This window comes from Primulina tabacum, chromosome 2 (genome assembly GCF_025594145.1).
Source record: "Primulina tabacum isolate GXHZ01 chromosome 2, ASM2559414v2, whole genome shotgun sequence".
In the NCBI taxonomy this organism is placed as follows: domain Eukaryota; kingdom Viridiplantae; phylum Streptophyta; class Magnoliopsida; order Lamiales; family Gesneriaceae; genus Primulina; species Primulina tabacum.
The window spans coordinates 49502527-49553963 of NC_134551.1; the positions used below are offsets into that span (position 1 = coordinate 49502527).

At 33.5% G+C, this 51437-nt stretch overlaps 3 protein-coding genes and 3 pseudogenes across 6 annotated transcripts; 4 read left to right on the top strand and 2 right to left on the bottom strand.

Moving 5' to 3' along the window:
- Positions 1–11149: 11149 nt before the first annotated feature.
- On the top strand, positions 11150–16386 carry LOC142534624 (ADP-ribosylation factor GTPase-activating protein AGD12-like). Of its 4 annotated transcripts, XR_012817103.1 has the most exons (10): positions 11150–11291; positions 11889–11981; positions 12374–12455; positions 12771–12846; positions 12978–13141; positions 13268–13406; positions 13522–13638; positions 13745–13840; positions 14397–15513; positions 15613–16386. XR_012817103.1 is itself a non-coding variant. In XM_075641481.1 (9 exons), exons 2-9 carry the CDS (start codon positions 11942–11944, stop codon positions 14676–14678), a joined length of 996 nt encoding a protein of 331 aa, XP_075497596.1. In that variant the 5' UTR covers positions 11150–11291; positions 11889–11941; the 3' UTR covers positions 14679–15594. The 4 variants fall into 4 exon arrangements, 3 of the variants coding, with proteins under 3 accessions (XP_075497596.1, XP_075497604.1, XP_075497610.1); XM_075641481.1 differs by lacking the exon at positions 15613–16386 and having other exon boundaries at positions 14397–15594; XM_075641489.1 differs by lacking the exon at positions 15613–16386 and having other exon boundaries at positions 11173–11290; positions 11885–11981; positions 14397–15594.
- On the bottom strand, positions 15564–16322 carry LOC142537826 (caffeoylshikimate esterase-like). Its single transcript, XM_075643314.1, has one exon. The coding sequence runs from the start codon at positions 16320–16322 to the stop codon at positions 15564–15566; it is 759 nt and encodes a 252-aa protein (XP_075499429.1).
- Positions 16387–19509: 3123 nt separating the features above from the next.
- Positions 19510–24316, bottom strand: LOC142534644 (uncharacterized; annotated as a pseudogene).
- Positions 24317–29011: 4695 nt separating this feature from the next.
- On the top strand, positions 29012–35908 carry LOC142534654 (obg-like ATPase 1). Its single transcript, XM_075641509.1, has 12 exons — positions 29012–29266; positions 29426–29593; positions 29781–29904; positions 30047–30138; positions 30391–30489; positions 30850–30963; positions 31944–32008; positions 32466–32582; positions 32728–32803; positions 33735–33827; positions 34548–34598; positions 35625–35908. The coding sequence occupies exons 1-12, from the start codon at positions 29180–29182 to the stop codon at positions 35721–35723; spliced, it is 1185 nt and encodes a 394-aa protein (XP_075497624.1). The 5' UTR covers positions 29012–29179; the 3' UTR covers positions 35724–35908.
- A 1990-nt stretch (positions 35909–37898) lies between these two features.
- On the top strand, positions 37899–42604 carry LOC142534662 (LRR receptor-like serine/threonine-protein kinase GHR1; annotated as a pseudogene).
- Positions 42605–43276: 672 nt separating this feature from the next.
- On the top strand, positions 43277–50174 carry LOC142537827 (small RNA 2'-O-methyltransferase-like; annotated as a pseudogene).
- The last annotated feature ends 1263 nt before the right edge of the window (positions 50175–51437 follow it).

The following is a 51437-nucleotide window of genomic DNA, read 5'->3' on the forward strand; positions in this document are numbered from 1 at the left end:
TTGTCTGATAGGCAAAGAGATAAAAAGAAGAAAAGAAAAGAAAACCGTGATTTACGGAGAGAAGAAAATTATAAAAACAAAAACAAATTAATAATTTGTAGAAAATGTAAAAAGCCAGGACATTATGCTAATCAATGTTGGGCTAAAAACAAAATTAATAATTTAGATATAGATGACAATCTAAAAGAAACATTATTTAAAATAATAATGGATTCGAATAATAATTCTGACAGTGAAACTGAGAATTATTCAGAATCTTATATTTCAGAAGAAATAATAGATAGTGAATCAGATATTTCTGATAATGAATGTAATAATTGTATACAAGGAAAATCTTGTTTAAATCATATAGAAGATAAAAATGATGAATTTTATAAACTCATGTCTCAATTCAATTATTTAAATATTAATGTGTTAACTAACAAAAATATTTTAGAATTCCTTAAAATGATTAAGGATCCAGTTTTAAAATCCACAATTATTGATCAAATGGAGAATACTGCTTCAACTAGCAATAATAATAACAATATTCTTGTTAAACAAGAACAAGATTACTCTATGAAAGAAGTTAAAAATCTTCTTCAACAGAAATATAGTAAACAGAATCCAGTTACTATACATGATTTAGTTAAAGAGATTGATAATCTTAAAAACAAGTAAAAATTTTACAACACAATAATAATAGTTTAAATTATCGTGTTTCAATCATTGAAACTAATAATAATAATTCAGTTAATAATTCTGATAGTTTTGATAATCTACAAGATATTTCTTTTCCTGATCCAGATAAAAAACATTTATCTGTTTTGAGCATGATCATATCTCAAAAATGGTATACCAATGTAACTTTATTGATTGAAAATTCTTATAAAAAAAATTTCATTGCTATGATTGATAGTGGTGCAGACTTAAATGTTATACAGGAAGGATTAATTCTTACGAAATATTTTCATAAAACTAGTCATTATCTCTCTCATGCAGGAGTAGAACCATTAGAAATAAATTATAAATTACCAAAAGTTTATATTTGCAAAGATAAAAACTGTATTCAAACCAGTTTTTTATTAGCAAAAGATATTTCAAGCCAACTTATACTTGGTCTTCCTTTTATTTATCAAATTTATCCTTTAACTTATATTGATGAAACAGGTATTATAGAAACTTTTCAAGGTAATCCTATTTCCTTTAAGTTCATAACTAAACATGTTCATAGAATTCTTAATGAATTACAAGAAAAGATTGATAGGAAAACTTTTCAGATTAATTCTTTAAAAGAAGAAGTTAATATATTAACTATAGATGATAAATTAAAAAATCCTAAATTACAGGAAAAAATCAAACTTATTTATAATAAGTTTTCATTAGAAATATGTAATGATCTTCCAAATGCTTTTTGGAATAGAAAAAAACATATTATATCTCTTCCATATGAAGAGAATTTTGATGAAAAGAATATTCCAACCAAGGCTCGTCCTTGTCAAATAAATTCTAAATATTTAGAATTATATAAGAATGAAATTCATTCTTTATTAGAAAAAGGTTTGATAAAGCCTTCTCAATTTCCTTGGTCATGTACTGCTTTTTATGTTAATAAACATTCTGAACAGGAAAGAGGAGTTCCTAGATTAGTCATAAATTATAAACCTCTTAATAAGGTTTTAAAATGGATTAGGCATCCTATTCCTAATAAAAAATATTTATTAGATAGACTTGTTAATGCTATCATATTTTCAAAATTTGATTTAAAATCAGGATTTTGGCAAATTCAGGTAAAAGAATCTGATAGATATAAAACTGCTTTTAATGTTCCAATAGGACATTATGAATGGACAGTAATGTCATCTGGCCTTAAAAATGCCCCTTCTGAATTTCAACAAATTATGAATGATATTTTTTATAATTACATCAATTTTATAATTGTTTATATTGATGATATCTTAGTATTTTCTAATGATATTGAAATACATTTTAAACATTTAGATATGTTTAAAAATATTGTTATTCAAAATGGACTTGTTATCTCAAATCTAAAATGATTTTATTTCAAATTAATATTAGATTTCATGATATTATAACTGATAAAACTCAGTTACAGAGATTTTTAGGAAGTTTAAATTATATTTCTCCCTATATTAAAAATCTTATTAAAGATTCTGCTATCTTATATGATAGGTTAAAGAAAAATCATTTACCTTGGTCTGAAAGACATACAATAGCTGTTAGAAATATTAAGGAAAAGGTTAAAAAGCTTTCTTGTCTTATGCTTGCTAATCCCCAATGGGATAAAATTGTGGAAACAGATGCATCAGATATAGGTTTTGGAGGAATCTTAAAACAAAAAGATCCCCAAAATAAACAAGAATATCTTATTAGATTTTATTCTGGTAAATGGAATAATGCCCAGAAAAATTACTCCACAGTAGCAAAAGAAATTCTAGCTATTGTCAGATGTATTTTAAAATTTCAAGATGATTTATATAATCAAAAGTTTATTATAAAAACTGATTGCAAATCTGCAAAATTTATGTTTAATAAAGATTTTAAACATGATGTTTCTAAACAAATGTTTGCAAGATGGCAGGCTCATTTAGCTCATTTTGATTTTGAAATAATTTATAAAAACGGTGAAGATAATCACTTGCCAGATTTCTTAACTCGAGAATATTTATCCTAATGTTTTCACCTACAGATACGTATTTCCGAGGAAGAGGAGAGTCCTCTTATAGAGGGCGAGGTGGTAGGGGAAAACCCCCTAATATCAGTGCACAGCATGGTAAACAGAGGCTTATAGCCCAGAACTTATCCAGTTCATCAGCCAGTAATACTGAGCAAAATAATGAGTTATACAATGAATTTCAAGAATTCTTGAAACAAAAGAGAAGTAATACAGATTCTCAATCTTTAGCATCATATGCTAATGTCATAAAAGATGATGATAATGATTCAGCTCTATATACAGAGACAAAACATCGAGAATTGATTCTTCTTATAGAAGAAAAAGATACCCAATGGGAAAAAACTCCATGGACTATCATGGAAAGATATCTAACCAATACATCATATGTATATGATTCTTACAAGCAAAGAGGATTTTATGAAAATCTTCTGATATCTACAAAAAGTGTTGACATAACTCACTTTTTCAGTAATACTCAGCAGAAAGGAAGTTATAACTTCTCAAAGTTTATCATCAAGAAGATTATATCTATTGAAGAATGGGGTATATCTCCATTATTTGAAAAAGAATTTTATTCTGAAAATCATAAAATGAGTTTTAAATTCAATTTTTGGGATTATATTGAAAGTTTTAATAAAACCTTGTTTTATGAAAATGAAGAATTAAAATCTCAGAATAAAATGAATATAAGATTCATATTTGGAACTTTTACAAAACATAAAAGGATTTATAAAAGATATACCAAAGAAATTAAACAACAGAGGATTTTACCGAGGTCCACCTCAGAATCATAAATTCATAAAAAATCACCCATGAACGCCTTAAACGCCATCTCTCGGCTAAGCAGGCTAAAGGGCTACAACATGAATTTATTTTTCCTGGTTAAACTCGAACCTTGTGTTTACCATTTCCTGGTTCATCTCTTTACCTTATGTTCTAACCAAAGACTCTTATATTACATTAAATTCCAAAAATTTAAATAAATCTTTTATTATCTCAATCTGATCTCAAGAACAAATAAATATAGATCATGTCATAGTAAGGTAATAATTTAGCACGAATGTTTTAGCCTGTCATTCAGGCTAAACTTATGAAAATAAAAATTAAAAAAAACAGTAAATAAAACAGAAAATAAAAACAGTAAGAACTTACAAAGTTGTTAATAAAATACACCTGTGTGGGGGGCCCCAAAGTACACCCAGTTCGCATAAGTGGTCCGGGCACCGCTGCCGCCGCCCCCACCGCCGCCGCCGCCCCCGCCCCCAAAAAAATTATTGTTAAAATCAAAACAAAAAATTGTAGGTACCATATAAATATATTATTTTTTGAAATGGTATCAGAGCCATGGAAATAGTCTGGATAATAATTTAGCACTTTTTATTCAAATGAATATTTTCGGTTTTAAAGAAACTGTTCAAAACAGTTTAAATGAAGAATATGATTTACCTGAAAATTTAGAATTATTGAATAAATGGACTATTCCTAAGATAGAATCTAAAATGATCTATAAGTTAGGAACCTTTGAAAAAATTGGTTTTAAACAAGTAGTTAAAAACTACAGAATCATCAGTACCTCTTCATGATAATGAGATGGTTATTAGATTGTTAAACAATAAAGATATTTTGCCTTATAGGAAAAATTACAGATTCATGCATATAGGTTTAATTCAAATTGCTTTTAGACCTTTGACATTAGAAGGACTACCAGAAAGCTTCATAGCAGCTTTAAGAGATCGTAGAAATTTGAATTGGAAAAAATCCCTTATGGAAATAATTCAATCTAGTCTGGATCATGGTCCAGTATATTTTGATGTTTATCCGAATTTATCTTTATCTTTGTCTGATATTAATATATTAGATTCTTTAACATTAAATGTTAAAACTCATGGTTATACTTATACTCCTGGCACAGAAGTCATATGTATCTGTTATCGTATTTATTATAAGACATTATTTACACTGAATCTTATGTGTAAAAGAATAGATAAAAAATTAAATGAAACTATTCTTATAGAAACTAATTTTAATAGATCTAATATTACAACCCGTAGATCTATAAAATTGGAAGAAATTGAATTTCCAGAAAAATGGATAATTGAACAAGCTGTTCCTAGAAATCCTATAATAAATAGGGATTTACAACAAGTTATACAAAATAATGAAGGATCTGTTCAAATACAGTTTAATAATGAACAAAGAAGATTATTGCCATCTTCTATCTATACTAGATCAAGATCTAGTCATTATTTTATTTCGCCTTTAGATTATTTGGTGGATATTCCTCAAACTTCTAGAGCTTCTACTTCTCAGATAAGAGAAGATGTTGAGTCTCCTGTACAAGATACAGTAGATGAATTAATCATTAATCAAAATAATATTGTTCATAAAAGTAACTTTCAAAAAGTTAGAGAAACCGATACAGTTTCAGAAATGAATTTTAGTATTTAATGGATAGTAAAACTAAAATTGATTTTACTAAAGGATCTCTTGCTAGAGCAAAGATCAATGCAGAATTTTATTTACCCAAATGGGAATCTTTCAGAAATTGGTACTTTAAAAGTTTTTCTGAAGATGGGTTTGATTATATTGTTGCGGAATTTTATAAATATTGTGAAAACCAGAATAAATTGATTCATTTTGTTCCTTGGTTTTTTAAAACATTTATAATAGATTATATTTCTATTCCTGAAAGAAATTATAAACTTTCTTCTGGTCAGATTCAAAAATCTGTTTATCCTCCTCAACAATCTTTTATTATAGAAAAGAATAATAAAATTTTAAATTTTACTGTTTTTTCAAAATTATTTGAAAATGATATGTTACAGATTACTGTTAAACATATTAATCAGATAATAGAAAAACAGAATTATACAAATTTGTATCTTACGATAATAGGAGAAGAGATAGTTTCTCTTAAGAACCGTATTGATAAAATAATTCTGGCTATTAATTAAATTAAACCAGATGTTCATATTCAAACAAAAGAAGAAGAAACTAATATTGTTTCTATTGCTACTTCTTCTATTCAATCCCCTCCAGATATAAAGGATTTTAAATTTAAATATCTGTTTCTGATATAGAAAAATTATTAGAAGAAAAATTTAAAAATTTGAATTTGAATACTCTTAATGAAGAGTTTGATAATGATAATGATCATTCTGAAGAAGAGATTAATAAAATTAAATGGGCAGATAAACCTACCCAAAATAAATATTAGTATAATAGACCTACTCCCATGGACGTTCTTATTGAAGAACAAGAATATATATTTGCTAATAGTTATAATGGGAAAAGTATTTATGAATGGAATATTGATGGTTTTAGTGATAAGCAAATTTATAATACTGCTCACAGAATGCTTATGTATAGTACTGTGTGTAAAACTTCAGGTAATACTGACAAAAATATTGCTAAGATGATTATATCAGATTTTACTGGCCAATTTAAAGGTTGGTGGGATAACTATTTAAATCAATTCCAAAAAGAAGATATTATTAATTCAATAAAAATTGAGAATAATATTCAATCAGAAAATGTAGTTTATTCATTAATAATGACTATGATTGAACATTTTACTGGTAAATTCACTGATGATAGTGAAAAGATTCGTACTTTATTAAGTAATCTAAAATGCAAAACACTTACTGATTTTAGATGTTATAAAGATACCTTTTTATCTCGTATATATGAGATACCAGATTGTAATAATAGTTTCTGGAAAGCTAAATTTATAGATGGTTTACCTTTTCTATTTGCTGAAAGAATTAGAAAAATATTAAGAAAAGATGAGATTAATATTCCATATGATAATTATACTTATGGAAATTTAATTAATACTTGCATTAAAGAGGGTTTAGCTCTCTGTAATGAATTAAAATTAAATAATCAAATTAAAAGACAAAATTTACTTGAGAAAAATAATTAGGTAAATTTTGTGATCAATTTGGTATGGACTTACCTAATAAAGGTAAGAAGAAAATTAAAGAAAAAGATGAAAAACTTTATAGAAAGAAAAGACATTTGTCTGATAGGCAAAGAGATAAAAAGAAGAAAAGAAAAGAAAGCCGTGATTTACGGAGAGAAGAAAATTATAAAAACAAAAACAAATTAATAATTTGTAGAAAATGTAAAAAGCCAGGACATTATGCTAATCAATGTTGGGCTAAAAACAAAATTAATAATTTAGATATAGATGACAATCTAAAAGAAACATTATTTAAAATAATAATGGATTCGAATAATAATTCTGACAGTGAAACTGAGAATTATTCAGAATCTTATATTTCAGAAGAAATAATAGATAGTGAATCAGATATTTCTGATAATGAATGTAATAATTGTATACAAGGAAAATCTTGTTTAAATCATATAGAAGATAAAAATGATGAATTTTATAAACTCATGTCTCAATTCAATGATTTAAATATTAATGTGTTAACTAACAATAATATTTTAGAATTCCTTAAAATGATTAAGGATCCAGTTTTAAAATCCACAATTATTGATCAAATGGAGAATAATGCTTCAACTAGCAATAATAATAACAATATTCTTGTTAAACAAGAACAAGATTACTCTATGAAAGAAGTTAAAAATCTTATTCAACAGAAATATAGTAAACAGAATCCAGTTACTATACATGATTTAGTTAAAGAGATTGATAATCTTAAAAACAAGTAAAAATTTTACAACACAATAATAATAGTTTAAATTATCGTGTTTCAATCATTGAAACTAATAATAATAATTCAGTTAATAATTCTGATAGTTTTGATAATCTACAAGATATTTCTTTTCCTGATCCAGATAAAAAAAACATTTATCTGTTTTGAGCATGATCATATCTCAAAAATGGTATACCAATGTAACTTTATTGATTGAAAATTCTTATAAAAAGAATTTCATTGCTATGATTGATAGTGGTGCAGACTTAAATATTATACAGGAAGGATTAATTCTTACGAAATATTTTCATAAAACTACTCATTATCTCTCTCATGCAGGAGGAGAACCATTAGAAATAAATTATAAATTACCAAAAGTTTATATTTGCAAAGATAAAAACTGTATTCAAACCAGTTTTTTATTAGCAAAAGATATTTCAAGCCAACTTATACTTGGTCTTCCTTTTATTTATCAAATTTATCCTTTAACTTATGTTGATGAAACAGGTATTATAGGAACTTTTCAAGGTAATCCTATTTCCTTTAAGTTCATAACTAAACATGTTCATAGAATTCTTAATGAATTACAAGAAAAGATTGATAGGAAAACTTTTCAGATTAATTCTTTAAAAGAAAAAGTTAATATATTAACTATAGATGATAAATTAAAAAATCCTAAATTACAGGAAAAAATCAAACTTATTTATAATAAGTTTTCATTAAAAATATGTAATGATCTTCCAAATGCTTTTTGGAATAGAAAAAAACATATTATATCTCTTCCATATGAAGAGAATTTTGATGAAAAGAATATTCCAACCAAGGCTCGTCCTTGTCAAATGAATTCTGAATATTTAGAATTATGTAAGAATGAAATTCATTCTTTATTAGAAAAAGGTTTGATAAAGCCTTCTCAATCTCCTTGGTCATGTACTGCTTTTTATGTTAATAAACATTCTGAACAGGAAAGAGGAGTTCCTAGATTATTCATAAATTATAAACCTCTTAATAAGGTTTTAAAATGGATTAGGCATCCTATTCCTAATAAAAAATATTTATTAGATAGACTTGTTAATGCTATCATATTTTCAAAATTTGATTTAAAATCAGGATTTTGGCAGATTCAGGTAAAAGAATCTGATAGATATAAAACTGCTTTTAATGTTCCAATAGGACATTATGAATGGACAGTAATGCCATTTGGCCTTAAAAATGCCCCTTCTGAATTTCAACAAATTATGAATGATATTTTTTATAATTACAGCAATTTTATAATTGTTTATATTGATGATATCTTAGTATTTTCTAATGATATTGAAATACATTTTAAACATTTAGATATATTTAAAAATATTGTTATTCAAAATGGACTTGTTATCTCAAAATCTAAAATGATTTTATTTCAAACTAATATTAGATTTCTTGGTCATATGATTGAAAAAGGAAAAATAATTCCTATACAGAGAAGTATAGAATTTGGTTCAAAATTTCCTGATATTATAACTTATAAAACTCAGTTACAGAAATTTTTAGGAAGTTTAAATTATATTTCTCCCTATATTAAAGATCTTACTAAAGATTCTGCTATCTTATATGATAGGTTAAAGAAAAATCCTTTACCTTGGTCTGAAAGACATACAATAGCTGTTAGAAATATTAAGGAAAAGGTTAAAAACCTTCCTTGTCTTATGCTTGCTAATCCCCAATGGGATAAAATTGTGGAAACAGATGCATCAGATATAGGTTTTGGAGGAATCTTAAAACAAAAAGATCCCCAAAATAAACAAGAATATCTTATTAGATTTTATTCTGGTAAATGGAATAATGTCCAGAAAAATTACTGCACAGTAGCAAAAGAAATCTTAGCTATTGTCAGATGTATTTTAAAATTTCAAGATGATTTATATAATCAAAAGTTTATTATAAAAACTGATTGCAAATCTGCAAAATTTATGTTTAATAAAGATTTTAAACATGATGTTTCTAAACAAATGTTTGCAAGATGGCAGGCTCATTTAGTTCCTTTTGATTTTGAAATAATTTATAAAAAAGGTGAAGATAATCACTTGCCAGATTTCTTAACTCGAGAATATTTATCCTAATGTTTTCACCTACAGATATGTATTCCCGAGGAAGAGGAGAGTCCTCTTATAGAGGGCGAGGTGGTAGGGGAAAACCCCCTAATATCATTGCACAGCATGGTAAACAGAGGCTTATAGCCCAGAACTTATCCAGTTCATCAGCCAGTAATACTGAGCAAAATAATGAGTTATACAATGAATTTCAAGAATTCTTGAAACAAAAGAGAAGTAATACAGATTCTCAATCTTCAGCATCATATGCTAATATCATAAAAGATGATGATAACGATTCAGCTCTATATACAGAGACAAAACATCGAGAATTGATTCTTCTTATAGAAGAAAAAGATACCCAATGGGAAAAAACTCCATGGACTATCATGGAAAGATATCTAAACAATACATCATATGTATATGGTTCTTACAAGCAAAGAGGATTTTATGAAAATCTTCTGATATCTACAAAAAGTGTTGACATAACTCACTTTTTCAGTAATACTCAGCAGAAAGGAAGTTATAACTTCTCAAAGTTTATCATCAAGAAGATTATATCTATTGAAGAATGGGGTATATCTCCATTAGTTGAAAAAGAATTTTATTCTGAAAATCATAAAATGAGTTTTAAATTCAATTTTTGGGATTATATTGAAAGTTTTAATAAAACCTTGTTTTATGAAAATGAGAAAAGAAAACATACTTGGTTTTTAAAGATTTGTGAAAGTATTTTTCACTACCCAGTTCCAAATTGGTTTTTAATATGGTGGAAGATATTTGGTCCATCCGCAAAGATTTTGCCAGAGGTTTTTATAAAACCCATGAATACTTGGTTAAATGTTTCTCCAAGTATTAAAAAATTATTTTCTGAACATTGGATCGATGGTAAAACTCTATGTCTATTTTTCATGGAATTTGGTATCCCATGGATCTGGAAATGGCAGCCAGAATTCGGCTACACTGATGAAGGTATCCCTTGCATATGGAGGGTCAGTTCCACAAATGGGCAGATAAAGCTACCCAAAATAAATATTATTATAATAGACCTACTCCCATGGACGTTCTTATTGAAGAACAAGAATATATATTTGCTAATAGTTATAATGGGAAAAGTATTTATGAATGTAATATTGATGGTTTTAGTGATAAGCAAATTTATAATACTGCTCACAGAATGCTTATGTATAGTACTGTGTGTAAAACTTCAGGTAATACTGATAAAAATATTGCTAAGATGATCATATCAGGTTTTACTGGCCAACTTAAAGGTTGGTGGGATAACTATTTAAATCAATTCCAAAAAGATGATATTATTAATTCAATAAAAATTGAGAATAATATTCAATCAGAAAATGTAGTTTATTCATTAATAATGCTGGAAACCAATAACCTCCATGTGTGCGAAAGCCACTAAGGAAAAGTTTGGTTATTAATATATATATTAATAAAATGTTAAAACTTTAATGCAAGTTATACGTAGTTCAGCGGATAGAGTCATTGTTTCATAGGGTTTAGGATTATAAGTTAAATTCTGATTGAATTCATTTTTTTTTCTTTTATTTTTTAATTTATTTTTTAATTTATATATCAAAATTACAGTGTAGTCCTTCACTATTTTTTATAATTATATTTTGATCTTTATTTAAATATACATCAAATAAATTACAAAAAATATTATACAAGTACGCAACACGTGCGTCGTCCACCAGTAATTATAAAAAATAACAACACATGGCCGAGAGATAAAAAGCTCTAATGATGATATTTAAAACGGCGACATTGTTCCAGTTTCTGTCCAACAATAAACCAGTATTATCCTCTGTTCTTTTCTTTCCAAGGATTCCAACTGAGTTTATGCTTTGTGGATATAAAAGGTAAGGATTCAAATCTTTTTCTAGATCCTTTTTTCCCTTTTCAATGTTTTGCCAAGGAATAAATGGTGCAAATCCTTCTCAAATTTATCACGCTATGTTTCGATTTGAACGAGGTCGTAAGCAAAGATATGGAATATATCTGCGTAATGAACGCTTGCATGGGTGAAGATTCAATCTTTATTCTGCAACATTATCTGTGTCTTTCCCAAGATCGATTATTTCTTCCTTTTGATTTCATTCGTGCGATAAATGTCCAGTTTCTCGTGATGGATTTGTGGGGTGAAGCCGAGGTTTGTTTCTGTTTTTGGAATCTAGTCGTGGATTTAATGGGGTCTGATATATGAATCACGTTTAAAATGTTTTTTGTGGATTGTTTGTTGCCATTTCAAGCATGTTTTTCCTTCTTGGTATCATGGATTCACGTTTTTTTTTTTGTGTTCCTGCTATTGCTCATTTATTTTGGAATTCGGTCTGCTGATTAGGAATGATGGATTTTTATCATTTGGTATATACTGATTGTCTCTACTTGTAGATGTTTGGACTGACAAATTAGATTGAATTTGAATCTCGATCTTCTGTGCTATTTATGTGTAGGTACTACTTATTCAGAGATTGCTTGAATTGAATAAATAGTATTGTTGCAAGAAAGCTATGAACAGCCATCCGTCTTCCTTGGGACGACCATCTTCAGGTGTGGTTCTGTGCCTCGTTGCAATACTAAGAAAATTTTAGTATTCTATAGCTCGAGTCTGTAAAAAGAGAGGAAAAGGAAAAAAGAGGAACTGAATGTTGATGTCGTGTGACCCTTAAAATTGTCTACTGTGCATTGTACCTACTGCACGAACTGCATAATATTGTTAGATTACAGATAATGTATCACCAAGTGCGCTGTTTTGTAAGATGAAATGTAATCTTGTGGGACACATCATAATCAATATTTGGCATGACAATGCTGATTTTTAAATATTAAAGCTTGGTTCTTTGATTTCTGACATATGTTTAGACCACACTGCTTTCATCACCGTGGTTTTATTCGCAGACTTCAGTTTAACCATGGTGCATTGGTTACTGAAATGTTTACAGGTAAACGAAGATTGAAAGATCTTCTGAGTCAACGGGATAACCGCGTATGTGCAGATTGTGGTGCTCCAGACCCAAAATGGGCGTAAGTTCCCAACACTAGGAACTTTTAAAGAAAGATTCAGTTATTGGTCTCCCCATAGATGTGGCCTTATGGATCATGCCGCTCACTTTTGCCCTTTTCCAGTGCTCAGAGACTGCAGATTCAGTGGTTTTCTTCCCTATATTTGTTACAATAGCTTGTTTATACCGAAAATAATTAAAAAGTTCTGCCTATAAAGGATTGTTGATGTTTTTAAAAAATTGATGATGGAATTGAGATGAAGATATCTAAAACTTTCAAAGAAAATTCAGTTGTTCCTGGTTTATGGTTTGTTCAATTGTTCTCTTCCACCTTCAGGTCGGCAAATATTGGAGTGTTTATATGCTTGAAGTGCTGTGGAGTCCACAGAAGCCTTGGTACTCATATTTCTAAGGTGATTGCTTCAGGAATTTTACACTTCGCTACGAGCTCTTTACCCTAACCACTGAAGGGTCCCATTCGGCTTCTGCTTTTCTTAAAGTCTTTGATTCCTTTTGTCTTTACCTCGAAATTTCTATCCTACAGGTCTTGTCCGTGACATTAGATGAATGGTCCGATGACGAAATTGATGCAATGATCGAGGTTGGTGGAAATGCATCGGCAAATTCTATTTATGAGGCTTATATTCTCGAAGGAGTGTCAAAACCTGGACCAGACGCTGGCCATGAAGAGCGTTCAAGATTTATCAGGTGGATTTTATATGTTAATTGGTGTACCTTTTTAATGAGATGAAGAATGGTGGTTGTTTCTTCTATTGTTCTACTTTATCCCACATGTAAGACCAATAATTAAATTCCTTGACTTGCATGTTGTAGGTCTAAGTACGAGCTTCAAGAATTTCTGAAACCAAGCCTACGAATACTGTCAGGTGCTTCCAAAAAACATTCTTTGCAAGCAAGTTTATCCAGGAAGATCATGGATAGTTTTCGTACTTCAGCTTCGGCGCAAAAATCAGTATGTTACCTCGACTATCTTGGTTTTGTAAGGAGGTGATGTATAATTATGCACCGAGTTTTGGTGTTCTTATGATCATTACTTGTTTAAAGGTTATTTCAAATCTGATCCACAGGAAGGCATGGTGGAATTTATTGGGATGTTGAAGATTATTGTGCTTAAAGGAACAAATTTAGCTGTCCGAGATATGCTTTCAAGTGATCCATATGTCGTCTTGACTCTTGGGCAGCAGGTTAATATATCATTTCAGCTTCTCAAAGACATACAATTTTTCTGTCAATTCAGTTCCTTACATTTGGAGTTTCTTACACCTTTCATGCTGCTTCCTTTGTTCTCAGAAAGCACAAACAACTGTGATTAAAAGCAATTTGAATCCTATCTGGAATGAGGAACTCATGCTTTCTGTTCCACAAGATTATGGTTCCATTAAGCTGGTAATCCTTTATTTGTTGTTAAGTTATCAGATCCAAAAAATCATTGAGAGGCCAATTTAGCATATTGAACAGGGACAAAACTCACGGAAGGACCAAGCATCTCCCACTATAGCAATAGCTATAGTTGGTGGTGATTCTATACTTTGTTTCGTCTAAAACATGTAGCGATCCACACACTACATTTAAATCGATACGCCAGATAGCAAAATTTTATATTTCATGGGAATTAACCAACATGAGCTTGGGTATGCTACCCATTGTAGGATTGAGTATTATAGTTGCACTAGAAGCTATGGTTGATAATAGTGGTGCTACTCAAATCTTTCAAATGTGCAGCAATCCAAATGCCATGTTTTGATTGTTGTACCAGCTTGACGGTCACAGATAGCAACAGGAAGCAACAAACAATTGTTGCGCTCTAACAGTTACAGTTTCAAAATGACTATACATGTAATTTAGAGATTTTCCCGTGTTGCCAAACCATTTGAAGTATATGATTGAGCCTTGTACGATGACGTGAGGGTGATATTTGTTTTTTTTTCCATAAATTTAACAGCAAGTTTACGATCATGATACATTTTCCGCGGATGATATTATGGGGGAAGCAGAGATAGATATTCAACCAATGATAACTTCTGCGACTGCATTTGGAGATGCTGGAATGTTTGGAAACATGCAAATTGGGAAATGGCTGAAATCACACGATAATGCTTTGCTAGAAGACAGCATTGTAAATATTGTTGATGGGAAAGTGAAGCAGGCTGTTTCCCTCAAGCTACAAAATGTAGAATCTGGTGAATTAGAACTTGAACTTGAGTGGATTTCTCTTGACCAATAGATGTATATATTACTTATTATCACCTTTTTCAACTCACCAGTTACTGAAAATTAATTTTATTTACATTTGATTGGGAAAAGTATGCATTCTTTTCTGTTACTTTTTTCTCGGCCGAGTGTTTTATACTGTACCATCTGGACAAATCTTCCCTTAAACTCGAGACGGATTCAAATTTATACCAGGGATGTGTTGGAGCTGAAATACTTGAGCTCGACTGAGAAAAAAAAATATTTGAACTCAAGCTTTTGGTGGGTCAATAATGATTTTCAAGCATGAGATTGATCAAGTTTTTGTAAGTAACGCTAATTTGTGCTCAGTCGGTTTTGAGTTTCTTCTTTCTTGTTTTTTGAGTAATTTACACTAAAGGGTTAATAGTAGTTTTAGCCATAGCAAAAAACATCTCCGAGTTCGATTTTTTTAGCTTAATCGAATTGGCTACTCGACATGGATTGGAGCTAGATTTCCGACCGTCCTCAAGTCGAGTTTCGACCGAGCTACTCGTAAACGATTCACTCGGAAAAAGAGTCCGTTCTTGACCATGAAACCAACGGTTTACTAGTAATATATGTATTATAATTAGCGTAATATGGATCGATTTGCAGCCTAGCATCTCTGCATGTAGAGAATGCATTTTTAAAAGTTAATAATAAGAAACTTCAATATTATGCTACTCTTTTGCCTACTTGGTGGTTGTTGAAGCAGCTCTTACTTCCATCCATGCCATCATAGCGTTAAAAATATTTTCTGCACTTTCATTTGGTTCGCCAATTAACTGATGCCACACGCCCCCCAAGATCTTCAAACTCTTGTCCTTGCTACTTGCTGTTTCATACAGGTATTTAGCCCCTTCAGGATCGCATATTATATCGTCTCCACCATGCATAATCAGCAATGGCACTTCCAATAGATGGCAACTTCTTTTATATATTCACAGGTTTTCATAAACTGCAGTGCAGATGCTGCAGTTGGCTTCCCGGAAGTCCGTCGATTCGGGCTATTTTCCGCCAGTTTCCTCTTCCAATCTTCCTTGTAAGCTTTACTCAACGGAGGGCTAGTGATCGCAATTCTCCAAGATGGAGCAAAATATGCAGCTATAGGTAGCAACTTCTCCAACGGCCACACCGGTTTAAACTTCCTCGAGATCTCACACATTGCACCACTCAAGATCAAGCCTTTCCATTCTGTTTTTTGCTTCAAGCATATGAGTATGGCAATGCCACCACCTAAAGACTCACCGTAGAGAAAGCGTGGAAGATTCGGATGAACATAATGGATTGAGTCGAAATAATGAATGCAGTCAGAGACCAAGGGGTGAATATCTGAGATATGATCGTATGGCCCTTCTGAGAATCCATGACCTTGTAAATCGAGGGCACAACACAAAAAACCGGCTTTCGCTATGGCTACTGCGTTTAGTTCAAAAAGCCAACTGCTCTCTGAGGTGTAGCCATGAATCATGGCTACTATCCCTTTCAGCTTGGATTTTGGATCTGCAGGTTGCCAAGTTTGGGTGAATATGTTAATGTTTTCTTGGTTTTTCATGTAGGTTTCTTGGTGGAGTATCTGATGTTTCTTGTAAAAATCCTCCTTTTTCAGGGATCCGTAAGGGCTGTTCTCATTGGCTTCATGAATTGGATGAGCCATTTTCCCTGGTTTCTTGTGTAAATTTTGTGTGAAGTTTGTACATTGTTGCCACCCACTAAACGTTCAACATATAAAGAGGATGGAGGTGGGGGTAGGGGTGCTGATGTTCTTTATGATTAGTTGGAAAAAAAATCTCCCAACTGTCAACATAAATGATCCTCAAATAATTTACCCATTTTGTTAATTTTTCTGAAATTAGAAAAAGAAATATAAGTTTGATAAGATCAAGTATTTAACTAATACCATCATTATGGAAATTTTTTTTCTACAATCAGACATAGCTTTGAATCAGGGGATAAATCTACCATCCCTTGGACTAATGGTCACATGTGGTGAGACTTCTGCCTCTAAAATTGTCACATCTGAGCGAATTCAAGCCCATCTCTCAAATTCGCTTAACACGTTAAAGGTCATGCTTTCTTATTAACAAGAGGTCAGAAAAGACCGTGCTCATGGTCTCTTCCAAAAAGGTCGAGCTCAAGAACATATCAAAGGGGCCAAACACATGAAAATTCTGACAAGGTCAAGCTCACAGACCATTCCCTAAGGGTCCAAGTTCATAAGTGTGGCTGAGAAATCCGAGCCCAATGACAGTTGGGAAATGTGAAGATATCTTTGGTAGTAGATAAAACCCCGATAAATATGGGACCTGATCGAATCTCATCAAAATAAGGTGAGAGCCCTAGTCGCCATCGTAAGAAAGTCCTACCATCTGATGTTTCCTATCTCAAGTGAGTTTCTACCCTAACAAGAATCATTCTCCAACAAGATAACTAGCATCTTCTGCTTCTATAAATACGAGATATTGGTCACGGTTTTACGACATTCACTATCTCTTGTTCATTCAGCACTAATATATCACACTTCGCTCTTTGTATTCATAATCAGAGCACAGATTTAAGTATCGGAGGGGTCACGCCGGAAATATCTCTGACGCTCTCTAACCTTATTTTTGTCTGTGCAGACCTCTCAACACCGACCCGACCCCCAAAGACTCGGAGATTTGAAGATCCGTTCACCAGACCGAAGACAAGGTAAAATTTTTGTATCAATCAAATATATTCATTATGGAATTATTATTTTTTTACAATCAAACATAACTTTGAATAAGAGGAATCAATATACCACCCGTTGGACTAGTGGTCACATGTGGTGGGACTGAGCTGGAGTACTCTACGTCCCAGACTAAAAAATTTAATGAAAGTCGATGAGCAGGCTAGTTTAGATTAGGCTAGTTTATTTTATATATATATATAGTGATGGTGAAGTTAAACTTCGAAAAATCTTTATATATATATAATAAAGTGATGGTGAAGTTAAACTTTGAAAAAATCTTATTTCTGTGCTCCAAAAGATACCTCCCAGTTTCAACTACTGTGGATGGTAATTGGTCTCCAAAAGCATGATGCACTGGAGCTCGGGAACTTTCGATTTCAACTACAATGCATTAAATTTGAAGGCCCCATTGGCAATCAATACCGTTTCTCTTTGGTACCTAGTTTTGACAGATTACAAAGCTATTATTATTACTAAATTTCTTGTTTCTTAGCCATCACTGTACAAAATAGGAAGTCGTATACAAAGATGTTGCATGTGATATTAATAATTAGGTACCCTTTTTCCTTGTCTTTTGCTTTTCTTGTTTATCTTTTCCTTGTAAATCGTTTTTTCTTGGGTGCGACTGCATGCATACCATTTGGGATAGCAGGCAATACCAAAAAAATTATCATTTATAGACATTATGAATATATTTTTTTTATAAGGATAATATTTTTATTTTAAACAATTATTTTTCTAACAAAAATTTAGCAACGGAATATTAAACATTTAAAAATCTTCGTTATTGGGTGCAATAATTGTCTCTGCTTGTTAGAGCGATCGAACCGTGGTGCTTTGAGCTGATGTGCGGTTTAAAAGATTTGATTTGCACAATTGCTATCAGCTGTAGGTTTTGGTAAAGCGGCAAGAGCTCAGTTCTACAATTGGTATCAGAACCAAGGTCACATGTTCGATTCTCATTGATGGTAAGGAGTGCAATTATTGAGAGGTAGATTGTTGAGTGCAATAATTGCCCTTATTTGGAAGAGCAATCGAACCGTGGTGCTTGAGTTGATGTGCGGTTTAAAAAATTTGAGTTGCACCATTACCACCAGTTATAGCTTTTGGTAAAGCGACAAGCGCTCGGTTCTTCAGTCGTCAGTTAACAAAAAATGCCATTGTTGATTAAAATCATCGCTATAAAAACCATCACTGTTCGCGATGGTTTTAATCAAAAATCGTCTCAAAATAGAGGGACAATAATTAAATATCAAACGGTTTTGGCGATATTTTTTTCTCGAAAATCATCGTTAATTAGCGACATTTTTTTATAAATCGTCGACTGTCTCTATAGGTCGACTACGAATTATTTTATGAATAAATTTAAAACTGTTGCTAATCTAAATAACCACGGTAGCTAGTTAGTTTTTTTTTTTTTTTTCCTGTATTTGAGGAAAATTACAACGGCTTTTGGTTCAACATTTCTTAGAAGAAAAAAAACAAAAACAAAAAAAAAAACAAAGACCCATTCCATTTTATTTAAAGAGGGTTATCAAATGGAATCAGAAATACTAAAAAGCCTAGAAAACGGATTTGTTCATGCCCCCACTCTAAATCTAATGATCCACAATGAACTACATATATTGCTTTTATGTGGTCACAACATAAAATATATGCGGCTCTCTATCAACAGTGAAGGTAATAAATACTTCCACTGAAGGTAATAAATACTTCTACTGTAGGGTTAGGATAACCGACAGTGCTGTGACAAGAATTTGACATGGATCCCGACACAGCTGTGCAAAAATCAAAAGGACCAGAATAAAACAACTTGAGATCTAAGAATCCTTCATCTAGCTCTAATGTTTGGTGTGGCAATGGTTCAAAACTCCGAGGATGTGTTGGTGCAGAATATCTCCGAAGAACAAATTGAATTACTGTCAACTAAAAAGATGCTGGCTGATTAGTTAGCTATCAAATTTGAGTTACTAGTTTATCAAATTTAAGGGGAAAAGAACAGAACTTGGATGCTAAGATGTCACATTTGACACACTATCTGACCTTTTCCATGTGATAAAAATCTAGAGATTTGATCGATAAGGCAGATAGTTATATGCGAGAAGCTACAAACTATCCGAAAAGCTACAAATTGTACGCAAACACTGTGTACTTAAATAACACTTTCAAGAGAGCAGAAGGCGTCACTTCACCTCCAATCTCTAAACAGAAACTTAAATCATTCCCACTATTAGTTTGGTAACAACAGAAAGTCAAAAAGAACTTTGATCTATCTAAATTAACGCAAACAATATTAAATGTATCAGACAATATCTACGTTATCTGATGATAAATCATTCACTTTGACATATTTACATACAATGTCATCTGTGGCCGTTTTGAGTCAGTTTCCACAGTAGACATTCGAGTCAGTTTCTACTGTGGCGGAGTTCCAGGCAAATAAAGCAGCTCCAACGGCAGGCTCCACCTGAGGAACCAAAACAAGGACAACTATCAACATTTTCGAACCGAGCAAAATGGCGGAGGATGCAAGGAAAATGAAACGGAGAGATATTTTTTAGAAAATTTGATCATGATAAATGATATGGCACGTGCATTCCGTAACATGACAAAAGTATAGTAGGTAACCATTTTCCAAGGAAATAAATTAACCCAAATTAAGCATTCTCAGCATCATGTTACTAGAAATACTATAATAAGCATCAATCAAAGATACCTAGGTACTTATAGCACCAAGGGCATACGGCACTCCAGGATTAATAGCCATAAATGAAGATATCTAACCTTTGGTCTTATCGGACAAGCCCCAGGGTAAGCCTCCACAATAGAATTAGTAACTTCTCCCCCTATATCCCATCTTTTGTTAGCTTCAAGTACTCCACCAACAATGACAATGGGGAAAGAAACCTTTCCATCTGCAGGGACAAAATTATATCTTCGGTCTTTGTGTTCGAGAATGAAAGTGGGTGAGGTCCATGCAACTTGTGCAGAAGGTTGTTGGAGGAAACAGGAGTCCTATAATTGCATATGTGGTCATAAAATACTCAACCAGAAGTGAGAAGATTGTTAGTGTTTGATAATTTTGTGGGTATATTGAAGCAACAAGACAATCACTTCAAGATTACCGCAACTAAAGATTTTCTGTCAATGAGTGTGGGATTATCCGTTCTTACTCAATAAACAATAAGTTCCTAAAGAAACTATGTAAATGCAAAGACAAATGAAGGCACACCTTTACCAGCCAACTGTAATCGTTGAACCACGGCTTTTACACTTAAAACCAACTCTTGAACAGCATAACTCAAGATCTCCTCAGCAACTTGATCGCCTGCTTCAGCACAGGATACCACAACAGGAACAAGTGCCGCAATTCGTGTCCAAGATGAATCTGCATAGGTCCACCTAAATTCCAATAAGCAAGAAAATAAAACTGGCAGATTTTCAATAGGTCCACCAAAATTCCAATGAACTAGAATTAATACTGATGTGAAAATTAAATGACAAAAAGTGCATGAGTAAATAACATATTTCAGCTCCTTGTGGTGTTTTCCCAAAGAAACAATAAGAAAATATTCCTTCCTGGACTATCCTATTTCTTCCAACAATTTCAACTTTCATCAGACTCAAATGGCTACTTAACATCAGCATCATGGTCTTCACAAAAACTGAATGGATATAAAACATTGAATCCAAATAGTTGTTACTTTGTTTTAAATTTATGAGGCCATGGATTAATAAGAGATTGATGAGTGAGCACGTTCAAGTGAATAGTTCCATGGAATTATTTTTGAGTGTAGAAAAATCAAGAAGATATCCCCTCATTGACTTGCTAAAAACTCTGTCAGCAATTGATGAACAAAAAAAGGAGTTATATGCACATCGTAGTTCAACCATCACGGAAAAAATGAGTGCATAAATAAACCACCTTATTAGCAGTGCATTGTCTCCATACACTTGTTATCTACAGAAATGTGGCATATATTACCTAGTGCAGAAATCTGACTAAGATGCCAATCAATACTCAAAAAATTGTATGTACATGAAACAATTTACTTGTCACGCAAAGCTGGGCCAAAACTAATTGCCATTAAAACAAGCCTAACCCACTTATTCATTGCTCAGCAGCACTGAAATGAATAAATTTTATGAGTCACAAGTTCATACAGAGAGATACCCAATTAGTTCATCTGGAGAAGAAAGACTAAGTGACTGTAGAATATAATTTGTAAGCATGGTTGCTGGACAACGACCATCAAGAGCCTTCATCACCGCAGTAATGCTTTAGTAGCAATTCCATAACCACTGAAGACAAAAAAAAATAGCCAATCAAAACATCGATTGCAACATGAATGTGTACGGACGTCATAAAACTCTTACTGTACAATTAAATTTTAATGCTTTGGTCCCCCAACATGGATATAAATATTGCTCGTCTTTTTTACCACAAACATGAGTTCTTAAAGGCACATTTAATAATTAGAAATTGACCAGGAAGGACATAAGCAACAAATAACTTACTTAAAATCATATCCTTATTATGCAGAAATATCATATTCATATGAATTCAACTTTTCTGACTCTAGAAGAAGAGAGAATTACATTAAAACATATTATTAATCTAATAGATGTATAATATAACAAAGGTCTGTACTTTGTTCATTACCTACGAGAATGTTTCTCCAAAAACTATGTATCTAATTTCGGTTACTAATTCATGTCGATTTTACCTGCCCCTATCACCTAATACAGGTCCTGCACCAGCGGCACGAGCTTCTCTTCCATCCTCAGTAAATCCATAAGCAATGCATCCAGTTCCAGCAATCAGTACACAGTCATGAAGTTTCCCCATTGTCCCACTTGCAAGGGCTGCTACTGCATCATTCTGAACGTATATCTTTACATTAGGTGAGAATATTGGCCTTAAACAATTGATGAGCTATTTTAAATGTCGTGGGATAAATATCAAAATCAGCAGATGTATGATATATGTTATAAATCAGTAATTTTCCTTATCAAGCCACATATTCCCATAGATGCAATGCGAAGAATGTATGAGACATGCTTCAACAGATAATATAGACTTGCTGAGACATTTTGACTCAAAATCATTTCGGTCCTGGCACCCAGATGTCCAAAAAAAATCAACCAATTAAATTTACCCACCATTTGGATCTTGAAACTTTGGGTAACGTGAAAGGGGTAATTAAATAATATTTTTTCCTTGTACTCTTTGACAAGATAAATATTATATATAATGCTCGATTTTCTGGAAAGTACAAATTTTTGAACCCCAAAGCTTTGGACCTTTAAAACCGCTTGCTGTAATAGGATATAATTCGGTATCTAGAATCTTAAATGACCATGTTAATTTCTCTTTCTACTTTTTTATATACCAGTAGCTAGCTCCACATTTAGAACCATTAGATATGTAAAGATGCAGGAAACAAATGTTTCAGCAGCCAGAGGAAAATGAGATGAAAGATATTTGCAAGATGACTACACTTCATATAACTGAATATTGAAAAATCTACCAGAAGCACAGTACCTCATCCAACTGAGTATCCTTTCCTGATCCAACGGATGGTTCACACCAGAAATTCCCAAGCAAACAGCACGTACAAGTGAATGGCTTGTGCCTGCAGTGGAAAGAGCGTCCGCTATCACTTGTTCAAGTGTTTCTCTGGCAGCATTTTCTACAAACCCAATTCATAATAGATGAGACAGTTCACTAAACAATACATGTACGTAACTCAATAATTAAAAACACCAAAAAAATTGCTCTTCCCTAATTAAACAATTAAACATTATAAATTTCCAAAACTGTTCATGTTCATGAAAAGTGATAGATTAACATAACCTTTTTCTGGCTTCATGGTTAAAGTTTCTGATGATTTATGCCCCGGATCAATCGATTTGATAAGTAAATGGTTAAATTTTAAAAAACTAACAATCAAAAAAATAAAAAAATGGGTATCATCAAACACCACCATCTTCTCATTTTTCATTTTATTGTTATTGCATGGTTTGCTGGAATGGCCAGAACGGAAGTTCCATACCGAAATGGCGCTTATCAATTCAAAGTTCCAGGTTTACATAGTGGTGGCCTAAAACAGCAATTTTTAACATATCAAACCAATTTCTCCATGTCGCATAACAGCGTAGCACATCATGGAATTTTTTTCTTGGTTTGTTGTTGATAGTTACATTTCTTAAAACTTTTTCCTATTTTTTACTGAAAATTATATAAAAAACTTCCAGATTAATATTCAAAATTTCTGAACTTTTACTTTTTTTTCCTAACAAAACCCGCAGCACGGGAGGACTTTCAATGGATCAGTAACCACAAACTTTGGGAGAGTCCCCGCTAACCATGATTGCTATGACTTAGGTATGACGAGATATAGTCAAGTTGCGGATTTGTTTATGTCTAGCATGCAAAGAAAGAACGGATTTTTATCACAAAGGCTGCACAAAATACAGTGGTAAATAATTCGCTGTTCGGAAAATGAAAATTTGGAATATAAACGTCAACAAACGAGAACGAATATATAGATAGAAAAACGGGGAATTGCAAAATTATATAGTCAAGGTGCCAATAACTGACAAAACATATCAATCATCGATAAACCCATAGGACAGTGAATCGTTTCGGAAAAGAATGTCATCAACCCAATTACCTCCAACGCTGTTGTAATTGGAGCAACCCCCAGCCGCACGGCCCAGAATCGGAAGAGGATCGGGCAATAGACCAATATCGGAAACGGGGAGAAAAGGCAGGCAGACGCAGACGGTGGAAGTGGTGCCGCCATCCACCCGCAAGATTACCCCTTCTTCACGGCGGCGATCATCAAACTCGGATCCCATCCAATAACAATCGAACACTTTATCGTTCTCTGGCTCTGTACGTGGAAAAGTTGCTGACCTTTTGTTTCGTCATCAAATCGTCCATTACCAATAGTACTTTCAAATAAATTATTATTTAAATTTTATAATCGAATAAAATAATTCAGATTAAAAAAACTTAGAAATAATGTTATTTTTAAAAGGTTAGTCAAAAGTTTCGGAAGAAGAAAAAAAAACCCTAAAATTTAATATTTTTCCTTTCTAAAATCCTTTGACAGTGAATGTGATAGACATGAATGTTTGGAAAAGGTTAATAAAAAATAGAAAATTGATAAAATTTGTATAAATATAAAAAAGATGTATAAAAAAATTTTAAAATGTAAATTATATAAAAATACAAAATATTATTTAAAAAATTGATGTAATATGATAAATATTTGAGGATATAAGTGTTAACTCTTAACTAATATTTAACCCGTGCACGAGATAATATTTTTTTTTTTGTAAAATTCTGCTTTTATATGAATATGAGTGATGCTAAATATTGCAATCATTTGTATTGAAAATTTATTTATACAGTTTGTAATACAAATTAAATAGTAACACAAATCATATCACAAATAAAATCTATTGATATAATCAATGCAAAAATTTTAATATAGTTTATGTTTTCAATAGAGTTTAGTTTCAATTTGAATAAAAAATAATAAAAAGCATATAATACATAAATTATATTTGAATTAATATAAAAATGAATTAAATTCAAATTTGAACTAAATGAATTGATATAATCAATGCAAACAATAAATAAAATTAACTCTGCTTTATATATATATATATATATATATATATATATGAGTTATACTAAACATTGCAATCATTTGTATTTAAAATTTATTTATACAGTTTGTAATAAAAATTAACTATATCATAGTAACACGAATCATATCACAAATTAAATTGATTGATACAATCAATGCAAAAAATTTAATGTAGTTTGTGTTTTCAATATAATTTAGTTTCAATTTGAATAAAAAAATAAAAGACATATAATACATTAATTATATTTGAATTAATATAAAAATGAATTAAATTCAAATTTGAACTAAATGAATTGATATAATCAATGCAAACAATAAATAAAATTATCATTTATTGCAGTACATATATTTCAATATTCATGATATATCTTTCTTTTTTAGAAATAACATTTTGGCGAAAAATTACTATTTTTGGCAAAACTCTGCTTTTATATATATATATATATATATATATTTTAAAATCTTAAACAACAAACAGAAACACGAAAAATCATAATTGCTTTTTGTTTTTGGATAAACGTTATAGAAGTTGGAACTGAAATTCACACTCACATTCGCAAACACTCAAAAATACTTTCATATTGTTAAGATCTAGGAAGAGTTTCTTATAATCTATCTCAAACACTACTTTAATATCCCACTTGAAGACATGTTAAAATAAATTAACCTCAATCCATTTGGTTGGGATAATTTGGTTGGCTAAGTAATACACAAATTATGTTTTTTCTTTTGATTAAATTGTGGTCGTTGTGAATTTTAAGAGTGTATATATAGTAAGGTTTTGTTTCTAATATTTTCAAAATTAAATTAGGAGTGTGAAAAAAATTTAAACAAAAGTAGGAGATTATATGATTATAAAAATATATTAAGGTTGTATCTCGTTATCGGTGGAGAAAAAATTTAAAATACATAACATTTTTTAAAATTTATTTTAAAATTTAACAATCATCCTCACTCACTCGTGTGATCATATTTAATATATATATATATATATGTGTGTGTGTGTGTGTGTTCAAAATTTTAAAATGTATAATTTAATAGCACAAATTAATGCTCAAAATTTGTAGTCAATTTCATCAAATATTGAGATTTTTAAGAATTGAATGTGGAAGTTGTTAATTTTTAAAAATTTTGGTTGGGTGACCATCTTACCCAACAACCCATAGTAGTTTGGGCTGAAAATTTTCTCTCATGGGTAGCTCTCCTCATTTGATGACGGGCATCAGTCAAGTTCTAATAAATATTTAAATCAAATATTCTAATAAAGATATGTTAATATATTTTCATTCATTTAATATATATATATATATATATATATATATATATATATATATATATATATATCTTTAGAACACCTTCACAGGATCTGCTGCAACTCGAAGATAACAAAGATCAAGAAAATATACTAGCAAATTCGAAGTTGAGGTAAAAGAGAACTCTTTGTTATTAAGACGAATTTGCTCTGCTCATGATACTAACGGGCTATGACAATCGTCTTTCAAAATATACAAATTTATACTTATTATAGTAGCACCATAAATCACGAGTTCCATGACAAGAAAATGAAGCAAGCATCATTTTGAAAAAACAATAAGTTCAATATAAATGCAAATACTCTTTCTTTATTTGATCATCTCAAAGTCGATGTTATTTTATCTATCAAGTCTATTAATTCAATCAGATTGATTAATATTTAAGTCACAAATCTCGATATTGTTACCAAAAGACTTTTTTTTTGGAGACAAATATATATGGAAACTAGTTGATCTTGTCAAACATTGACGCCAGGTGTCTAAACGCCTCCCTCATAGTTCTGTAAAATTTTGGGGTACAGAGGGACGCTTAAGCGCCTCTCCTGTGACCTGGATTGTTCAAGCTTTTCTTGCGTCTTATTTTAATTTTATTCATTCTGACTTAAAAACATTCCAAAAATCCCTTCACATGAATGAAATTAATGCATGGATGAATATGATATCGAATGAGAGTTTATACGGAAAAATCATTGCATCATGAGAGATATTTTTTTACTTTGAACCTTTCTTAGTAGAATACTGTCAAATTTATTAGGTCAGGAAGTGAACATGATGTCTTGAAATTATTAATGGTTCATACAAAACTAGAAAATAGTACATGCTCGACAACTTGCCTATCCATTTTTTTGGTTTTTCGATTGTGTTCGTTTTGATCGTGGAACACATTTTGGCTTCAAAGTATTTCGCTGAGGTGACTTGTCTTCACACTTACAATGGTGGTATTCCTTTTGAAGAGTATTCTACCATACTCCACTTTTTACAAGAAATGATCCATTAAAAGTGCAAAATTATCCCTGTTACATTTGTAGGAACAACACTTTCTGTACTAGGAATGAGAATAGAGTAATTTTCAAATGCTAGCACAAGTTATCATAATTTAATTATCTCATTGAAAAAAATCTTTAGGTTTTCAATCAAAAAGGTTAAGTTACCATTATGAAAACTTTAGTGCAGAAATCTGCCTAAGATGCCAATCAATACTCAAAAAATTGTATGTATATGAAACAATTTACTTGCCACGCAAAGCTGGGCCAAAACTAATTGCCATTAAAACAAGCCTCATTGCTCAGCAACACTGAAATGAATAAATTTTTATGAGTCACAAGTTCATTCAGAGAGATACCCAATTAGTTCATCTGGTGAAGAAAGACTAAGTGACTGTAGAATATAATTTGTAAGCATGGTTGCTGGACCACGACCATCACGAGCCTTCACCACCGCAGTAATGCTTCAGTAGCAATTCCATAACCACTGAAGACAAAAAATAGCCAATCAAAACATTGATTGCAACATGAATGTGCACGGACGTCATAAAACTCTTACTCTACAATTAAATTTTAATGCTTTGATCCCCCAACATGGATATAAATATTGCTCGTCTTTTTTACCACAAACATGAGTTCTTAAAGGCACATTTAATAATTAGAAACTGATCAGGAAGGACGTAAGCAACGAAGAACTTACTTAAAAATCATATCCTTATTATGCAGAAATATCATATTCATATGAATTCAACTTTTCTGACTCTAGAAGAAGAGAGAATTATATTAAAACATATTATTAATCTAATAGATATATAATATAACAAATGTTTGTACTTTGTTCATTACCTACGAGAATGTTTCTCCAAAAACTTTGTATCTAATTTCGGTTACTAATTCATGTCGATTTTACCTGTCCCAATCACCTAATACAAGTCCTGCAACAGCGGCACGAGCTTCTCTTCCATCCTCAGTAAATCCATAAGATAAAAATAATAAGATGCCGATGGAAAAAATCAAGAACAATGTAATGAGTTGCGTAAATTCTTTGAAAGGGTGAAGGATAATAGTTCATGTGAGGGAGGCAACTAAAAATTGCCTCGGTTGCTCAATGAAGCTTGCATATTGGAATATCAGAGTCTTTCACAAGCCTATAAAACAAAAGTGTACATACTCTTATAGGAACTCACTGTTGGTCTCACGTGCGACAATTTGAGATAATAAGATGCAAATAAAGTATAAAACTGAAAACTGATATTTACGTGAAAAACTCCTAAATATTATAAGAGTAAAACCATCGATAACATGAAAAGAATTTCATTATAATATTTTATGGTGTACAATCACTCACTGTGTTTTCAAAAAGACCACACACTTTCTTAATACATAAAACAAATACCTCATAAATATTATAAAACTAAGCACTCAAATGTTAAAAGATGAGAGATGATTCGATGAAAGGATACTCTGAAATAAGGGAAGGGAGCTTTATTTATAAAATTCCTTGTCCGTGTGAAAAAATACAAAATCGAACCGAGAGATCACCCTAATTGAACAAATGGATAATATCTAGAGATCCATGTGCAGGCCCAATGACGAGACGGGATAGTCCATAAAGATCAAAATTATCCATTTGTATTCTACAATCGACAGCGATATAAATTTCCTCATGATCGGATTATGTTGGTCGCGAGTCAAGTTTCCTTTTCGGGTCCAATTGTAGCGACAACGGACTAATCCGTCTCTTATAAAACCCTAGACATCCTAACAGTTGGCTCCCTCCAGTTCGCACGGAATCTCGTATTCTACTGCAATTGTTTTCTCGATTGATTCCGGTGAAGAATATGCCTCCCAAAGCTGCGAAGTCGAAGGAAGCTCCAGCGGAGAGACCCATCCTTGGGCGCTTTTCTTCTCATCTTAAAATTGGAATTGTGAGTAATTTCTTTTAGATGTCGCTGTTCGGATAAGTGACATATATTCTGTTTTTTGAGCTTCCGCTGGGAATTACTTTGGCTGTATATATACGCGTGGATTGGAATTAATCTTATGTAATTATCTTCGCACAATTTTCAAGAGTTCTTGTTTTTCAGGTTGGGTTGCCTAATGTGGGGAAATCAACACTCTTCAACACTCTTACGAAGTTATCCATTCCCGCCGAAAACTTTCCCTTCTGTACTATTGAGCCCAACGAGGCTCGTGTTAATGTTCCCGATGAACGATTTGAATGGCTCTTGCAACTGTACAAGCCAAAGAGTGAGGTCGTCACTCTTAACTGACAATTTTGTGGCTTTTAACAATGGATCATGCCGTGTGTTCTGATTTTTCGATTTTATAAACGGATATGAGATGCATGTATCCCTTTAGTGGTTGCCAGTAAATTACATTCCTTTTATTTGACTAGACTAAGCATTTCCCACATCTGACCCAATTATTTTTACCGTTTAGGTATCTGCTTTTTTAGAAATTCACGATATTGCTGGACTTGTTCGTGGTGCTCATGAAGGACAAGGACTAGGGAACAATTTCTTGTCTCATATCCGTGCAGTTGATGGCATTTTTCATGTCTTACGTAAGTGGTGATGGGTGATCTCACCGTGGAATTTGTTTTAGCAAGCTTGAACCCTCAGTTGTTGTGGAATTAAATAATGCAGCTAATTGGATCTAGACATCTGCTGGGAAACATTTCCTCTTACAATGATCGGGTATTGTAGGTGCATTTGAAGATCCTGACATCATTCATGTAGATGACTCTGTCGATCCTGTCAGAGATCTGGAGGTTATAAGCGCAGAATTGCGGCTCAAGGTAATTTTGATAAAATTTTGGCATTAAGATTACTTTGCCTTGTCTTTAGGATTTTGTTAACTGGCATTGAACTTTGTAGTAGTTGTGAAAACTCTTATATTACTCTCACTCTCCATTGGTGGGGAAATATGATTAACCTTCGGGCAACTTAAATTGATTCAAGCTTCTTCACGTAGATGTAACTTCTTTGCTATCAGGGATTTCTTCAGTTTTCTGAATATCAAAACTTTGAAATGTTGTGCATGACCCAAGGATCTTGAGTTCATGGAGAGGAGAATTGAGGATGTTGAAAAGAGCATGAAGAGGAGCAATGACAAGCAACTGAAAATCGAGCATGAATTGTGTCTACGGGTTTGTATACTATTTCAGTTTTTCTGGCATGAAGTGTAGGATGCTAATCAACTGTATTTTACACTATATAGTGCAGTTTGGATATTGAAGTGATTAAAGAAGTAATCTGCTTTACTGAGTCGAAAGCCTCTTCTTATCTGTGCTTTTAGAGAATCAAGGATGTTTATATATCTGTCAATTTAGTTTTTTTAGTGCTTGTGATTTGCTGTGTCTGAGTGTAGAGATGTGGTATATATGCTTTATGATGCATATCTGCATTAACAGTTGAAACAAAAATATCGGTAATATTTAGCTGTACTCGAAAGTATTATTGCCATTTTGAAATATCCGATTAAATCTTGATAATTCATGGGTTCACAGGTCAAAGCTTCGCTGGAGGAGGGAAAAGATGCTCGCCTGGTGGAGTGGAAAGCTGCTGATATTGAGATCTTGAATACTTTTCAACTGCTCAGTGCCAAACCCGTTGTTTATTTGGTCAGTAAATCATATAATGCACTGCACCAAATGAAAAAAATGTTAAAGATGCATGTGGTTGGGTCTTTGTTTTTGGTAAGTGATAGCTATTTATTTCCAGACCTGCTAATATTGTGTTTTTGTTTTTCCAAGCCTGCTAATTTTGTGTTTTGTTTTATATGTTCATGGCTATTTTATTTCCAGTCATCCCTTTTTCCAAAGCTTCCTTAAATAGACATATCTTTAACTGATATGTAGCATTCATGGAAATCAACAGCCACTTTGTGTGTTTCTCAAGGGACTTGTGTCATTTTGACATATAACTTGTAACTTATTACGAGGATCAAATAGGAAATAATGAAATCTATCACCTTTTTTTTTATCATACCTTTAGTCATCTTTGAAAAATTTTGTACCTTAAAAATACCAATATTTTATGTCTTCTGTAACTTTTTTCATTTCACTCAATGCAGGAGTGGAAATAACACATTTTTACTAGACAATAGATATATCTTTTTGGGGCAAGACTAGGAATATCTGACCATGTTATTTAGCTAACAGTGGACAACTCAGTCCCAAATGTCGTCTTCAAATAATTTATGCTGTTCTTAATCTAAAATGAATCTCAAAGTTTTTTCTTCTATGGACATGAATTTTCATGCAGTGAAGATGGTTATGAACATGCTTGTGTATTTTGTTCTTTCTAAATTTATTTGCAAAAAATGTGAACTATCTTAGGCTGATGAAATCCATCTGATAGATTAATCTTTCGCCTCCTTGAGAAAAAAATGTGCTAATCGATTACACATCTCTAGTTGTTACACTATTCATTTTTCCTGCATTTCCACCTTAGGTCATGGGAATACACTTTATTGTATGTACAGGATTTCAAGTGTTTCGATGCATATTCCCAATTTTTCTCTTCTGTCATTGATTTGTATTTTCCTGTTATTCCTTGTTAAAATTCCCCATTTCTATGTGTTGGCCTTGATTGGAAACAGGTTAACATGAATGAGAAAGACTATCAAAGAAAAAAGAACAAATTTCTTCCAAAGATCCACGCCTGGTAAATAAGTTTACTATGCTTCCAATGTTCATTGTATCTCTGCACGTGTACAAAAAATTCGTTCCTATAATAGGAAGTTTTTCAAAACAGAAGCCCAGCCTTTCTGATTTTGAATATTGTGGTTTTAGATTTGGAAATTTTTTAAGTGTGGCTGCAAATTGTGAAATGAATCAATACAGATTACTTCTTCTAATAAATTCATAATTTATTTGATGATTTGCGTGTTTTAAATTAATAAACGGCCTTCACCTTCTGAAGTCAATAAAAAGTGACTAATTTCTGGGCATTTCCTTTCTCATTAGTTTGTCTGTTACCCTTATTTTCTTGAGATTTTTTTGCTTAGCTTTTATTTTATCATTACAGCTTTTAACTATTATCTCCCCAGGTTTTAATTTATCAAGATTTTTTTTTTAATTTTTCCTGTGTCTTTTAAGAATTATCCTTTGTTATTTTGTAGGGTGCAGGAGCATGGTGGTGAAACCATAATCCCTGTCAGCTGTGCCTTAGAGAAAAATCTTGCTGATATGTCCCTAGATGAAAATGTGAAGTATTGTGCAGAGAACAAGGTACAAAGGTTCGTTCAAGATCATTTTACTTTCTTAATGTGGGATTTTTTACAGTCTTCATCATAGGAAATTATAATAAGATGTTTTCATAAGCATGTATAGTGAAAAGTTTGACTTGACAAAGTTGACATGAAATTTTTATGCTACGTATAGTTCCCTTACGAAGATCATAAAGACTGGATTTTCAGCCATTAATCTCATTTACTTTTTCACAGCAGGACCAGATGAGGTATTTCACAAAACTTTTTGTTGCGTTAACGTTATTTGCTTGTAAGCAATATTTTTTTGGTTGATTTATCTTGAGTCATCGGAACTGTGTTCTAATTATGTGTCAGTGCCTTACTTTGAAGGAAATTGTTATTTGATTGAATGAAATACTAAATTAGAAGTACCTGTCAGCTGATATGATGTATTGTCGGCTTGCCATTCACTCGTTATTGGGTGGTGGAAATTATCGATAAGTGCCACATAGTTTTAGAAAATAAAAGTCCAATCTAAAAAAGCAGAAAAGTGTTGGTTGGACACACTGCCCCTTTAGTTGTACTTTCATTGCTCATCATAATCATTAATTTTAACAGTTACACAATCACCGGCGAAAGCACATGACATAATACCATTGAATCCCCCTTCGATCTGTTTCTTTTCGAATATATAGCTGCACTGTTCCGAATACGAGGAAACTGACTGGATCACTGCTGTTAGTTTGTGGAGAAAAGCAACATATACCTGAGAAAAGGTTTCTGGCATGGTCACAACCTGTGGAATATTGAAGAACGTGCTCTCTGGCAATTTTTTCTCCGTTGATATACTTTCTCAGCTTGATCAAACATTCAAGGACTTATTTGATACACAACCTTTTTTAATGTAATCGAGACACTATGTTTGTGACATTCATTAAAAGCACATACTTCGAAGAATAATGTAACATGGCCCCCTTGAAGCAATGATTCCTGGTTGTTTGAGGAAGGGCGTGCATCTTTTATTTCTTTAATCGCTTAATTTCTCACTAGTTCATGTGACCTGTACAAACCTTTTTTTAAAATACAGCTAAGGTCCCAAATTCTTTATTTGATATTTACCTTTCAAATCATAATAAAATGCAAGCATTGGCTGATGTTTTTCTTTCTGGCCATAACAAGATTGAATTTGCTCTCATGCAGGTAAAGTGCTGGCAAATTCGTCGACAGACAAAAGCCCCCCAAGCTGCAGGAACTATTCATACTGATTTTGAAAAGGGCTTCATCTGTGCTGAGGTAGTTACATGCTTTTACCGTTATTTATTGACGCATGTTCATATTCTCTAAGACCTTTACGTGAAGTATCGCCATACATAGTTTATTTTACTGTTTCCAATTTCACTTGTTTATTTTCTTTCCTTTTCCGCATTCAGCATTCGCTTGTTCTGACTTCTCTTTTATCTACTTACATGATATACGACTAATGTGTGCCTCAATGGAACTTTACATACCATTCATTTTGGTATCTGAATGGATCCTTATGTGCCATCTATTTTGCACCCACGAGATTTGATTTTATACCTGATATTTTCAATTAGTTTAAATTGATCTGTACCTACCATCTGTTTTGTTCCCGTAAGCTTGAGTTTTAAACTTAATTGCATTTTTGGGGAGTATCGGTAGTACTTTGAGACAACCTAGTTCTAAGTGTTTCCTTTGAATTCTGGTATTTTGATCTAATATTATGTCTCCTGTATGGTCGTAAAGATTGAAATACCATTGATCAATGTTGCTTATCGTGCCCCTTTTTTTTCTCAAGAGTTGGTTTGCATGATTGTATGTGTTGGCACTTGTTTTATCTAATAGGAACGCAGTGGATGGAATATTCTTTTGTTCTAAGATAACGCATATTATTGTGTGATCCTTGATATTGGTAATATTTATCAGGTGAAATTCGTGACATGAGTTGTGCCATCATGTGTGCTCATATGTCATTGGTCTTGTAATATATTTTAGGTTATGAAATTTGAAGATCTGAAGGAACTTGGCAGTGAGGCTGCCGTAAAGGTATATCTCCGTTTAAAAAGTATTAATAATTCGTTGAATGGCGGTTGTGTCTTATTTGATAATTTCTTTTATAAAATCATCCACCATGCTATTATTTAATTATTTATCTATTTATTTAAGGTGGTCTCGTAGTCATGGTTCTAAAATAACGTGGGTGGGCGCTCCCTAGACTTTGTTGCTGCTTCCTTCTGTTTATTTCCTTTAACAATGATAAAGATCTATTCATTGCCCGGTCATTCTTCATATTAGAAAGACTTCCATGCAGTGCGTAGATTTTGAGAATGGCAATCTCCATTTCCATTACCCAATGTGGAATTTGATTATGGGTGTAAACGAACCGAATCGGGCGAAAAATGAAGAAAATTTAAGACTCAAAATAGTTCCATCTGAGTTAGAGTTCGATTCGAAGCTCAAATTTTTTGGCTTGGACTTGGTTCGAATTAAAGCTCGAGTACAACTCGAAAGATTCAAACACGTTTGTTAACTATTCTAACTATCGCTTGAAAATAAGTACTCGAATTAATCAAAATTTGTTTACAAATACAAATATAAAGTTGTATTACATATTAAGAATCACGAGCTCTGTAGTTTATGGTGTAAACGAACCGAGTCGGTTCGCAAGCATTTTGAACTGACAATATTTGATTCGTATTTGGGCTGAACTGGAACATGTTCAAACATTTTTCAATCCAAACTTGAACCCGAATTATTTTGTGTGATGGTTCGCGAGAGTCAGTTCGAAATGTTTGCGAACCGACTCGGTTCGTTTACACCCCTAAACTAGATACTCTGTAGTAGGGAACAATTACAATTTACAGTCCTCGTGAACACATGCGTAGTGACTAGCGAGAGAGACATGTATTGATTTCTCTCAAGAGTATTGGTAAGACAACCCTCACAATTTCTGTTGACAATTGATGTAATGCGCGGCACAAGTTGATTCGTTGATTTTTCATGTAATTCTCTGGTCTTTGTATTTCAGATCTGTAACTGTACATTCACTTATTCTTCTTTGTGTTTGCACAGGCTGCCGGAAAGTACCGGCAGGAGGGGAAGACGTATGTTGTCGTAGATGGAGACATTATTTTCTTCAAATTTAATGTTTCTGGTGGCGGTAAGAAGTGAGATATCTCGTCACATCCATTTTTAACGCCAATTTAAGTGGTTAAAATAATGGATACAAATTTACTTGTGAGATCTCTTATGCCTCTTACGAGGTTTGTAAAATTACGGCATCTTCCCTTGAAAAAACCGTGGTTAGACTGAATTTTGTTTGTTTTGGCTATTCGAAATCCATAATATATTCCTGATTTCGAGCCTTGTGGACTTTGCCAAGATCCATATAATTAACTTCTTTTGTTTAGATAACTCCTTTTCACATAATTTGCATTGGAACTTTCTATGGAGAAAAAAAAACGAGGTTACAGAAAATAAAACGTGTCTCGTCGTGTGATATTGGAGTAAGCTTAATCCCAATCGTTGGGCAAGTTACAGAACGAGGTTAATTAAAAGAATCCGAGGCCACGTTTGGTTTGCAAACTAATGTGTGAAGTCTGTACACCGATTTATGGCATGCTTGAAAAAGAAACGTCAAACAGTGATCTGATTTTATTGAAGTGTTGTTTTAAAAAAGGAGGCCCGGAAGTGTATCCTGTGCCAAATGTTTGGGACACTTGATCAATCCATTCCCCATCCTGCAGGGATTGGTTGGACCAGTAACACCAGACAAAACGTGCCGGACATTTATCAATCCTCCACCTAATTAACGTCCATATGTAGTTTATCATGTATTACTTATGTGATATAATTTCGAGAGAGCAACAGCCAAAGAAATATGTGCAGTGTTTTAGACAACTTTTTACGAACGCCTCTGTTTGAAAATGAATAATTTAGATTCCATTTGGTGATGTAAAGTTAACAGAGCACACGCTCACACGTGAATGTGTTCTCGTGGACTTGGGGGGAGCTGCGCGCACGATACTATATATACACACATATCGAGGACAAGAGGATGTCAACATTATCAAACCCTGGTCAGAAAGGTATTGGTGGGATCCGATTTAATGCAACTCAGCACATCAATTTTCACACACACAACTTTTACTAGAGACAAATGTTAATTTAATCACGTGAGGTGTATCTTGTATATGATTTTATTATTAAAATTATTAATTTTTATATTAAAATTTATTATTTTTTGTTTATAAATTCGTGATATCATTTTACCACAAATGTAATCTCTATTCTATATATCAAATCAATAAAATTTCTGATTTCTTCTGAGCATGCTCTCGTATACCATTGTACCAAGCATGACCTGAGTTTATATTAGTTTGGTTTGAATTTTTTTTTTTTGTTGTTTTTGAAAATAACATTTACTTATATCAAATAACACATTTCAAATCTGGTATTTTTTTCCCAAAATAAAACTGAAATGATACGTCAACTGAAACAAAATGGGACCATATACCGAGCTTCAGATTCAGTTTCAACTGAAATCTCCGAATTTTTTGTACTCTCTTTATAATACTTTTGTTCATCACTGCTATTTTATTAAATTTGAGATACTTAAATAATCAACTTTGATGTCATGGTCTGTTTTAATAATTATATATATTAATAAAATGTTAAAATTTTAATACAAATTATATGTAGTTCAGCGTATAGAATTTGTTTTTTGATGTTTAGGTTATATGTTCAATTCTCGCTGATGTAATTTTTTTATTCTTTTATTTTTCAATTTATTTTTTAATTTATATATCAAAATTACAGTGTATCGCTATTTCTTATAATTATATTTTGATCATCATTTAAATATAAATCAAATGAATTATAAAAAAATATTATATGAGCATGCAACGCGTGCATCGGTGCACTAGTTTGAAGAAAAAATTTCAACCACGTTAGATAAACTTCACAAATTTTCCTAAAAGAATTAGATGAATACAAACAAATTGTATAACGAAATTAAAAAATTTCGAATTTGATTACGATCTAATTTCGATTTTTCTGTTTAATCGATGTTAAGTCTACACATGAGATTTTCAAATGATAGACTAAACAATTTTTTCGCTTTTGATCTAATCGTTATATATCTCATTTTCTTTACATTTTATTTTCTCCTCTTGTCGTTTCAATTTCAAAATTTAATAAATTTCATTTAAATTTTTTTTTAAAAAAAGTATTTTATTATTTAATTTTTCTACTCATGATAATTAATCAAGTGACTTACGAACTATATTGAAGCATGAATGAACGTTAAATCACGACGAATGCAACATTTCCAAACAAACGTAATCAATGGGTATTTTGTCTGTTTGGAGAGAGAAAGCAGTAGCTTTATCCGCAGAGCGTGCTTCGTTTTCAATAACAATATCAGCAAAGAAAAGACAAATTGCACACTCACCCATAAATGTTTTTTTAGGGTTCTGAAAAGCAATTTTTTTTGGTGGGTTTTTGGATTGCATTGTCTTTAATGCACCTGCGGTGCAGATTTGAAGACCTTCCACCCCATACTTCGCCAGCCTCATTTTTTGGTTCGGTTTTGGACTGGGCTGAAAAGGCTAAAAATTTGAGATTTTTTAGTACAGTGGTTAAGTTGCCCCCCAACCCCCACCACTGGTAGGGGTTTCAATCTTTCTTTGTCACGGGGGCTCTATCTTGAGGTAGAGAGGGCTGCTCACCTTTCGTCTGGTTAGATCTCAGAAAGTGACTTTAAAATGCAGTCATTTCATGTTTTGCCATGTTCTACATGCTAGGCAAACTTTGTTTTTCTTTCAGCGTAGCTCGGGAGTGTTTCCTAGTTAGAACAAGCGCTATTTAATGCTTGTGCTACTGTTAGTAATGAAGTATCGTTTGGGCCGTATGTTCTGTTAGTAAAGGTTAAAAAATCTATTTGGGTGATTTTTGTTGGAGTTCTGCACGTTTGTCATCCAACTCATTGGGCTGAACGGTTGGATCTTGAATGCTGGGTGATCCAGTGCATTTCCTTAACGCGAAATCTTTATACCATTTTCTTGGCTTAGAGGTTAGAATGTGGATAGTTAGGCTTTTCATGGTTGGTTTTTGCTTTGTCTGTGCACTGGGGCAGCTACCTTCCCAGGATATTCTGACTCTGCTTGAGTTCAAGAAAGGAATCAAGCATGATCCAACAGGTTTTGTGCTTGATTCGTGGAACGATGAATCTATTGATTTCAATGGGTGTCCTGCATCCTGGAACGGGGTTATGTGTAATGGTGGTAATGTTGCAGCTGTTGTTCTTGACAATGTGGGATTGACTGCGGACACAGATTTGGGCGTCTTTACAAATCTGTCCAATGCTTGTCAAACTTTCAATCTCCAACAATTCAATATCGGGGACGCTGCCTGCCAGGCTTGGCGACTTCAAGAATCTTGATATCTTGATATTTCTGACAATTTATTTTTCTCGTCATTGCCACCTGAAATTGGTAAAATGGGTAGCGTGAGAAACCTCTCTTTGGCGGGAAATAATTTTTCTGGTTCGATCCCGGATTCCATTTCTGGACTTTCCTCCATTCTTTCTTTAGACATGAGCCGCAACTCCCTTTCTGGGCCATTGCCCTCATCTTTGACGAGGTTGAGAGATGTGGTGTATCTTAACCTTTCATTAAATGGCTTCACAAAAAGTATCCCTAAAGGTTTTGAACTGATGAAACAGCTTGATGTGCTTGACTTGCACGGAAACATGCTTGATGGTAAATTGGATCCTGTATTTCTGCTAGCTACTTCAGCCAGTCATATGATCTTAGTGGGAATTTACTTGGGAGTGCTGCTGAAGAGCATCAGAACTTTCTTGGGGTATTTCGTTGTCTGTGAAGCATTTAAATTTAAGTCACAACCAATTGGCAGGATCACTTGTCAATGGTAGTGTGGCGCAAACTTTGGGACTATGGAGGTTCTTGATTTGAGCTACAATCAATTGTCTGGGGTGTTGCCGGGGTTCAATTTTGTGTATGATCTTCAAGTCCTGAAACTTAGTAATAATAGATTTCTGGTTACATTCCTAACATCTTCTGAAGGGAGAGTCATTGGTGCTAACGGACTTGGACTTGAGTGGCAACAACCTCTCAGGTGCATATACTACTGTAAACTTTTAGCTGTCATCCAAATATTATCATAGCATCCTCTTATTCACTACTTCTGTGGTTGTGAAACAGTCTAATTTTGTTGTTTAGGGAAATTGACTCAGAGTCCCGTCAATCTTGCGATAACCACCTAACCTCTTTTGTTACTTTGACAGGGCCAATAGGTATGATCACATCAACAACATTGAACACCCTCAATCTCTCCTCAAATGTACTTTCTGGCGAGCTTCCACTGCTGATGGGAAGCTGTGCGGTAGTTGATCTTTCCAGAAACCAATTTGAAGGAAATTTGTCACGGTTGCTGAAATGGGGAAACATAGAAATTCTTGATCTTAGCCACAACAATTTGGTGGGATCCATTCCTGAGGTAACTGCTCAGTTTTTGCGGTTAAGTACCTGAACCTGTCCCACAACTCCCTGAATGGTTCTCTCCCAAAAGTCATTCTGCAATTCCCAAAACTCATGACCCTCGATTTCAGCTTCAACCATTTGGATGGACCACTTTACCTGCTCTTTTAACATCAGCTACTCTGAAAGAACTTCACCTTCAGAGCAACGTACTATCCGGTAGCATTAGTTTTTCTCCTCCCTCAAGTGATTCAAATCTCAGTGTTCTTGATATTTCTGATAATCAGTTGGATGGCTACTTCCCTGAGGGGCTTGGAAATTTTTCTTCTCTTCAAGTGCTTAATATGGGAGGAAACAAATTCTCTGGTTCTCTGCCTACTTCTATTGGTGGTTTGGGTATCTTAAATTCATTGGATATTTCTCGGAATCATTTTACTGGTCTGATACCCAAGAACTTGCCTAACACTCTCCAAAGCTTTAATGCATCGTATAATGATCTTTCTGGTGTCGTACCAGAAAATTTGAGGAAGTTTTCTCTATCTTCTTTCTACCCAGGCAATCCTCAGTTGCAGTTCCCTAATCCTCCTCCCAGTTCTGACCATATTCCAGCTGGAAATACAAGTAAGAAACATTTGAGAACTCTCATCATGGCGGTAGTAATAGCGTCCTGTCTGATTGCTATTATCATTTTGATCCTACTTGCACTTTTCATATATTACAAGTGTGTCTCGAAAAGGCTTTTGCCACATGAGACCGAAAAAAATGCCAGATACCAAACATCAACAAATACTTCAAGCTTTGGTGGAGGAGTCCGTTCAGGTGGGTTGGTTGTATCGGCAGAGGACCTTGTGAGATATCGAAAAGGATCGTCATTAGAGATAATTAGTCCCGATGAGAATATGGCTGCTGTAACCGGCTTCTCCCCATCCAAGCCCAGCCAATTCTCATGGTCGCCAGAATCAGGGGATTCCTTTACTGGAGAAAATCTTTCCAGACTGGATGTTAGATCTCCTGAGCAACTGGCTGGCGAGCTTTACTTTTTAGATGATACAATCTCATTTTCAGCTGGGGAACTATCAAGGGCACCTGCAGAAGTCCTTGGAAGAAGCAGCCATGGGACATCTTACAGAGCAACTATGGAGAACGGGTTGTTCTTGACTGTGAAGTGGTTGAGAGAAGGAGTTGCGAAGCAAAAAAAGGACTTTGCTAAAGAAGCTAAAAAATTTTCCAACATCAAACATCCAAATGTGGTTGGATTGAGAGGGTACTACTGGGGACCAACACAACACGAGAAACTTATTCTTTCAGACTACATATCTCCAGGAAGTGTTGCTGGTTTTCTCTATGGTAAATGTTGTATTCTGTACTCGAGCAATTTCTGCATGTCTTTGCTTATTTTATGTTTTTTTTCCTGATTTATGGGAAAATTCTAAAGTTGTCAATCTATCTCCTTTCACCCTCGTTTGGATGTCATCGAAATGTCTGCTTTCCTCAAATGACACCAGTTTTGTTTTGTGGAATCAAACTGATTGTGGTTTGGTTTCTATAGTTTCATGAAACTAATTTTTGTAGCTTAGTATATTTTGGCGACATCACTTGTATATACTCCCAAGAGCCAAAAAATATATAGGTGGTTACAAGTATGGGCACGAGGACGCTATCCTATAAAATGCATGAGGATCAAAAAGTCTACACTTCGTCTTTTTATAGTTGGAATATAATCGGTTACCTAGTACTTTCTTACCATCCCGTATCTGCAGATCGTCCGGGAAGAAAGGGTCCACCCTTGACCTGGGCCCAGAGGCTCAAAATAGCTGTTGATGTTGCACGTGGCCTGAACTATCTCCATTTTGATCGAGCCATTCCTCATGGAAACCTTAAAGCTACCATATACTACTAGATGGACCTGATCTCAATGCTCGAGTGGCTGATTACTGTCTGCACCGCCTTATGACCCAATCGGGCATCATAGAACAGATTCTTGATGCTGGGGTGCTGGGATACCGTGCACCTGAACTAGCTGCATCAAAGAAACCTCTACCCTCCTTCAAATCTGACATTTACGCCTTTGGGTGATCTTACTGGAACTTCTGACAGGGAAACGTGCAGGAGATGTAGTTTCTGGTGAAGATGGAGGTGTTGACTTGACCGATTGGGTTCGTTTGAGGGTGGCGGAAGGCCGAGGATCGGATTGTTTCGATTCTGTATTGAAATCAGAGATGGCAATCCCAGCAGCGGACAAGGGAATGAAGAATATTCTTGAAATAGCTCTAAGATGCATTCGTGCTGTATCTGAGAGGCCCGGCATTAAGACCATATATGAGGACCTTTCATCAATTTAGTTATGTTGTTTTGGTGGACGAAATGTGAATTGGGAATCAATTACCTCATTGAGTTCCCTCTTTGGTTAGATGAGATAGGAAACTAGAAGTTGTATTAGTTTTTCTCCAAAAAAACTGCTTTGATATCGAGTCTTCTCATTTGTACAAAAGTCCTCATCTGATGAATGAGATCCGAGTATGTTTGGTTTGTACTTTTATGTGCAGATGAATCACAATTGTTTCGCTCAAACTGTTTCTTGTCTGTGGTTTGGAATTGATTGAATCTATTAGAAAAGTTAACAAGAAATCATAAAGTTTACGCATGGTTACTATGAAGCTTCAAAATGTACAAAAATCAAACCTTTGAGAATTATCTAAATGAATATTAGTTGATTGTGAATTTCTGTTAAAAAATAAAAATTGATGAGTTCGTCATCCCTCGTCTCTTTTCAATTCGAAGTAAGCGTTCTCACCTTTTATCGTTCGTTCTTTCACTTGTGCGGTCTTAAATTCTTTGGTGTTCTTTTGCCCGTTGCCAGTTCTTGCATTTTTTTTGTCCACTCATCTGCTTGCGTGAAATTCAGTTCCCCGAATCTTGAATGAATTATCTTTTCAGAAAAAGGAATCTTGAATGAATTACATTCTACTGGTTTCGGTTTATAACTAGAGAACTGTTTTTTTTGCCGTGTAGTTTCACTGTCAATCATCATTGCCTGAAACTCAGTTCCCGAACCTTGAAGAAATCATTATGATTCTTTAATTAATAAGGTACGCCCGCCCTTCTTGCATGTAGTAAGTTTGTCGGTTGATGATCATTTTCTACTGAACTTTTTGATTAAATATTATGGTGGTTCCTATCGTACTGATGGATATGAGTTTATTGTTCAATTTATTAATCACAGAGAGTTGGATTCAAATGGCCGGAAAACATGGGATCTCGAATGGCAAATAACTTGATTAAAGCTGGATACAATGTCCTGGTTCATGATGTGTAATTTATTCATCTCTATATTTCCATCCTTGTTGCAGTATTCATGTATAAATTGGGTCTTGATTCATCATACGATTCTCAATCTATTGACAAATTGTTTTATAAATAAATGAAAGAAAAGCGACAGTTCTTGGGAGCACATAAATGTTGTAACATGATATTTTCTGTTCTATATTTGTCACAGAAACATTGATGTCACGCAGAAATACTCTGCAATGGGATTCTTACAAAAAAAATCATCTTTTGAAGTTGCAGAAGAATGTGATGTTGTAATCACTATGTTGCCATCTTCAACTCATGTAAGCTTTAAATCTAACTTGTGTTGATATAAATATATATCATCCAGTATTATAGAAACTCGTGGCTATATTCTTAGAATGAGTTAATTATATGATGCAAATCATGAAGAGAAGTATCAACATATTAGATGATGGAAAAGAATCAACCTAGGTTCAATTGTTGATGGTGTAAAATCATGAAAGAGGCTGCCATGTGAACTACTTCTCATGAACACAAACTAGTTCTCTTTTTTAAGGAAATGTATAATATTCAATCATTGAAGCTGTATAAACTATTTACAGGTTACTAGTTGGTCAGAATCGATACTTCATTGATTAACTTGATGTTGGTCAAATTTTTTACCTCCTGGATTTCTCATGTTCTCTTTCTCGTCGTATCTGATTATTAAAACTACCAGTGAAAGAAGAATGTCCAAAGAAGAGTGTCTAAGTCCTACTGCACACTTTTCCATTTGGATTCGATTGAACTATATCACAAGGTTTTAATTCTCATGTATATACCAGATTACCATCAAAATATCAAGTCCCCACTTATGAATTTAGTTGCACCTGATACACCCATCTTAACTGCTGATTAACTTTGGGACAAAGAGTCATCCATTTGTGTTTCATTTATACCCAGCTTATGTGTGCCATGTTAACCTGCTGCGCATCCTCTATTATTGGCCCAAACAGAAATGAGGAAACTTCTACCCATTGGCATTGAAGTTGCTTTGAGAATTTCTTTTGCTACCACCTATCTATCTATCTCAGTTCAGCCAGCATAAATTCCATGTTCTTGTATATTTCGGTGATGGATGTTTACACCGGACCAAAAGGTTTCCTTAGCGATGGAAATCTGCTCAGACCACAGCTGTTAATAGATTCCTCTACGATTGATCCTCAAACATCTAGAACAGTTTTTAAAGCCATTTCTCGTTGTAAATTAAGGAAGATAGAGCTATGTTATAATTTTTAACCATCGAATAGTTAATTCGTTTTCTTATTTTTGTTACTAAAAAATTTCACCATTTGATACACTATTATTATCGTTTATTGATTAATATATATGGGCTATAGGATATTTATTTGGTCCTCATACCTGGCCTTTCTAAACTTCCATTCTCATAAGAGAATATATGTTGATCTTTATGTCAAAGCAGCATTATTTTCCATCAAAATATGTCACGATGTTCTGATCCAGTGTACACATTGTTCTTTATTTGATGCAGAATACTGTAATTTGAATCTTTTACCATATAATAGTGGTTTGATATAATTTATAGTGCCTGTTCTCACAGAATCTTGTTAACAAAGTTGAAGTGCAAAACCTTTTCCTAGTTCTTTAAGAAACTTATTGCCTCTGATTTAATTTTTCGTCAGAGCAGGTTCTGTGAGTCAATACATATCCCTATTTTGCTATTTATATATTTACAGAATCTGCCATAGTTCGTGATCTGGTTGCACATATTTGTTTGGTTGTTGCGAGATCTGATTGCACATGTTCTTTATGTCTGCAAATAATGACAATGACAATGCATTAATTGTCATTAAGTCAACAAATGTTGGCTGGTATTTGTCAAAACGAGCTGCAGCAGAATTTGAAGACGGAAGACGCGCTTTCACTCCTCTTCACACGGACAAGGGGCTCTATAAGAGCTACCTCCCCTCATTCTGAAAAGCATCCCTTCTTCGAGTTTTCCTCTCATTCTACAAAACATTTGAGTGCTTAGTTCTATAATATTTGTACGATGTTTGTTCTCCTGTATTAAGAGAGTGTGTGTTCTATTTAGAAACACATTGAGTGAGTTGTACACCATAAAATATTATAGTTAAATTCTTTTCATCTTTCCCATGGTTTTTACTCTAATAATTTTTAGAGGTTTTCCACGTAAATCTCAGTGTCCGATTTATTCTTTATTTCATTTTCTGTTAATTGTTTGAATGACAATTTGGTTAACGTTTTCATAAGTAAACATATTTTAATTTGCATGCTATCCAGGTTGCCTGGGTACATGAATATGACGTGGAGTACTACCTTCTGATTATACTACCCGAGCTTTCATTCCCCGGGGTCAGCTGAGAGCCTGGCTCCTTCTGAATACTGGTCAGGTTGCTCGACTTTCTGGAACCCCGACTAAAGATGATCCGGCACCTCTTGGATTACCCGGATATCTCCGGAGGCATCACCACTCCCCCCCTTAGATAGTCGGGCTAGAGTCTTACTCGTTGTCCTGAACAATCCGAATGTGCTTTGGGCAGGAAATTTACTGTTATTTTGAATTCACGTGACGTAAGGCTGACGTCAGCCTTATGTGAGCCCTAGCAGTCGCCTTTTCACATACCCCGCACATTTTCCAAGGCGCATCTTGTCCATCCATTTACTTTGCAATTACGGTCAAGATCGATCACCCGCTGAGTGTATATAGTGATAACTTTCCTCCCTTTTTTCACCTTTACATCTTCATGGGGACAATTCTATGCTGATGCTTTGAGAACTTTCATGTTGCCTAATGACAGTTTTTTTTTCTCTCTTTGTCTAGGATACTTGTGAACAAGATACCTAACAGGGCATATAGATATATAGAGAGGCAATACTTACTGCTAAGTTGCCATTAGCATTTACTACAAGAAGCAATTGGAGGGGTTCCTTGCTAAGAGACATACTTTGTACGATCTGTCGTTTTCATCATTTATCTGAACCTGTTTTCTCTGTTCAATTAATTTCATCGGATTCATCACAAGATTTACCTGGATCCCATAAAAAGCTGAAGTTATGGAGGCTGATACAGAAGAAAAGTGGGAAGCAGGCCTTGATGCTAGCTGTGGCGATCTGATGGGATATATTGAAGCATCTAGCTGTGAAGTAAAAATATATTCCAAAAATCAGGAGTGGATCTTGCTATGCTCACCTCAACAAGCTTATAGAAAGCAGACCAATGCCATCCAAGTGCTGCTTTGAAAGTTCTATCTTGGTTGGATATATTTCTTGAAAAATCTGACACACCTTTGGAGAAGCTGAATGCAATTGGCCGAAAAACTTGACATTCACTTATCGCTTCGTTACTTCTCAGAGGAGTATCATGCCATTCTGTTCATAAACGTGGAATCACGATTGCTCAAGCTTGCAAACTATCGAATTATAGCTGCAGTAATGATGTAGTTAAAGATGAACCTTTTTTTGTTGTTATTGGGGGTGAAAATTCTGGAATTACTCCCTCAAATGGCTCTCTAGTTTCTGTATGTTACTCTGTTTTGTTGGTCACTGATGGACTGATATTCCACCATCCTCGGTGTTAATCTAGACACCAAGATTGTCTCCATTCCCGACCAAGTCCAATTCAACTCTCGTTTAATCTCCCCAAGTCATGTCCCAATGATAGAAACAGGAGGAGAATCTACACACCTCAGTAAGAGTTTGTAAGTATATTCTTGACGGAAAAAACTGCAAGTGGATGAAGACATTGTGAATTCTAACCTCAGCCACTAAATGAACCGGTGGTAGATCCCCGATCAGGTACTAGTCCATGTCTTAATATTCCAATTGCAGTAAAAAAAGGTGTGAGATCCCGTCAAAAAAAAAAAAGGTGTGAGATCTTGCACTCATCACCCTATTTCTAACTTGTATGTTACTCAAAGTTATCCACTGCATTCATGCCTTTACCTCGACTTTTGCAGTGAAACGGTGGAACTTGGGTAATACCAAAAGGGAAATTGCGTTGGAATGCAAAGCTGTTTACAGTCAAGTAGTAGGCAGACGGTTCAATTGAAAGACAAAAGCGCTAAAGGAGTCATTCAACCTATGGCATTGATTATACCGAGATATTCACACCAGTTGCCAACTCAACACTGTTAGATTCTTCTTTCTTTAGCAGCGAACCTTGACTGGCGACTAAATCAGTTTCATATAAAAAAAAGCTTTCTTGATGGTGAGCTCGAGAAGACGTCTATATGAGTCAACCTCCAGAATATGAAAAAGATTTGGGAAACAGACTGTTTAGAAGCTTAACAAAACTCTTTATTGGTTGAAACGGTCCACCAAGTGCATGGTTTAACAGGTTTTCCAAGGCAATCAAAAAATTGAATATAGCCAGGGACAAGAAGATCATACCCTCTTGTCAACCATTCAAAGGAAGAAAGCATCACTATCCTTATAGTTTACGTTGATGACATCATTGTACGGGGAATGATCGGCAAGAGTGTGAAGATATCAAGTCGATGATGGCTAAAGGAATTCGGAGTCAAAGATCTTGGAACTACTGAAATACTTTTTAGGGATGGAAATTGCTGGTAGTCAAAGAGGTATTTCAGACCTAGTAAAACTCCAATTGGAGTTGGGAAACAAGAAGAGGATTGCGAAGGCAAACCGGTGGATAAAAGAAAGGATATCAGCTTCTTGTTGGGAAACTTATCTGTCTGTCTCACACTCGCCCAGATATTGCTTTTGCAATAAGATTAGTAAGTCAGTATGCACTCCCCATGTCAAGGTCGTCTAGATGCCGTATATAGAATCTGAGATACTGAAGCAACTCCTGGGAGAGGTCTCTTCTTCGCAAAAACCAGTGATCGAGGGCTGATAACCTTCGCTGATGCAGATAGGGCTGAGTCGATCACTGACAGAAGATCAATTTATGGATATTGCACTACAGTTGGAAAATTCGGTAACTTGGCACAGTAAAGAACTGTTGCAAAAAGTAGTGCGGATGTTAGAGTACAAAGCCATGGCTCGAGGAGTATGTGAACTCATTTGGACAAGACGACTGATGGAAGAAATTAAAGATAAAAGTCGAGGATCCTTACAGCTTTATTGTGACCATAAATCAACAATCAACACAGTTAATAATCATGCTCATCAGCACAGAACAAAACACGTAGAAGTTGATCGACACTTTGGTCAAAGAAAAAGTTGGAGCAAGACATGATTATTGTTGAATACGTGCTCACATCTCACCAACTTGCTGATTAGAATGAGCTCATGAGTTCCTTGTAGGCAAGCTTGGCCTTATCAACATCTACAACCAAGTTTGAGGGGGAGTGAAATTGGAATGAATCCGATCAAATATTTATAATATCTTATTTCAGTCAATTGTGCTTTAATAGGATAAATTATGTATTTTGTAGCTTTTATTTTTTGTAGGACAATATTTGTTGGGGCCTAAAGTAGTGAGATTAGTTGTAGCCTTGTATTATATAAATTGTGAATTGTACGATGCAGAATTTATGAGAATAATTTTCTTCTCTCAATTTCTTCTTCAACTACCATGTTGTTTTTGGCAGGAAGCTGCAAATTGGAGTACAATATAACTCTATTGCGGGTGACAGAACCATTGGAAGAGAGAATGGAGCAAGCTTTATTCAGTCCTCCTCTGTCGAAGCAGCGTGTTGAATTTGCAGTAAGCCATATTAAAGAATTTTCTGTGTCCCTTTGGTATCAGCTGATATACTGCATACTTGGTTCCAGCTATAATGTTTTGGGATTTGGGACTGATTCACTTTCATTGCAGGTTGATTTTGGTTGCGGTTCTGGATGCTTATTGGATTCTTTGCTATTATATCTATTTCTCTGGAAAAAATTGTAGGTGTTGATATATCGCGGAGAAGTCTTGCACAAGCAGCGAAGGTAAGTAGCATTGACTGTGTGGCATCTAAAGCTGTATAATGCTTTTGTTGTCATGTCAACAATATTTCTCTCTGTAGGTCTATTTTTTGTTTCAGTTTGATGCTGTGTCTAGCCAGGGAGGTTTATGACTTGCAGTTACATATATGATCTATTCCAGTTAGTTCTCTGGGCCGACTGTGCCCATTTAATCTAATACTTGTGGCAAATTACAAATAATCTTTCTACGATTGCAGTCATTGCACACAAAAGTAAACAGCTTATTGGATACCAAGGATGCATCTAGTGTGATCAAGTCTGCGGTGCTATATGATGGCTCAATCACGACATATGACTCTCGATTGCATGGATTTGATATTGCAACTTGCTTGGAGGTACTTGTTTCTCCTTTCTCACTTTGTCTCTGCTATGATTCCTATTTCTCGCATTCGTCTTATTTCTGATTTGCTAAACCTGGAAAATCAATGACTCTAAAAGGTGATCGAACATATGGAAGAGAAAGATGCGTGTTTATTTGGCGATGTAGTCCTCAGTTCTTTCTGTCCCAAGATTCTTATTGTCTCTACCCCAAACTACGAGTACAATGTCATTCTTCAGGGATCTACGCCACAAAGCCAAGAAGAGAATACAGACGAAAAACATCGAGCCCGGAGATGTAAATTCCGAAATCATGACCATAAATTTGAATGGACTAGATCACAATTCAATCATTGGGCATCTGATATGGCTGATAGGCATAATACAGTGTTGCATTTAGTGGAGTCTGCGGGTCTGCTGACGCTGAACCTGGTTTTGCGTCTCAAATCGCAATCTTTAGAAGGTATATGATGATGATCGGGAGGCAAAAATGGAGTTTGGTCATCAATATGTAGTGTCCTATGGGAGTGGAATATCGAAGAGTTGCTCCCTAAAAAGATTAGTTTTTTTTTCCCATGATGCTTGGTTCGAATATGCTTTTGACATTTTACTGCAGTGGAAATGAGAATATAGGCATTAAAGAATTTTTTATAATTTATTTCTTTTAGAATGGTTTTTTCTATATATTTTGCATTGATTTCATATGCATTTTTGCATTTTTGGTGGAGTCGACTGAAATTTGTGTACTATGTTCGAATTTAAATTTTAATTTGAACCTGATATTAATGAGTTTAATTCGAATTATATGTTCATCTATTCGAATTATATCTATTAAAAATAAATTGTAAGATGTTTAAATTTAAAAAGATCATGATAAAATGTTAAAATAAGCTGTAAAAAATTTATTTGATCATCTAAATTTATTTGTAAGATTTTATTTTTGTGTTTTAAAAATTAAATTAAAATACTCTCATAAACATCTCAAATATATCTCTTAAATTCAATTATATAGATTTAAAAATATATCCAAAAATATTTATTTATAATATTATATTCTTTGTGTGGGTGTGTTTTTTTTTTTTTTGGAAATAATCTTTTTAGTAATTATTATAATAAACAAATTATGATATCAAACATATATGTTAAAATCAAGCGCATAATTATATCAAAAGTTTCAAGAATTTATTTCTTTATACTCATAACAGTCCATAATATGCTCATTTGTGTGTTAAGGTAGACAGTTTGGTTTATGAGTCAAGGGAGGTGCGCGAGTCTATCAGTTGATATTGTTTCATATATTTTAGAGACTAGTCTTGCTTTTTCTACGGCCGATCATGTCTCCCAACATAGATAGTAGTGTCGGTTAAGATCTGACGTCATTCTTTAACATTCAGCATAGTCAATCAGATCACGGCGCAACACATCAGCATCTTGACGCACGAGAAGTTTCTAAGACGTATTTATCTCAATATTAATCTCACTCATGTACACTTAAGTCAACAATATAACTATTTTCAAATTTATTATCTCATTTTTTGTAAAATATTTTAACAAAACATAAATATGTTCGTTATAATCTCCTAAAATACTTTATAAGATATAACTATTTGAAGCTTTGAATAAATTTATATTATATGAAATCCACTCATTTATCAAATTATATAAATATAATAGTAAAATCACACTGGTTTTATATATCATTTCAAATATATTCTTCGTTGATACCTTTTGGGTAATTTTTTAACTACGATCAACTTTAAAAAAAAATGACAAATGTATTTCAAATAGGCTTAAATATATTTGAATAAATCATTTTCTTAAA

Coding starts and splice junctions, on each gene's coding strand:
- LOC142537826 (XM_075643314.1), bottom strand. CDS start 16,322: ATGGCTCATCCAATTCATGAAGCCAATGAGAACAGCCCTTACGGATCC.
- LOC142534624 (XM_075641481.1), top strand. CDS start 11,942: ATGAACAGCCATCCGTCTTCCTTGGGACGACCATCTTCAG. Junction 12,456..12,770: donor GCTCCAGACCCAAAATGGGC/GTAAGTTCCCAA, acceptor TTCCACCTTCAG/GTCGGCAAATATTGGAGTGT. Junction 13,142..13,267: donor GAGCGTTCAAGATTTATCAG/GTGGATTTTATA, acceptor TGCATGTTGTAG/GTCTAAGTACGAGCTTCAAG.
- LOC142534654 (XM_075641509.1), top strand. CDS start 29,180: ATGCCTCCCAAAGCTGCGAAGTCGAAGGAAGCTCCAGCGGAGAGACCC. Junction 29,594..29,780: donor TGTACAAGCCAAAGAGTGAG/GTCGTCACTCTT, acceptor TTTACCGTTTAG/GTATCTGCTTTTTTAGAAAT. Junction 30,490..30,849: donor AGCATGAATTGTGTCTACGG/GTTTGTATACTA, acceptor ATGGGTTCACAG/GTCAAAGCTTCGCTGGAGGA.